Source organism: Odocoileus virginianus, unplaced genomic scaffold, assembly GCF_023699985.2.
Source record: "Odocoileus virginianus isolate 20LAN1187 ecotype Illinois unplaced genomic scaffold, Ovbor_1.2 Unplaced_Scaffold_2, whole genome shotgun sequence".
Classification (NCBI taxonomy): Eukaryota; Metazoa; Chordata; class Mammalia; order Artiodactyla; family Cervidae; genus Odocoileus; species Odocoileus virginianus.
In genome coordinates, this window is record NW_027224264.1 from 5,290,378 (window position 1) to 5,362,466 (window position 72,089).

At 40.9% G+C, this 72,089-nt stretch overlaps 2 protein-coding genes and 1 non-coding gene across 3 annotated transcripts; 2 read left to right on the top strand and 1 right to left on the bottom strand.

Moving 5' to 3' along the window:
- Positions 1–7,555: 7,555 nt before the first annotated feature.
- ZDHHC9 (zinc finger DHHC-type palmitoyltransferase 9) lies at positions 7,556–35,556 on the bottom strand. Its single transcript, XM_020889691.2, has 9 exons — positions 35,347–35,556; positions 25,020–25,180; positions 20,947–21,105; positions 16,030–16,167; positions 15,071–15,119; positions 14,214–14,316; positions 13,007–13,110; positions 12,522–12,618; positions 7,556–9,114 (listed from the first exon to the last, which is right to left on the bottom strand). The coding sequence occupies exons 1-9, from the start codon at positions 35,511–35,513 to the stop codon at positions 9,001–9,003; spliced, it is 1,092 nt and encodes a 363-aa protein (XP_020745350.2). The 5' UTR covers positions 35,514–35,556; the 3' UTR covers positions 7,556–9,000.
- On the top strand, positions 24,499–24,571 carry TRNAR-CCG (transfer RNA arginine (anticodon CCG)). The gene has a single exon. It is a non-coding gene; the product is annotated as a tRNA-Gly (tRNA).
- Positions 35,557–62,912: 27,356 nt separating the features above from the next.
- CCDC169 (coiled-coil domain containing 169) lies at positions 62,913–63,750 on the top strand. The gene has a single exon (XM_020889736.2). The coding sequence runs from the start codon at positions 63,008–63,010 to the stop codon at positions 63,647–63,649; it is 642 nt and encodes a 213-aa protein (XP_020745395.1). The 5' UTR covers positions 62,913–63,007; the 3' UTR covers positions 63,650–63,750.
- Positions 63,751–72,089: the final 8,339 nt, after the last annotated feature.

Below are 72,089 nucleotides of genomic sequence, written 5' to 3' on the forward strand. Positions count from 1 at the left end.
AATAAACCTTATTTATAGAGTGATTCCATTTTTATTTATGAAAAGGAAATATACATAAGAATAAAGACCAGAAAAATCTGCACCAAATGGTTAACCAGTGGTGATCTTGTGAGGAGGGTGGGTGGGATTAGGGGAGTGAGCAAGAGAGTATTCACCTAATACATTCTTGTCTTATTTGAATTTCAAAACAATGATTTTTGTATCTATAAAAAAGGACCAATGTTTTAATTTTTGAAAACAATGGAACTAACAGGCCTAAGCCTCCAATTTAGGGTAGCAGCAAAGTCGTTGCCCTGCTGCCTTTCTTTGCAGGCTTTTGGAAAGATGGGGAGTAGGGGTGAATAAGACCCAAAGTACTTAAAATCCACATACACCAAGGGGAGCCTATCAGAGGAGAGTCCTACAGTTTTCAAACTCCCTATTAACTCCCAGCTGGGGAAAGGAAAACTTCAGAAAAAGAGGAATGACTGAGAACATGATGTTTTGAAATCTTGCCCCACCCTGGAGTGGGGGATGGGAAGGTGTCTCACAGCTACTGGGCTTCAGTTTGGTCTGTAAGCCGAATATAGGCTGAAAGTAGGTAGTTGTGCAAGGGTTCCAATGATATCAGATTTAGGGAGCGGGCCGTGAAGAAGGGCAATGAGGAAATGTAGACTACAGGCCAGGGCCTGTGGGGGAGAAAGGCAGTGCGCCTCTGTAGGTCTGCAGCCCACAGCCTGCAGCCCCTCGTCCAGGCAGGGCTGCTGGAAGCTCCTGTCCAGCCCCAGGGACATCTAGAAGATGTCAAGTGGAGCCCCGGGCCCAGCAAACCAAGGGCTGGTGTCTAGGAGGCGGAGTCTTCACAGCTGGAGAGCAGATACCCCCAGCCCATGATGTCAAAGGCCAAGGGAACCATAGCCTCTAGCTCCCCTTGGAAGGTGGGGGAGGCCTAGGCCAAGAGGGCAATGGAGTCCTTCCAGCCAGAGGAGGCTCCTCTAGGGCAGAAAGGAGAGTACTAGTAGTCAGCAGCTCTGGACAACCTGACTTCAAGTCTTGGGTCTCTTACTCATTAGCTGGATCATCCTGGACAAATCGTTAAACCTCCTTGAACCTTACTTTCCACATCAGTACAGTGGGGATAATAGTACTAGCCCCCATGATGGGGCTGTTACATAGATTGAATGAGTAGTGTATGCAAAATACTTGGCATAGTGTTGCGCACAAAATTCATGCACAATGAATGATATCATGTCACCATCCTGTGACCTCCATTTCACTCCCTTTAAGGCCCATCTCTCCTTGGATCCCTAGTTAGTGCAGTGACCCAGAGCAAAGGCTTTGGAGTTACTTAAGTGTCTTCAAATCCTGGCTCCATCACTTACTAGTTAGCTATACAATTTGAGGTAATTATATACACATACATTTCTTTTCTATAAAATAAGAATAACAATCTATATTGTGATAAATATATCAAGTGAACACTTTATACACCTTAAACTCACACAATGCTACGTGTTAATTAAATCTCAAATTTAAAATAATTTAAAATAAATAAAAATTAAATTTAACAAAGAATAATAATAAGCAAATAATACCTACCTCTTGGGGTTGGCAGAGAAAGAAATGAGATAGTGTATAAAGTTCTTGGCACATAGTGACACTAAATCGTGGAGTTTTAGTTTTTTTGTAACCTTCAAGGTACTGAGCTCAAGAATGGGCACAAAGGCCATGCTGACATGTGCTTGTCTGCAGGCTAACTGCTGTAGCTCAGAGACAAGCTATCTTGAAACTTCCAGAGGGTGCTAGCATTCAGGGTAGGGGGTTCCAGCTCTGGTGTGTGGAGAGGCTGGTGATGGGAGAAAGTCCACCTGGGAAGCCCAGGGCAACCCTTGTGGTGCCCAGCCCATAGGAAGATGATTAGCCCTGGGTACCAGCCTTACTTTAGGCAACTCCCTTGGATGTCCATGTGCTGCCAGAAAGAAGAAAGAGCATCAAGTCTAGCCAGCTCCTCCTTAGTTCAGGATTAGAGGCTGAACAGCTAGGGGAAGCAGTCGGGGGTATCAGCACCTTCCTCCTAAACCATCTCCCCTGTCACTCGCCACCTCTCTTTCCCAGGGTAGGTCCTGATCAGCTACCCCCCACCCCCGCAACAGCTCTTGCCTCCACAAATTCCCTCTTTTGTCCCTGCCCAGACCCTAGAGCAAGGTAGTCTGACACTGGCCCCAGCTGCTGTTTCTGACTCTCACTCATAGAAACCCTGCCCAGGCTTTTCACAGAAGTGGAGGCCTCAGTGGAGCCATGGGAGACCATGGGCAATAAAACCAAGCTAACAGAGGTCTGTTAAGGGGAAAACGGGTCCTGATCACGGTAGTCTCAGTGAGGTTCACCGCCTTCCCACCAGCCTCCCAGGCAGGAAATTCAGGATGAGGTATGAGGTTTCCCAGCTGGGGAAAAGAAGTGGCTCTCCCACCCCGCCTTCACAATAAAGGCTACCTTCACTTCTCACACAACGTCAGCCACATTCTATGTTGCTTGGCCAACAAACAACACAATCAAGTGGGAAGGAACTGCCTCCCCTGTAGACCCAGCTGACACTCCTCCTCCAGGAAGGCCCTAAATAAACGCAATTCTATAGCACTTGATATGGAGACTTCACCTTTTCCTACAACTTCACAGTTACCAATATAGCATTTGTATACCACTGCCTCTGGGACCTGCCAGGGACAGCGTCAGAAAGGGCCCAGGGCAATGGCCCTCACAAAGGGACAGGCGATTTGACTGTGGGAACCCGACTAGGCAACTTCCTGACTTTCTGTGCTAAAGAAACCCCACCATCAGTTCAACCTAAGTGCAGGTGTCTGAAGAGAGATTTAAGAGATTTAAGTTTTAAAAAAAAACCCAACAACTACCCCCAGACCAGCTCGACTATATATAGTCAGCCCTCTGTCTGCCTAAAATGGAGAGATCATTGGTAAAGCTCATCCAAAATGGCAAAAAAAAAAATCCTAAAATCATCGCTGCTTCTCAACTCTCAAGAGAATGGGGTCAACAATGCAATTTCACCTAAAGTTAGCCCTAGAATGTGGTCAGTTTTCAATAAGTATTATTGAATGTTAAATAAAGGAAAGGCTCATTTCATTTCAGTGACACTTGGAATTATTCAAACCACTTTCTCTGTCTACACCTGCTCGACTGAGGGGTAGGGGGTTATGTTGGAAAACTCTGGACTGGGACTGAGGACATCTGGATTCTGGTTTACCAGTAACTGTCTGTGTGACCTTAGATAAGTCATGGTACTTTCTGCTGAGAGAGAGAGGGCGCAGAAAAGTGAGCACAAGCAATATGAATTACATGATCGATTTGTGTTTTCCTTTCAGGAATGTCATGGACAGAGGCCAGGTTTTATGACAACCATGTCTCTAGTTGGGGCACAAAACTACCACCCACGCAGGCAAGTTGGAATGGTCAGATAGCTGAAGACAGGCAGTGGCTGGCAGAAAAGGTAGTGGGGGGTGCTTGAAGAAAGTGAAGAGACATGGAATGTTAGGGTGGTAAATCTATGCTGTGTTCCAGAGTTGTAAAGACACTTCTAACTCAAAGCTCCCTTACTTTCTGGCCTATGGTGGAGGATGAGCTCCAAGCTTCCATTTATTAATGACAACCCAGTCTGGTACTCTTGCCTGGAGAATCCCATGGGCAGAGGAAACTGGTGGGCTACAGTTCAAAGAGTCACAAAAGAGTTAGACATGACTTAGTGACTAAACAACAACAAAAACCCCTAATGGCAGAAGAAAGATAAACAAAGGACTTAGCCAATTCACAGAATAAAAATGGCAAGAAACATAAGGCAGAGGGGAGGTGCAGAAAATGTTTTACCTCATTATTAACGGAAGAAATAAGAATTAGGAAATGAAGGCATGGAGATACCAGTTAATAACTAGCTATCAGATGATCAAATGTTTAAATAAGGTGTGTTGAAGGAGGCTCTCTGATACAGAGGTGGTAGGACAAACTGGGTCAGCCTTTCTGTAGAGTAATTTGGCCATATTTATCAAGATCCATTGGAGGAGGAAATGGCAACTCACTCCAGTATTCTTGCTGGAAAAATCCCATGGACAGAGAAGCCTGGCAGGCTACAGTTCATGGGGTCACAAAGAATTGGACACAACTAAAGTGACTGAGCATAGCACACATCAAGAGCCATTAAACTCAGTAATTCCACCTTTAGGAATTTATCCTAAAGTATATGCCCATATATAAGGAAGTTCATCATAGCAATATTTATAATAAGGAAAAATTGGAGATTCCTAAAAAATGTCTGATAATAGGGAAAGATTATACATAATTATGGAGTCATTAAGAAACATTTTCAAATAATTTATAATGGTACGAAAAATACTAAGTAAAAAAAGCTGGATTACAAAACTATATTGATAGTTGAATTCCAGTTATGTTCAAACATATGTATGTATGTATATATATATATATATATATACGCACAAGAAAAAAGACCAGAAAGAAATAAACCAAACCATTAACAGTGATTAATATATTTGGTGATAAGTTTATGAATGATTTTTTTCAATCCTCTTACATTCCTGTGCTTTCAAAATTTCAACATGTGTTACTTTTAAAATTTAAAAAGCACATTAAAGGTATAAGGGGATGAGGGGCATTGTCGATTTTCTAAATTTTCCAAATATTTAGAGGTAGAAAGGGACCTTTGAGACAATCTAGTCCAGGGGTTTTCAACCCTCCCTTGGTATATATAATATTTTGTAATATACCCTTGGCCTGAAATGCATTTCATAGTTAATATAAACTGCTTATACACATAATTTCCAGAATAGCAATATAATACACTAACTATAGTATAAAGAAGAAACAAAAAGGAAGTCATTTAGAATCAGATAACTATACTTCAGATGCAAATGCCTGCACAAGACTATACTAAAAGATCTAATAGTCCAATGCTTCCACTATACATGCAGATTCACTGCAAATCCAAGTGCTACAAAGGAAGACTAAATATTGGAGACTTAAAAAACCATTAATGGCACTCCTGTTGGTGACCCAATTTTCAAAAGTCACAAGTCTTGGTAAATTTCTGAATAAAATAAAGGACCATCTTTACTCAATTTACACAATTACTGCATTACTGGAAATTCAGTGTATGATATTAAAGCTGTAAAAATATGTTTTGTGTTTATTTGTATAACGATTAGGCCCAGATAGTTGTACTAGGTTTTTTTACCTATACTGATGTCCTATAGGGCATCTGATGGTTTACAGAAGATTTCTAGTTCCCATTTCCCTTTCATATTTATCCAAAACATGAAATCCACAATGACTCCCTTTTTAGAGAGTAGGCCTTGCATCCTTTAAAGTTAATGATATTTGCAGTTGTAGCCTTTGAAACTATTTCTAAAGCATATTGCCAAAGAACATCAAGCAATTCCTAGAATGTGTTCTCAAAAGTGACACAAATGCTTTTTGAATCATTGGAAGCACTGGTCTTCTTTAGTAGCACCAAGGCACGAGAGAAAATTATTTTAAAAAAAACAACATTTACTGTGATCCCTTGGTGATTTTCCCTAGCCCAGCCCCAAGCTTCAGAGGTATAAAGTGAACTGAGCTGGAAGAAAAGGACTAACAGGGCCAGGCCTTGGGGAGAGGGAGGGGAGCTAGGTTGCTAGGTTACCACTTGAGCCAATCCAAGTGGTCCCAGAGGGGCACCAGACACAGTACAAGTCCCTCTCTCTGCCCTACTAGGCTGAGGGCCCTCTAAAAGGGAGGGGGTCAAAAGGTGGTGGAAGGGTCTGGTCATTCACACTAGGCACAAGTAAAGAAATGAGGCAGAAGCACAAAGAAACAGACATCCCTCTATTTCTACAACTATTCAAGTCTCCTTCATTAATTGGCTTCCCCCTGGAAAGAAGGATTTCTTTATTAAGAAACACCAGAGAGTGAAAATCCCACCATACACACACAACACACACACACACACATTTGTAGGCTCACACAAAAGTGCTGAGATTTACATATTAAATTGCATTTAAGTTAGAAAACAGATTTAAAAACAAAATAATTATTTTTCCCTCAACAAGGTAACGAGATTCATTCAGCAGGAAAATGGGACTTATGGGTAAAGGCAGGAAGGTCAGGACAGGAAGAATGGAGTTTAGCTGCTATAGACTTAGAACCCACTGCTGCCACTGGTGAATAAAGCAAAGGGGGAGATAGTGTTCTCATCTAGGGCAAAGGGGGCCCCAGGGCCAAAGGGACATGAAAAATAAAAAGGCCCGAAAGAGTCAAATGCCACCAGCCCCCAGAGGTTTTGGATTCATTCCAACCATCCCGGCCTGGGGAAGTGGGGAACATAGGAACTTAAGGAATGGGGAGGAAAGGGAGAGGTGGAAAGAATGTCAGCCATTGAAAAGAGTAAACAATTTAAAGCCTATTCTCCTGGGAAGGACCAATTCATCAATCTCCACTCTGATCAGAACTCAGACTAGGAACAGTTCCAGCTGGTGCATGGTATGAATGGACAGATCTTCAGGCCAAGGTCTTAAATATAGAAGATTTATAAAGGAAAAGAACAAGGGCAGGGAGGAGGGAAAACCAGAAGCTTTAAAAAAATCATTTCATACTAGTGATAAGGGGTTTCCATTTTGACCCTTCACCACAGGAAAAGACAGCTTCTCTAATGGACCCAAGGGTCAACAGAAGAGTGGCTGAGGTAAATTGGAGGAGGAGAGAAGACATGGGCTGAGACAAGATGGGCTGAGAACTGACTAAAAACAGTTTCATCTGAGTGGCAAGTTAACTGAAAAAAATCTAGTATCTTCCCAACTTTCCAGGCTTGGCCTTATTTTGAACTGACTAAAATCTAACTACAAGGACAAAACCGATAGAACCAGAAAAAGAACGGGAAAGCAGAGGCAGATAGGACAGGAATCAGAGTCGGTCACAGTCCCAGTCTCTCTGCCTCTCCAAGGACTGCTAACCTCAAACCCTGCTACAAGGAAAATAGGAAGACAGAGAAAAATCTGGGAGCAGGCAAGTTTCATTACTTTTGATTAACTGGGGAGAATGAAACAGGAATTGGTAAGGAATTTTGATTAGAGACCATTTAAAAAGAAATATATACCATCACTCGTAAAAGATCACTAACAAAATATTTCCGGGGGCAGGGGGCTGATGAGCCTGCTTTAATAACCAAGATTCATCTGCAATTAAAACCATCCATCTGCATAAAAACAATATCCTAATAAAGAATTTGTTCTCTTACTTTAATATAACCCTTGACCCTCCCAATCTTTCTAACACTGTCCATGGCCTTGAAAGGCTTTTTTTCATAGTTCAGAATAAGGTAAACTTCAACCCAGAGTGTAAGAGATCAGTGGAGAGTTTGGGTGCAATCTCTCCAACCCAAGGGTCCCCTAGAAAAGGGAAGTATGGGTAGTTGTAACAAGCAACCCCTTCAACCCCCACCCCCACCCCCCACACCGCCACACAAAGATACTTACACCCCAGAGTGGTTCCTGAAGTGGAAGGGGAAGGAGGAGGCAGGCAGTTTGCATTAGACACAGTTTAATCACCTTCAAATAGATTAAAAGTTCTGGTTTACACTCCCCCCCTCCCCAGAAGTCATCCAGACAGGACCCTGGCTTAGAAAGAGAAAAACACAGGTGCTCTAGGAAATATAGCCACATATAATACATAAATTTTCTTCCCTGAAATAGAGCAGGTCCTGAGCAGAGCTGACTGGGGGCCACAACCCACCCCCAGGGTGAAGCGACTCTGGGACTCTGCCGGTGGAAGTGCTGGAAGAGTGGGGCCTGGAGGAAGCCCCTGGTGTGGTTACCAAGCCCGAGATGGGCCAAGGCCTTGGAGTGGGTTACCCGGGAGGGCAGCAGTGCGGGGCTTTCCCTCCTCACTCAGCCGAGGCCTAATGGAAGTACTTGTTATCCTCTTTTTGTATTATTTTTTTTTCTGTTTTGAGGGGATACAGGGGGAGAGGAGAGGAGAGGAGAGCCTCTCTGTGCCTTGGTTTCCCATTTGTGCATACAGGGCCTCTACAGGCCTCACACAGGGAGTCTGAGGGGGTAGTGTTTAAGTGAGCACTCAGGCTTCCTCTGAGGAAAAGGAACCACCAAAGTGCAGACTTTTATTACTGCCGTTCCTGCTCCCAACGGGAACAAGAGTCAAAAGGAAAGCAAATTAAAAGGGGCTAGTGAGAGAGGAGGAGAGATGAGACAGAGAGTGCGAGGGGCCATGCCGTTGGCATCTCATAAGTTCTTATTGAGAATGGCACAGGTAGTAAAAAGTTTCTGGGTAGTCTACAAGAAATGTAAATTGTTATCTATACTGCAGCTACTTACATATATCTCACGGGAAAAGAGTGGGGCTTAGGTGTTAAGAGAGTGGACAGGGGACAAAGGAGAGCTACACGAATAAATACAACTGGAAGCTACCTGCCCCGTTCCTGAAAGGATTTGCTGGCAATGTTGGCACTTTGGAGCCGTGAGAATCCTCCAACCCTACTCTCCATCCTCCTCCATTCTGAAGGCCTCAAGAATCCAGGTAGAATGCCCTGGCCAGCAGTCTCTGTGACTGCCTCTGGACTCGTGACATGCAGCAACTTGAGGGGATTTGAGCCAGTCTCAAGGAACTTTACCCCAGGATTGGGCCAGTGACCCCAAGCAAGAGAGCTGGGATCTGGAGGGAAGAGAGGGGAGTCCAAAGAGACTCCGTGGCTGAGGCCATGGAAAACCAGTGCCAGGCCCCAAGGGACCCATTTGTCCAGTTACCAGAGGTGACTGACATCTTCTGCGACTGCTTAGAGTCCAGAAATTAAAAAAGCTTGCAGCAAGAAAATGCCAGTTTACAACAGGATGAATAAAGACCAAAGAAAAACAGTGAGAGGAACAGCTGACTCTCTCTCTGTCTCAGGTTTACCTTCTCCCCTTAAATCTCTCACAGCCCTAATCAAACACAAAAGTCTCTTCCATATATAGGCTACTTCTCAGCTTCCATCACCTCCTGAGGGGGCTCTGGGGGCTCTGGAGGTGGCATCTCTTCAGGAGTGCTGGTGTCCTCCGGTATCTCATTGCTTAGATGGTCTATTGGAGCCTGAGAAGGAAAAGATATCAAAGTCAATACAAAGGTCTCCCACAGAAACCAAGTGGAGATAATCCATAGACACTGAACTCATCCTCTGAACCCATTAACCACATTGATGGCTAGAGATATGCTCCCACCAGCCCGAAACTCAGAACCAAAACTAGACTATTGTCTTCTCAACAGAAGGCAATTGAAGTCTGAGTTCTACTCTTAACTGCCTGTTGTGGACAGATGTTTCCATTATAATTCATGATAATAATAAACAGGACCACAAATAATTACACAGATCACCTTCCCTCTTTCACAACAGAATATTATAATATACATGTCTCACAAGGTCTGACACAGTGGCTCTCAATCTTCTTTGGGCCCTAATAGGTGGCTCACTAGAACAGTGATTCTAAACCAAAGAGGGTAGGGTGGCTAAATCTTCAGATGGTATATCTGCTTTAAAAATATTTCCTGAATGATACAGTCAGGGAAGTCTCCAAAATAATTTCATTTATATTATGTGAAAGTGAAAGTCTCTCAGTCATGTCCAACTCTTTGTGACTCCAATGGGACTGTAGCCTGCCAGGCTCCTCTGTCCATGGAATTCTCCAGGAAAGAATACTGGAGTGGGTAGCCATTCCCTTCTCCAGGGGATCTTCCCAACCCAGGGATCAAACCCAGGTCTCCCGCATTGCAGGCGGATTCTTTATGACCTGAGCCACCAGGGAAGCCCATTTATATTATAATAACATCAAAAAGAATAAAATACTTATGAATAAGGGTAACAAAAGAAATATAAAACTTTGAAAACTACAAAACATTGTTGAAAGAAATTTTAAAAGACCTACATAAATGAGATTAAAGCCCATATTATTGGCTCAGAAGACTTAATCATGTTAGGATGATAATATTCTCCAAATTACTTCCCTGGTGGCTCAGACGGTAAAGCGTCTGTCTACAATGCGGGAGACCTGGGTTCGATCCCTGGGTCAGGAAGATTCCCTGGAGAAGGAAATGGCAACCCACTCCAGTACTCTTGCCTAGAAAATCCCATGGGACGGAGGAGCCTGGTGCAGGCTACTGTCCATGGGGTTGCAAAGAGTCGGACATGACTGAGTGATTCAATACAATCCCCATCAAAATTTCAGCTGGTACATCTGCAGAAATTGATAAGTTGATTCTAGGAGTCATATGGAACCACAACCAAAACAATTAAATAAAGAATAAATTTGGAGGACTCACACTTCATAAATTCAAAACTTACTACAATGCTATAGTAACCCAGATAGTGTGATACTGGCATAGGAATAAACTTATTGATCAGTGGAATAGGACTGAAAGTCCAGAAACAGATTCTCACATTTATGATCAACTGATTTTTGACAAGGGTACCACAACAATTCAACAGAGTAAGGATAATCTTCAACAAACTGTGCCAAGACAACAGGATATCCATATGCAAAATAAAGAACTTGAACCCTCTACCTCATACAACATACAAAATTAACTCAAAATGGATCAAAGACCTAAATATAAGAGCTAAAACTATAAAACTCCTTAGAAGAAAACAGAGTATAAATCTTCATGACCTTGGATTAGGCAATGGTTTCTTAGATATGACAATGCAAGCGCAAGCAAAAACAACAACCAAAATAGATAAATTAGACTACACAAAACTGAAATCTTTTGTGCTTGAAAGGACACCATCAAGAAAGTGAAAAGACTATATAAAATGGGAGAATCTTTGCAAATCAAATCTCTAAGGGATTTACATACAAAATAAAGAACTCTTACAACTCAACAATTAAAAAAAAAAACCCAAACAATCCAATTTAAAAATGGACAAAGGTTGTATTCATCTACATGATTTTTGTTTCGATTACATGGTGAAAATAGAAAACTTTGTTTAAAAATATATTGTAACTAGATTTTGTCAGTGTTTAAAGCATGTATGTTCATCTTTGTATTCATCTACATGATTTTTGTTTCGATTACATGGTGAAAAAATGGACAAAGGATCTGAATAGACACTTCTCCAAAGGAGAAGATATACAACTGGCCAATAAACTCATGAAAAGATGCTTAATATCATTATGCATCAGGAAAATGCAAATCAAAACTACCATGATATATGGCTGCACACACACAAGGATGGCTAGAATCAAAATGGTGGATGATAATAACAAGTGTTGCCCAAGATATGGAGAAACTGGAACCCTCATATGCAACTGGTGGGGGTGAGAAAATGGTACAGCCACTTTGGAAAACAGTACAGCAGTTCCTCAAAAGGTTAAACATAAAATTATCATATGACCCAGTAATTTCACTACCAGGTATATAGCCAAGAGAAATGAAAACATATGTCCATGTAAAAACTTGCATATACATGTTAATTTCAGCATTATTCATAATAACCAAAAGGTGGAAACAATCTAAATGTCTATCAACTGATGAATGGATAAATAAAATGTGGTCTATCCATATAATGGAATATTATCCAGCCATATAAAGGAAAAAAGTACTGCCACAAGCTACAACATGGATGAACCTTGAAAATACAATCCTAAATGAAAGAGGCCAGTCACAAAGACCACATATAATACGACTGCATTTACATGAAATATACTGAACAAACAAGTTACAGGAAAAGAAAACAGATTAACAGTTGCCTGGGGATGGGGCTGAGGGAACTGGGGGGAAAGGAACAGTGACTGCTAATGGGTACAGGGTTTTGCGGGGGAGGGAAAGGCAATGAAAATGTTTTAAAATTGATAGCTCTGATGATAGCACAATTCTGTGAACATATTACAAACCAGTGAATCCTACATTTTTAACTGAGATTTTATGGTATCTGAATCATATCTCAATAGAGCTATTATTTAAAAAGAAAGTTCAACTAATAACTTCTTAGGAACATACGTTATTAAAGCATATCTGAGCAGTATAGCTGGGAGAGTTTCCATAACACCTGCATATTCCAGAGAAGCAGCCCCCTTCTATCAAGGTAACCACACCACTAACTCCAACCCACTCCCCTGACCACTATCATTGCTCCTATAGCATTTTATTTTTCCCTCATCAAGACACTTGTCACTGTACCAACTAATAGCCTGTTTTATTGTCTCTCATCCCCACTACACAATGAGGTCTGTAAGAGCAGGGACATCGCATGCCTTGTTCATTGGTATATCCTTAGCACACTGGCTGGCACAAAATGTTGGAGAAACGACTAGATCTTAATCTATGTCAAGGGCACAAAGATCTTAAGAAAATGTCAGCACAGAAGCAGACACAGGGAAGCTGGAGTGATTGGACACAAAATTGCCTAATTATATCGCTAAGGTATAAATTTAGCCTATACCTTCTACCACAGAATCAGTCTTAAAGTCTAAAAGCTTTAAAAAAAAAAAGTCAGGAACACTTACTGGGCCCTGAGGCAAAAGGCTGGTACTCGCCTCTTGAGTACTGGGGGGTCGACTTCCGCTTTCCTCCAGTGGCAAAATACCCCTTCGATCCAGCACACTGAAGGAGACAGCAGAGTTAACAAAACACTTTGCATCCACCTGTCCATCCACCCACATCTGCTTTCTGTGTGTGTTGGAAAACACAAACCTGCCCTTTGGCAGTCTAGCCTGATCCAAGCACACACATTCACTTCTTTCTTCCACAAATCATAGAATACCACATTAACAAAGGAATAAACAGATGAAATAAGAATGAAAGGTCATTCCTTCAAAACAACCAGCCTGTGGTCTATGGTCCATGTAGATATGGCACCCAGGGACAATCCCTGGGAAGCCCTCTTTTGACACCAAGAGGCCATGTTCAGAAGAACGCATCAGACCAGGTGACAGGATTGGGTCTAACTGCTTGTCCCAAGAGTTCCAGAACCTTCCAGTCCTTTGAGTACCTGGGGGGCAAGGGGCCACACAGCACTTCACAGCAGTTCTTCACAATGTTGCCATGGCTATAGGGATTCTGGACACGATTCTTCCCTGTCCATGAGCCTTTGATCTGAAAGATAAAAGCCAAGGCTTACATTAAACATTATGTTGAAGAAATACATAGAGCATGGGAAGATGGAAAAGTTCTAGAGATGGATGGTAGCAATGGTTGCACAACACTGTCAATGTACTAATGCCACTGAATTGTGCACTTAAAAATGGTTTAAGGTGGTGCATTTTATGCTACATGTCTTTTACCACAATAGGAAAAAAAAAGAAATATATGCATAGCCATGGAAAAGTATTCACAATAGAGTTGAAAATGCAGATACCTGAGTGTTATATATTATTTCCATTTAAAAATACATAATATTCATGTCAATGTATGGCAAAACCACTACAATATTGTAAAGTAATTAGTCTCCAATTAAAATAAATAACTTTATTTTTAAAAAAAGAAATCCAGACTGAAAAAAAAACATAATATACTCACATAAACAAACATGGGAACAAGTCTAGACAAGTCTAGAAGACTACAGATCATACCATAACAATGGTGAGGCCTAGGAGGTAAAATTACAGGGACTTATTTGCTGTTTTTTGTTTATCTTTAGTTTCTGATTTTCTACAATAAATATGGATTAATCAGTAACTTTTTAAAAGCAAGGATGTAGGGACTTCCCTGCTGGTCCAGTGGCTAAGACTCTGAGCTCCCAATGCAGGGGGCCCAGGTTCGATCCCTGGTCAGGGAACTAGATCCCACATGCCACAGCTAAAAGACCCATGTGCCGCAACTAAGACCCTGTGCAGCTAAATAAGCTAAATAAATAAAAATAAATATTTTTTAAAAAAATAAAATAAAAGCAAGGATGTAATTCAATGCAACTATCCCTCTCCATTCCAAACCCAGTTAGTTAACTTTTAAGGATGTATGAACATCTGAAGACCTGTGCCTACCCAACCATTCAATCTCTTCTTCCTCATTCCCTATGGGCATTCAGCTCCCAAAAAAACAGTCTGCTTATTCTTCTACACACCTGGTTTAACCATCTCCCACACCTGGCTTCTGCCTGCCTCAACCTCCCAGACCCTGGAGACAGTTCTCTAGCAGGTAATTAGAGAATAGGCTTTTGGTAGAAGAATATGTGATGAGGAGAGGAAAAGCTGACTCACATCTTCATTGGTTGTCTGGTTGAGAGCCACAAGGAAAGTGTGGAATCCAGTCAGTCCCACGACGGACCAGAGCGTGAAGAAGCAAATGAGTACTTCTAGAACAGTGAGCTGTTGTTAAGGAATGTTGAAGAAGCCACACCAGGGGACTTAATGCCTCGGCCCATGCTCATGGCACCAATCACACCATCTTTACCCCTTGGAACGTACATCACAAATATATATCCACTTATAACAATGGATGAATTCTAAACTCACTGGCTCTATCCCTCATGAAAAGTAACAGACTCCTGTTTATACACTACAAGGAGCTCTCTAACAGATTTAGTGTATTTAGATGTTTGTCTGTTTATTCATCACTGGCTCTTTGAAAGGGACATTTAGGAGGGGTCCAAAGCAAAACAACGATGGTCATCTCTGCCACCGGAAAACAAACTCTATAAACAAAAAATTGGTGGGAAAAAAAACCAGAATGTGATTTCTAGAAATCCCAATTGAATCTCCTTCTCAAAAATGTAACTGCCGTACAAAATAAGCCTTAGCTGTAACAGGAAGGTGGGACTTCTAGTGACACAAGAGGTCTATTGAAAGCAAAGTACAGCCCACTAGAGAAGGCAGGGCTGTCTGGGATCAGAAGGACTTGGGAGGGAAGCAGTGGAGGCAAGGGTGAAAAAAAGACCTCCCTTTAAGCCCCAGCCATTTTCCATTCTGGTTGCTACCACTAAGACTACATTTTTCAATTTTAGACATTGGCAGTCTCTGACGTCTGAAAAATGAGATGGTGGAGAACTGCAGACAGAAAGCACGCTGAAAAGTAGTTTAAGAGGGCTGCACAGGGACCTACTGCCAGGGGAGGATATGTTCCAGGAGTTTCTTTCAATGTCTCCAGGAAGCCAATTTTCAAGGATTCTGTGAAATTGGGAGGAGGAGTAGAAAGATTAGTAACTTCAGTAAAAAATACCCACATACTCTAGTGCCTACTCACTTTCTTCCCCCCCCATCCTTGTTACAAGCTGGCAAGAGATAAGCCCTCATTCAGGTAAGGGACTCACCTACAAGCTGGTGCTCTCTTGACTAAACGGTTCACCTTTCCAATGCAGGACCCAATACTGGACTAAAGAGTCAGCCACAAGCCCAGCATCTGGCTCCCCTCCCTTCTCCCTAACCTCCAGCTATGGGCATGGAGGGGGAAATGCATTTATAGGTGAAAGAAACCAGGAATATCCAAGAAAAATCCTCTCTCTTCACCAATCTATATCCCTCCACTGTTCAAAACCCAGCTCAGCACTCATCTCTTCCCAGGGAGCTACCCTGAGAAAGACCACTCCTTTAACTTCACATCCTGTCTGTCCTTGGGTTATTGGATGTGTGGGGATGTGTGCATGTGCAGACGTGCACAAGTGTGTGTTTTCTATCTTCCAAAGCAGACCATGAGCCACTAAAAGACATTTCTCTGGTATAACCCCTTCTACCACGTGACACCAAGAAGGTCTTATGAGGCAGAAGAGAGGACACATACACCAAAAATATATCCCCCGCCTTTGGGATCACCTGGGACATGCCAGGTACTCTAGGGACAAACCAGTAATTATGGTCCCGATACCCAGCAGAGGGCCACTGAGAAGGTCAGCATGCTCAGTAAATCCTGAGGTTTGGAGCTCTGCTCAGGAGCAGACAGTAGTGCTCACTTATAACTGGTCCTAAGGTGCCTTTGCGATGGGAAAGTGCCCCCAGGATATGGAACCACTCCCCTAAGCTGTCCTCAAGTCTTCTCCCCCCACCCACCCTTCCAACAACAGACACTGCCCTGTATACTCACTGAGGGCCACATAGACGATGTTGAAGGCGAAGACATAGATCGTGAGGAGGGAGAGAGATAGGATGAAGAGGTAGAAGTAGCGGTAGTTCCTCTTTCCAACACAATTCCCCACCCAGGGGCAGTGATGGTCGAAGCGCTCTGTGGGAGAAAGAGACAGTCCAGCGCCAAAGCCTCCAAAACGAAGCACAACATCCACCATCCACTTCATACCTAATTCCCAGACCCCTAGGCTCCTTGCGTACTGCAACTGTAAAAAATACTGGTTTTTATTTTTCGCAATGTTTTCACAGCCATCTCCTTCGATCCCCACAACCACCCTGGAAGATGGGCAAAAGAAGATAATCTTTTCTCCATTTTACAGATAAGGAAACTGGGATACTAAGGGGTTAAGTGATCTGTCTCACTGTCAGTTAACAGCACAGAGCTCATTTTTCCAAAGAAAAGTCTTAGTACATGAGTCTACTAAGTGCAGGAAGAATGAATCAGTATAAATAGCCAAGGGAATTTTGAAAAATGAATAGTGTGGTTTTTCTTAAACTCCAGTTAGTAAAAAATTATACACCTTAAAAGGTGTGGCATAGCTTAATGGAATGGAAATCACCCATAAATAGAATATATAAAAATCTTCCGTCTGGGAAAGGCAGTGCTACAAAACCAGTGGTGAAAGTGAAAGTGATGAAAGGCAGTACCATTCCATCAACAATTGGTTACTTGACTGAAAATAAAGTTCAATCTTTTTCCATCACACTATTTATCTAAAATAATTCTAGATGAATTAAAGAGTTAAATGTTAAAAACAAAGTGAAACCTTAAAAAAACCAAAAATACTAGGTGAACATTTGTCTCCTGAATGGAGAAGGGCTTTCTAAGCATAAAAGTAATAGAAAAAAACACAGATGACAAAGAAAAGGTTCGACTTCATACACTTTAAAAAATATTTCCTATATGTTAAAAATGCTACCAGGAAAATTAAAGAGGAAGAAAACCCAACAGGAATATATTTGAATTTTGTAACTTAGTGTGTTAAAAGTCCTTATAAATCAATAATTAAATACAAATACTCCTTCAAGAAAATAGTCAAAAAGCAAAACAGTTAATAATATCACATAAACATATATTCAGTCTTCTGATTCATTAATAAGCCAGTGAAATACTAATACAACAATAAGAAAGTTTTTGCCTATCAAAATAAGGATATATAAAATAATATTCAATGCTAGTGAGAACAGGGTAAAATGTATAATTTTGTGGAATTACAAATTGATAGAACCTTTCTGGAAAGCAATTTGGGCATATGTATCAAGAGCCTTAATAATGTTCACATCCCTTTGGCCGAATAAATCCATTTTCAGTAATTTCTCATAAGGAAATAGAGAAGAGCACAGGAATTTAGGGTCAATACTTTTTCATTAAATTTTTTATTATGGTAAAATATATAAAACATACAATTTGCCATTTTAACCTATTTTAAGTGTAAAATTCACTGGCATTAACTACATTCACAGTGTTGTGCAACCATCACAACTACTTATTTCCAAAAATTTTCATCACCCCTAAATAGAAACTCTGTACTCATTAAGTAGTAACTTTCCATTTTCCCCTTCTCCCAGCCCCTGGTAACCTCTAATCTTCTATCTCTATGGATTTGCTTATTCTAGATATTTCACTTAAGTGGAATCATACAATATATGACCTTTTGTGTCTGACTTCTCTCAGCATGTTTTCAAGACTCATCCATGTTGTAGCATGTATCAACACTTCATTCCTCCTTATGACTGAAAATATTCCATATGGCTATATCACATTTTTGCTTATCTGTTCATTTGTTGAGGGACACTTGGATTGCCTCCATCTTTTGGCTATTGTGAACACTGATGTACAAATATGTTTGAGTTTCTGTTTTTCAATTCTTTTTGGTATTGCTATGGACAGAATTGTGTCATCCCCCCCTCCCTAAAATTCACATGTTGAAGCCCTAAGCTCCAATGTGACTGTATTTGGAGATATGGCCTCTAAGAAGATAACTAAAGTTAAATGAGATCATAAGGGTGGGGCCCTAATCCAATACAACTGGCAGCCTTATAAGAAAAGGAAGCGACACCAGAAGTATGCGAGCACAGAGAAAAGGCCAGGTGAGGACACAGCCAGAAGGTGGCCGCCTGCAATCCTCACCAGAAATCCACCCAGTTGCCTCTGTGATTCTGGACCACTAACACCCAGCACTATGACAGAATTAATTTCTGTTATTTAAGTTACTCGTCTGTGGTATTCTGTTATGGCAGCCCAAGCACACTAATACAGGTATATATCCAGGAGTGGAATTGTTGAGCCATAGAATTTTAACTTTTTGAAGAACTGCCAAAGTATTCTTCACAGCGGCAGCACCATTTTACATTCCCACCAGAAAAGTATGAAGGTTCCAATTTCACCACATCCCTAAACTTAATAATTTTGATTAATGTGTTATAATAATGAATGAAATAGGATTGTGAATAATATATACTGATAGCAGATTGCCTAAATAGACTAGAATATAGCCATATGATGGATTATGCAGTCATTAAAATAACATATTCCAGGACTTCCCTGGCGGTCCAGTGGTTAAGACACTGCCTTCCAGTGCAGGGGTGATGTGGGTTCAATCCCTAGTCAGGGAACTAAGATCCCACAGGCCATGCAGTGCAGCCAAAATAATAACAATAATATATTCAAAAAACATTTATTAAAGATGTAGAAAAATGCTCAGGATATTACATTAAGTGACAAAGGCAGGACTAAAAACTCTATCATGTATGATCCAATTTTACAAACGAGAGAAAGACTAGAAGGAAATACAACAAAATGGAGAGTGAGTCTGGGATTAAGTTTTATTTATACCTGTACTTTCCATCTTTTCTATAATGAATGTGTATTATTTTAATGAATCAAAAAACCCCACAAAGAATAAAATACATCATTTTTAAAGCACAATAAGCTGTGTACCAGTCAAAAAAATAAGTGTTAAGAATGGTGCATCTCCTAATTAAAGGGCTGCAATATCTTTTCAGAAAAAGGAATAAAGATAGCCTTACTTTAAATAAACCTGCCATATAAAAAACATTGGGAAATACATATTTATACAGATATATTTTTACTATATTAAAATCACACTTTTTAAAAATAATACAACTAGTACACGCTCATTGTAGAAAACTTGAAAATAATTTTTTTTCTAATGAAGGAAACAAAATCCCTTATAATCCCACAGCCTATAGATAATAGACAATAAGCATTCTGGAGTACTTCCATGCATAATTCTTTATATATACTTATATCTTTTCAATGGGTAACTGAGATCACACTACAAATGTAGCCTATCTTCTATTTTATTTCATTCCGCTCTCTAGGATGAGCTTTTCCCATAGACAGAAGTCTACTGTATGAATGTCCCACAATTTATTTGACCATCTATCTACTGGCGAACAATAAGGCTCTTTCCAATTTTTCATTATTATAATAATCTAGAGGTAAATATGTCCATACCTAAATCTTTTACCATATCCTTAATTACTTTTCTTAGGATAGATCCCTAGAAAGCAAGTTAGTGGCATCAAGGAGTATACATGTTCTAAGGCGTGAATCTTACTAGGTTGCCTTCCAAAAAGTTTGTTCCAATTTATACTCTCACCAGTGTAGGACGAAGCATTATCAAGTTATCCTTGATGAATTTCTAGATTTAAAAAGATCTTGTTTTAATTTTTTTCTTTGATGTTGAATAGAGATGAACACTTTTTTCAGGTTAACTAAGTAATTGCATTTCCTGTTTTATCTGCTGTCCATATTTCTACTGAAATATTAGGGCTTCTTCTTAAAAAAACCAACTTGCATGAGCTCTTTATGTTTAAGAATATTAATAAGGAGAGGAAATTCTTTCTGAAAACCATCACATCAGACTTTCTTGAAGTATCAAGTTTCCTGGTTCACTTAAAATGTTTCAATTTATAAAAATCCTATCTACATATAGCTTTTACCATTTAAAGTAAGATACATCTTCCCACCCTTAATCTAAAAAGAACTGGCTGATAAGAGGAAAGCAATGTACTCAGGCATGCTCCATGGCACATACAAAGAATGCTGGAAGAATGCCTATTGATAATATAAGGAACTGCACACATCTGCCTTTCAACAGACGTATTTACTGTCTATTTTTGATCTTTCCCAGGGCTCAGCATACACTAGGCAGTGATTACAATTAAGTCACATATATATGCAGACAGAAGCACAGACCCTATATTATGTACACATACACCTGCCACACTTGAAGCAGAAGCAGAGAAAGAAAAAATGAGGATTTTGGAATTAGACCCTTTCCAGCTTCATACAAACATACACAAAGGTGCTTCACCTATTTCCTCATCTGTAAAATGGGGATAATATCTATCTTATGGTGTTTTTATAAGTCTTAAATGAGAGAAAGGGAAAGCACTTAGCACAGTGCCTAATAAATACGAGAAATTCAATCAGTGCTAGCAACTTTTTTCTTCTTGGGAACACCACTTCTTATTTAGCCCTTCCTTCCTCGATGCTGCCCTCCAGTGGACTAGAATTCTCCTCCCCCTCTGTAAGATGGGTTCCACTTGAAACAGATTCAGCAGAGGAAAAATCAGATTTGAAACACAGGTAAAGTTTATCTCTTCATTTACAAGAGGTTTTTTTTTAATTTTTAGACTAGAGGATATTTAAATTATGATCTGATCTACAGAAGTACAGTTGATTTACAACTGTTCAGAAGCTTGTTTCCTATCTCAAGTTTCTTAACTAAATCTAGCTCATTTTCTATCTAAATCTATCTTCTCATCCCCACTGATTTTTCAAAATCAGTCTGATTCTCTTCAACTCAGCCTTTCCCCCAGGCAAAGCCCCTTTGGTTTTACTCACCCACACAGTTGTCACAGATGCTGCAATGAGAGGCCCGGGGAGGCCGGAAGATCTTGCATGTATAACAGTATTTCAGTTTCACAATCTGGTTGTTTATCTGGAAATTCTTGATACGAGGGGGTGGTCGCTGGCCTTGGGGCACCGCACCATTGGTAGCTTCTGTAGATCAGTAAAGACAGTTAATACCATCCCTCCAAGAGCAATGAGAATAATCAAAGGTTCCCTAGGCCCACTGTCATCTCCAGACTAGACTCTCAACATCACAAGAGTATCTTCCCAAAACTCCACTGAGTGCCATGCAATTATTTTGTTTACATGTAAAAAAGTGTTTCTTCAAGCTTTTTGGCTGATAACAAAGAAAAACATTCATATAAGAAGAAATAAAAATGGCTAAAAAATATATGAAATGAAAACATCCAACTTTACCTATAACCACAAGAAATAAAAAGTTAACACAAAGTTACCATTTCCACTTTCTATATTAACAAATATTAGAAAGAAAAATACTCAGTGTTGGCAAGGATGGGGAGGAGGTACCAGTAAGCAATATAGCAGTGACTACCAAAATTTTAAATGTGTATACTTTTGACCCAGCAATTCAACTTCTAGGAACTTACCAAATTACAAAGAGATGTACAAAAGATGTTAACGCAGAGTATTTGTCACAGAACTCCCTTTTAATAGTGAAAGACTGAAAATAACATCAATATCATAGTAGTAGATTGGTTATGTAAATTATGATACACACATGGGATGAAATATTATGTAGCCATTTTAAATCATGTATGCATTTTAAATGACACAGGAAAATGTTCACAACATACTGAAAAATGAAAATGTATGCTAAAAAGAAACAGGTATAAGGGATTTTATCTTGCAAAAGTAAATATATGCATGAAAAAACTGGCAATATTTAGAATCATAAAAACAATTATTTAAAAATAAGTGATACATGCTTATTGCAAAAAAATTTGAAAAAACAGAAAATACAAATAGGAGATAAGAAAAATCACTGAAAATCTCTCAACTCAGGGATATTTATGCATTTTGGTGTATTTCCCTCTATTCAACAGATAAACAAACATTCATAATTTTTTAAATTTGATATTATATTATAGATACAATTTTATACCTTGTATTTTTCACTTAACATTATACAATGGGCATTTTTCCACAGTTGTTTTTTTCTGAAAACATCATTATCTATATTGTATCATATGCATGTACTGCAATTATTTTAACCAATCCATGTTATTGGGCATTTAAGCTGTCTCTGGAATTTTGCTATTTAAATGATGTTGTATGCAAAAACTTAAAACATTAAAGACAAAGCTTGTTCCCTTTGATCTCCACCCTAATCACAATCTCCTCCTTTTCCTCAAGAATATGTTTATGTGTTAAAATTTATTGCTAAATCATAAAGAAAAAAAGGAAAACATGTTGAAGTCTGAGCAGTAATATATTAAGTTGCTGTCATTAAAATAGCTAGGAAAAAGAAAAAAAATGATGCATTAAAAATCCTTCTACCATTATTTGTGTACATCCCAGATTACTTCCTTTAGCTAATCCTGAGAGATGTGAAATTACTGAGTCAAAGGGTAAGAACCTTAAAGCCCATGTCACTTATTGCCAAACCGCCTCCCAGACAGACTGTATCAATTTAATGCATGCCCACCCATCTGGAGCATGTGAGAGTGCCTATCTCATGGCACCCTTGCTGTGCAGGATAATTCTAAAAACAGATTTTTTTCAATTCACTTTGATTTTAAAAATATCTGCCATATGGAACTTTTTTCCTTTTTTTGCAGAGTGGGGTGGATGCTGTGAAATCAAACAATAACAGTGTGACATAAGTCTTAAAAGAAAGGGGAGAGCTATTCATTAGAGGATGATATAAGTACCAGCATGTCACCTTAACATTCCTCTGCATGTGCTTTGCATGAAGGCACCTGGGAGACAGAGTTCATGGCTCACCCTCCCCGTGAGGCGGGCTACTATGCAAGGGGACCACATGTCTTCTTCTCTCCCCTACCCAGCCCCCACCCACAGCATACCTAGTACAGGGCCAAATGTAAGTTGACAAAAACTTGTTAACATAAACATATGTATGAACTCAAGAATACACTCTACTATTGAGAGAAACATGCTAAATGCAGAGGTAACAACCTGACAGCTCAAGACTGGGCCCTGGGCCCAGCAATCTGGCAAAACAGAGCTAACCTTGCTAACCGTCTGCTGTGAGAGGCAAGATCACGTCAAAGCACTGCCTTGACCTTCAGTTTCTCCACATGTGAATGGAAAGAGGATGATAAAAGAATAACCCAGAGAGAGCAAAGCCTACACTCACAACTGTCCCTTCCTATCTTGCTGCTAACTAGCCCAGGTCTTCCCCAACTCCAGCTGTGCCAACAAACCCCACCTGTTTCCTTCCCACAACTCCCACCCTCACTGCATCCCTAAGTAGTCTGAGCTCAGATGTGCGCAAACCTATGTCCCCTTAGCACAACTAAACCAGGCTGAAATTTTTCGAAAAGAAATCCACTAAGAAGCAAGATAAACATAGTTAAATAAACAAAAGAAATACAAAAGCTGGAAGCTTTCCAAGCAAGAATATCAAATCAAAACATTGTACATCTTAAACTTACACAATGTCACATGTCAATTATATCTCAATAAAACTGTGAGGGGGGGGAAGAAACCAACTAGAACTGGGAGAAAACATTTCCTTGACAACAGCACGCATATAAGCATTAGGAAAAAACTCAGGATGAGAAGTACAGAAATTAAATTAAAAACAATAAAAATTGTATCAAAGGGTACAAAATTCAGTCTGAAAATACAGAAAAATATACTATCCTCTTGGAGAGGCATATAATATTTATATAAATATAAATTCTCTCAAAAATAAGATATAAATGCAATATAATACCTATTAGAACTCTAACATGTTTGTATCTTTTTAATTAAATAAAATAATATTATTATTAATAAAATCCCAACAAACAAGCAAAAATAACAACAAAGCACCTGAAGGAACTAAAGGCTAACCATGGATCAGTGCTTCATTGCCACGGCTTTCAGTCTTAGAAGTCCTGGGTCCCTTTCTTCTACTCTACGTGACTTGGATGCTGACTCTAGCTACTTGAGTATCAGACTTAAGAACAACTTAGGCAGGCACTGACTGCTATTGGATCTGGTGGGCTCCCAGTCTCTCTGAGTACTGGCATCAGAGCCTTCTTTTGCAGTGTGAGCTCCTAGGATATCCCCTCCTCGAGTTCTGGAATGTTCTGTTTCAATTCATGAAGGCACCCTGGCTAGCTCCTGGTTAGCACAGCACTTCATCTCTGTCCCAAAGAGCCCTACCCTGAGCTGCAGACTGCACTGTGATGAGCTTATAACTACTTCCTTTACCATTCCTAGAATTCTCAATGGTTCCTGGCACCACAAGTGTCCCCTTTCATCCTGTGTTTCCCTAAAGCAGAAATTCTTAGTTAGAAACCTGTGCAAGTGCTTCAAAAGATCTATGAAGTCCTGAAATTATATCCAGGGACTTCCCTGGTGGTCCAGTGGTTAAGACTCTGAGCTCCCAATGCAGGGGGCCCAGGTTCAATTCCTGGTCAGGGAACTAGATCCCACATGCATGCACAACTAAAATCCCATGTGCCACAACTAAGACCCAGCAGCAGCCAAATAAATAAATAAAAATAAATATTAAAAAGTTGCATGTGTGTGATGCCTATAAGAATATTTTTATGAAGAGGTTTATAGTTTTCATTCAAAAAAATCAAATGAATTGATGATCCCCAAAAAGTTTTTATCTTTTTAATTAAAAAAAAATCCTCTTGGAAACAGTGTAGCAGGACCTTGGTAAGAAATCCTTCCTGAAATGCAACCCAAAAGAGGGAAGAATGAAGTTCACATTCTTTACTGACTGGTAACAATCTCAGATTCAGGATCTCTGGGGGAAAAGACAGGAAGTGAGTGTTAATCTGCAACTATAATTATGATTCCACTCCCTTACCAATCAAAGCCACTCATTGTACAGCATCTTGCCAGCTGGTCAGAAAACCCACCTATCTCCATTTCTATGAAAGCTGCTTCATCTGGTAGGGCCCGAGGGATCACTCCAGGATCACTGAAGCTGGTCCTCAGCAAGGTAGCCATGGAGAACAGGAATAGCATGGCAGCGAACACAGGGATGGCAGGAGACAGCTGAACAGCCAGGTAGCGGCATCTGAAGAAAGTAGACAATTGAACACTTGGTTATTCCTACCCAATACTGACCCCCAATTACTACCAGTGTGTCGCTCTGGTCTCCACAACAAAATCACAGTACTTCAAGGCCAGGGACATATTCTTTACTTTTCTCAAATTACCAAAACCTCCTAACATATGGTTCTGCACATACTAGGAGCTCAACAAATACATCATTGATTGATGCTACCTGTAATATACAGGAGATAAGTCTAAGGGACCTCTGATACCCCCAAGCCTAGTCCCTCCCATCAGCCTGCTGGGAGCCACATTTCCTATGCACTTCAGCAAAGGCTCATACCTATTAAGGTCCGGGATGTAACTGAGCCTGGATTGTAAGCACCACAGGTTGCTCTCATTCTGGGAATGTCCAGAGCTTTTTGTACTTACTCATCTGACATTGGGCCTGAGCTCAAGGAGGGGGAAGAAAAGATAAGGACCAGCCATGAAGCAGAGTCCCAGTGTCAAACAGATGGTATGTCCAGCATGTTCAAAGGCCACTGAAAAGCTTCAGAGATGCTGCCTGACTCTGCAACATCCACTCACTCCTCTTCCTTCCTCAGTTAGTTCAGCCAGTAGGTGACCAGTGACCATAAGCAAGTGAATAAGAAAACTGTATCTCTTTAGCACCCCTTCTCAATATCATATTTCTTCCCCTCTTTCCCCTTAACTCACCTGGAAGGCCATTCCTCTCCCTCTCTGGATATCCCAGCTCTACTGGCCTTTCAGATCCAAAGCCAGCAATGCCATCATTGTCACCATTACAGCCACAACTTATTGAGCACACACCATATGCACTTGGCTCTTCAGATGCACTGTAGCATCCATTTCTCATACTACATCTGTGATAGCTGAAGAATCTGAGATTTAGCGAGGTCTTGCCTCTTCCAAAGGCCTATCCTAAACTGCACTGTTTTTCACTACGTTGACTTCATCCCAATTAAACTTCCAAAGAGCAAGAACCCTGCCATTTAGGAGTGGGAACGCCTGGGTTTGAATTCTGGCTCTACCAGCTCCTAGTTGGGGTAACTGAGTTAACTTCTGTCTCCTTACCTATGAAATGAAGATGATAATAGTAGTATTTCATAGGGTGGTTGTGTGACTCAAAAGCATGAATATAAATAAAATGCTTCGAACTGCTCTTGACACATAGTAAATGCTAAGTAAATGTCAGCTATTAGCATTATCATCATGGATCTATCTCCCTGAGCCTAATACAAGTATGGGAACAAAGAAGCTATCAACAAATACTTGTCCAGTTGAACTGAATATCAAACCAAATAAATGGGAATACGTGATGAGAGTTATCACTGACCTATTTTTATTCTCCTTCTCCTGATGCATATTTCCTCCTTCAACACAGAAATCTTGTCTTGGAAGCTAACTATAAGTAGATGAACAAGGACCAGAGGGAGAGTGAAGAAAGTAAGCTAAGGAAAAAGGCTTACCTCATCAGCATGGGGATTAATTAAGCACACCGCTGTCCACTCAGAGTAGACCTTTAACCCCAGGCTGTACCTTCACTGCACGTTTGGAACAATCCCCATGAGATCCTTCTCCTGCCTCCCTGCCACACACTCAACTGCATGGCGGGTGGGAACCAACCTTACTGCTTGGCTGAGCAATTTGCCATGAAGGTGAACATACGGAGTGAATTTGCAAACGATTTCTGTGGCTTTTTGTTTGCTTGCCTGCTCGTTTGTTTTTTAACAAAATCCTTGCTCTCAGCTTGCTTTTGTATGATTTTCTTTCTTCTCCTAAAATCCAAGGGTAGGGTCTGGCTAACTGAGTTCAGGGTAATGAAAGTCCTTGCATAGCACAAGCTTGTGGATTTACCCTCTTTTCCACTGCTCCCCTTCACTAGTACAGATAGTCAAGAAGTGAATTCAGAAAAGTCATCTGCACTCATCAGGGACCCAAAAGGACACAGGAGAAACACAAGGCTCCATCTCTGAGACAAGCCAAGTGAAATTACCACGCTGGCAAAAAATAGCCATCTTCCTCATCACTGCCCATCCCTAAAATCACTCTTGAAAACAAAGAAGTAACATCTCCAGAATTCAGACTGCCCTGGGTGTATCATTGCCAATGAAAAGCCTTAGAAAAATCAGAGCCATCTGATTGGCCACCAATGGGAGTTTAAACTGTTTTATTCGAGGGAAAAGATACAGAGAGAATAGAACACAAACACACACATTAATGATGCCCCCACACCCTGAAGGACCGAGCTTAACTAAAGTCTCATTTCAACACCTGCTTGTTGACCGGACAAAGGACAACTTAGATTTGAATTATGCTTCGCCATCCAGGATAAAGGTCTCTGTAATCTCCACACAGAATATCTTCTGCACCTGCTAAAACAATCCACTCTGTGTGTCAACAAGTACACAACAGGCCCATTGTATTGTTCTTCGGAGACAAGGCTACTGGCAGCCAGTTGTCACTAGTGAGTGGGTGTGACTGGGAAGGCAGATGTGGGACCAGCAGGCCTTTCTACCCAGAATAAGGGGAAATAAGAAAGCCAGAGGCTAAGACCACCACAAACTACAACCCATCTTCTGCCTTTAATACCCACCTGGGTTAGTCCCATAATTGCAGTAAGCTAGCGATCTCTCTTAAATAGGAATAAGCTATGCAAAGATTTGGTGGTAATTCCCAGTATCAACCTCAAAAGTCAGGAGTATCCTCAAACATCACTAATTTGTCCTAGAGAAAGACTGGATCTATCATCCACAAATATAAACTGTCTTTGAAACCCTGTGGTACTTTCTATCTATATTGATATGAATAATGATATCCATACACTTCTTGAAACAGAACTCTCATTTGTCTTCAGAATACCAGGCAGTTAGAAGTGACTTTTCTCCCTTGTGAATTTTATAAATGCAACTATGTCCCCACCAAATCTCCATTTCTGCCACCTGCAGAGACATCATCACTTTAAGCCATCTTCTTTCAACCTCTTGATCGGCTTCAGGCTTCCACAGCTGGACTACATGACAGGACTCCCACACGTCTCATGGGCCACATGATGGTACTGACCAGCAGTAACCAGCAGTGCCAGGCTGGGCTGGTGTGCCGTATCCCATCCCCCATCTCTAGCACACCAGAGTTCATTGGAAGGACAATCATAATGACATAGACTTCGATTCACACAAAAAACTTCAAAAGAGATTCATGAGTGGAAGTTGTAAGAAACCAGACAGATTCCATGACAGGGCTGCCTCACAGACCAGCAGTGTGCACTAGTGGTCTGTACTCTAGTAATAGTTTACTTGCTATGTTTTTTGCTGCTGTTCTTTTATCAGCACAATCAGCCAACAAGTATTTATGGGTCTAACAAATGAAGAACAAGAGAAATGGAACTTAATTTTGTTGGGGAAACATAACTAACATATGAAAGAGCTAAATAAGATAAGACCAATAATCAAGTGTACGGATGGTGAGTCAGACTCTAAGGACTGTAAGTGGTCAGAGAAGAGCTCTCTTGGGAATCTGGGGGCTGCTTGAAACTGCTCCCATAGCAGTCATTAAGGGTGGCTCTAAGGAAGCTTGGCACAGCAGGAAGTTCCAAGGATTAGAGCTCCACAATGGCCCTTGAGCCCCCATAACAGAAATAAGCCTTTGCTGTAAGTCCTCCCTGACAGGGGCAGCCATCTGTCCTTATACATATGTCCTATCTCTAGAGCACAGTAAACATGTAGAACCACCCATAGGACCAGTTCAACATTCTTGCTGATGACATTCAGCGTTTGCGAAGAGGGACAAAGTTTCCTTGGACACTAAAAACATAATTTAATAACAGCTTCAAGATTTACTGCTATGTGAAGGTCAGAGTTTTGAAAATGCATAACCCTGTTTTGCTCCAGCAGCAATGGGAAAATTAAGCAAACAAGGACATTTTCAATTCTGAGGCAATGAGCCATCCTCTTACTGAGGAAGGCCAAAATATCTATAGAGGCAAACCTGCTAAGTAGTTGCCAAATTTCAGTTGTAACAATAAATTTCACATTTCAATTATAACAAATGTAACCAATTTCAAAAATAACAAGTAACAAATTTCAACTGTAATATCTTTCTGATAAAGAACTTAGAACAGTTCCCTGCTACCTACTATATTAAGCCCCCACCTCCTCAGGCCAGTATTCTGAGGCCCTCCTTTAACTGGCCTTATCTAATCATCATCATAGGTTCTTTCTTGCCTCTTCCTTGCTCCATTCCAGACACATCTTCCTCATTACCCTGAATTCATTAGCCTCTTGCTACCGCAGGAGGAGGCATAAAGGGTCGTTTTTGTTGTTAAACACAATACCAGCTCTGGCATCTCTGAGGAGGAAGATTTAAGACTCCTTTCCCTCAATAAACATCTCAACTGTTGTCGGCATGCTAGGGACACCCCTGTCCTTTGTGCTCACTTTTCCCAAAGTAGACGATCACTATACTCAACTAAGACATTCTCAAAAGATGGGAGTTACATTCAGTGGAGACTGACGGTGTGAACCTCATCACCACAAAACGCAGTAAAGGCTGAAAACACACAGATGAATTCTGAATGACAGAAGCATAAAGAATTGTTAAAGGGAAACACATTGTTCAGGAGACATAGCCCAATCCTTCTCCAGGAGACATGCTTTATCAGGAAGTTGAGTTTGGCTAAGTACAGTAACAGATTGATATCAAAGAGGCAACTGCCTTTCTAAAACTGTCTTTGGTTGGCAGAGTCATAGAATAGGGCTAGATAAGCACAAGACTGAACCTCCACAGGGCAATTCTTCAGAGAATACTCTCTTGATTAGAGATCATGATAAAGTCACTTTTTGCTCTTCCTAATCTCACCTAAGGAATTCAGGAACCTGGACTTTGTCACTATAGACAGGGACATTCCTCTATGTCAGAGTTTGGCCTTGGTCTACCTAGCCCTGTGTCTCCTCAAACCTGGTAACTTTATCATCAGACTGCCTCTTCCCTTCTGTCTGACCATGGGGACACGGTGCCCCTTTCATCACCATCACCCACAGAGTAACATGGTAAGGAGCACACATTGCCTAATTTTTCTCGGAGCTGTCCTCATCTTGGAAGCAGGGACTAAGAGCAGCAACAGGGGTGATGATCCCTTGTAACACAAAAGCTTACTCTTAAGTTCACACTTAAAGGAAGGGGTTCCTTGTTCCTGCAAGGCTACCAGAATGCCATACTAGAATAGAATCAGTTTTCCACAAACATGCCTTCATTTTCTAGTGAGTGAAATCACTCAGTCGTGTTTGACTCTTTGCAACCCCATGGACTGCAGCCTACCAGGCTCCTCTGTCCATGGGGATTTTCCAGGCAAGAATACTGGAGTGGGTTGCCGTTTCCTTCTCCAGGGGATCTTCCCAACCCAGGGATTGAACCTGGGTCTCCTGCATTGTGGGCAGACACTTTACCATCTGAGCCACTAGAAGCATGAGTTAAGGATACCAAGGTAACCTAGAATCCACTAAGGCAACACAAACACCAGCTAGCAAGACCCCAGAGTATGCTAGCCCAGCATTTGGCACTATGCACAGCTTTAGTAATCTGCATGTCTTCAGGATTCCGTACTCAAAAGGTAACAATGAGATGAAAGGTAGTGTCGTATAAAGGCACTGGCTGACTGATTGACCTTGATGAAATCTATTTCTGTAGACCTGGTTTTATCACCCGCAAAAGGATGGGGATGGTCTCCAAGGCCCCTTTCAGACCTATCATTCTATGATTCTGTGAGTCAAGACTGCTACATTTTAAGTGCATCCAGAATGTATCGATTCAGCTACATTTATTGATCACACACTCTAGTAAGGCCTAGTAGAAGGCACTGTGGGGGCCACACACACACACAGAGGATAGTCCCTGACCCTGAAAGAACTCAAATTGTAATATCCACAGAATTAAAAAATATAAAAATGTCATGTAATTATGCGTTAAATGACTGGTATGTACAATTAGTCCTATGAATGCAGAAATTACTAGAAAAATTTCAGGAAGGAAGACTCAAGAAGGGACTTGAAAAAGAGGTAGAGTCTGAATAGGCTAGAAGTGGGACAATTACTAAGCAGTGCTACAAAGCTTTTTTCAGTTCATCCAATTCAATGACTCCTCTGTACATCAGAAGCACCCAGGAGGGTCAGTCCAACAGGGTTTGATAATGCCTTGATATGATTTCCGCTAGATACGGCACAGTGAGGCATAAGCACTGATCACAGCAGTAAACGCCTTCCTACTTCAGGGGTCAAGAGTCACACAATCTTTCATGCCACAAGAGACCTTGACCCCAGTAGTGATCTGGTCACACAGTTAAAAGAGAAAGCTAGGAAGCCACTTTCAGAACACAGTGCACTTGGTCTTTTCCCCAAGCTTTATCAGAAAGTTGAATTTGACTAAATACCACAATAGCCTTTCAGTAGTTGGACAGTTCACAGGTTGTCAGTGTCAGTCCGCTATAGTGTCCTGACATTCCTGGCCAAGCTGTTGGTTATGTGTTCATCACAGAAGCTAGACAGAGTTTGGGCAGAAAGGACGGAGAATGCTTCATGGGCTTAAAGTTCACATTTCCTAAATACCTCATCCTAAGAATACATTAGGAAATTCCTCTTTTTTTTCCTAACTAGAATACTCTTGATTAAAGTATAGCTGATTTACAATGTTGTGTTAATTTCTGCTGTACGGCAAAGTGATTCCATTATATGTACATTCTTTTCCATTATGATTAATTCCAGGATATTGAATATAGTTCCCTGTGCTACACAGTAGGACCTTGTTGTTTATCCATTCTATATATAATAGCTTACATCTGCTAACCCCAACCTCCTACTCCATTCCTTTCCCAACCCCATCCCCCATGGCAACCACAAGTCTGTTCTCTATGTTCCTGAGTCTGTTTCTGTTTTGTAGATAGGTTCATTTGTGTCATATTTTTTAGATTCCATATATAAGTGATATCATATGGTATTTGTCTTTCTCTTTCTGACTTACTTCACTTAGTATGATAATCTCTACTTGCAAGGAAATTCTTTTTTTAAGCACTGTACAATGTATACTCTGCTTCTAAATTCAAATACATTTACTATAGATACAATAGATACAATTACATTTAAAATACAGCTATCTACTGGTAATCTTCTATCCTCTTCTTTTCTATGTGTGTATTAGAATCTCCCAGACAGACACAAGAGTTATATAGAATTTCAGATTCTCAGAGCTGCTAGAGGCTTAGTGATAATCTAGCCCTATTTCCCATCCTGGGCAGGAATTCACTCTGTGACAGCAGCTCTGAGAGATGGCTACCCAGCTTCTTTGGAAACACTTCTAACAATACAGAGCTAATGAGCACCTGTATGGACCACCTTTTCTCATTTTATGTAGTTAACCTACTGTCTGTCCACTGAAAAATCACAGGTCCCTCCTTTGAGAAATCTAAACATGTAAAAGCGAAATCCAAAAATAAAATAAAAAGATGTCCACTGACACTACTAACACTGCATGTTTTTCATCAAGGGGCGCCCACACGCCTGACCAGGTTTCTCAAGCCATCTGGCCGACCCAGGGCTGTGCCACGGGGGGTTATAAATCACCTCTCACTCATTCCTCCACACCTGCTGCAAGCAGGACCCTGTTACTAAAATGCAGGTCCAGATGTGCCTCAAGATCGGAACTTTCTTCCTCAAAGCCAAAATGCAGCAGCCAGAGAATGTACAGTCTATGCTCCTAGACAATTTAAACATGAAAAGAGACAGTCCTTTGTCACTGCTGGTTCAGATACCCTCAACTGCCTGAAAAGCAGGGGACTACACCAGGTGAATTCCTGAGGTCTCCGTAAGTTCTCATACTAGCAAAGGAGCCCATATTCTGTCCCCCAACCCTATCCTCCACCGTGTGGTGGATAGTAAATTATAGACCCCAAAGAAAAAGGTCGACCAGAAAGAGATTTCATTGCTCAGAGGCATGCTGGTGTCCTCTGTACAGCCTGTCAGTGGAACTAGGCTCAAGGCAGCCGCCACCTAGAGTGCCCATGTGTCTACATTTGACAGACAGATGCATACATGTGCACACATATATGCACACACACATACACGCTCACAAACAGATTCCACCATTCTTAGTAAGGATTCATTGTCGGGGCCCTCTCCCCTTTGGTCAGATGTAAACTTCCCCATTCCACTTCTCAGCTAACACTTTTACTTCCTTCTCCCTTTCCCCTTTCCTACTCCCTCCCCCAGCCCTACCCTCAAAACTATTTACTCTACCACACACACAGCTGGAACCCAAGGCAGTTTACAAACAACCTCACCCTTCAAGTCTGAGGGCAAAGCGCAAGAAATAACTGGGGGAAAAAGTCATCTCACCAGAAAACCCAACCTGCCTCTGTCAAACAGTAACTTGGTTAATTATAAGCTTCATCCCATAGGCAGTTTTCTTCAGAGGCCTTCAGGGTCGAAGGGAACACATCCAAATCATACTCTGTCTGGCTTCCAGATACAAAAAGGGCCAAATGCCAGTAGCTCCAAATTTCAACTTGCCTTGGCCAGTCAAACCAGAGAGTTCCTGGGCCCAGAATTACCAGCTCACTCAGGGCCTGGAAACAAATCTCATCTCTGTTTTGAATGGTTTCAACCACAAAAATTTAGCCCTGAGTTGGGGAGGGGAGAGAGGCAAAAAAAGCTAGTGATTTAGCAGAGGAAGGAGTGAGGATGACAGAAAGCAGAGTTCAGCTCTGCAATTCCATAAACAAGCAAGGAAGGAACAAAGCTAACTTGGAGACAAGAGTGAGGAGTGGGGAAATATTTTTTTAAATGTTATGCTTATGCCTGCCCGCCTGCACACGCTCACTTATACCACATAAAGTACACATACACACACATACACACACACACACTCAGCCATGAAACTCTGACTGGAAGGCAGCTAAGAAGCCATGATCAACTTGTCTGATTTTGCCAAATATTTTACAACTTGGTAGCAGCAGCAGCAAAAAAAGTGCCTTTGACAAAAAGGTCCTCTGACCTTACTTTCCTGGCCCTGTTATAAACTACATCCCCCTCCTTCCCCTGCTGTTACTCAAGCCATTTGCACTTATCCCAAAGTCTGGCAAACCAGCCCCCCAAAAATCACTCTTGATGCACTGGGAAAGCCTGAAGCCCTTACAGAAGAAAGACAAAAATAAGCCCCCAAAGATCAGAGCTGATTTTAATTATCCACAAAGGCAAGCCAAGAAGCCCCCTCCTCCATCCCATGGCCACGCCCCCTGAGGGGAGTTCCATTTCCAGGTCACTGGAGTGCATGAACTGTAGCAGGTTCATATTAGGTGTGGCTCAGTCTACAAACACATCTCTTGGTTCCTTCAAGGCCTTCCTCATAATAATCCCAAACCAATTAGCATTGCTCTCATCCCTGGAGTGTACCACATTCTCAGCATACCCAGGAGTCATGCCACAGTAGCCAACTGGTCACTCCCTAGAGCAGTGATCAACACAGATTTCAAACTGCCTCTAGTACTAGCTGTTACATCACAGAAAAAATAACTCCAAGGCTGGTTTTGGGCACACACAGAATAGAGAGTTGTTTATGTTGAGTGATTTTGACTGAAAGAAAGAGCAACTCACATTTAATAAGCACATATGTGCCACACACGCAGCTAGACTGTGGCTCAGCTGAGGCTGGAACCAATCTGCAGGTTCTCAATTCAGTTGGCTTTTCAATTTAACAGCTAGCTGAGAGCTGAGCCCTAAGGAAATAGGACCCAGAATAACAGAATAGGTGAGTATCATGGGGTGGAGTTACGACTACAGGGAGTGCTCCTAGGCTCAGGAGGGGTGGAGAAGAGGCAATCTGTCACTAACCACCTAAGTAGACCACTGAAAAGGGGAGGGGAGTAATGAAGATGAATTCTTTTATTTTCTAAGTGTTCCAGGGGCGGCCCCAAATCAGTGCTATAAAATTGGTTATCAAACATCTTGGTCTTTTAAGGAGGCACATACAAAGCAATGAATTCAGTTGACATGATCTACAGACACTGCTCAAGAGGACAGTGACAACCATCCAAGGACTAGCCACAAACTCCCCCAGAAAGAAGGTTCTTCCCCTGGACCCAAAGTAACCATAATCAGGCAATAATACTCAATGGAAACTCACTCAAAGGCGAAGAAGAGTGTACATGTCCCCAGGATGAGGAAGAGGGTCAAATAGAAGATGCCCTTTTGCCGGGCCATCATGACGCGGCCATCACAGCAGAAGGTGTTCCTGCCTGGGAGTTTCTCCCATTTCCGTGTCACCTTCTTTCTCACCACCATCACAGACATGATTGGAATTCCTGGTCCAAAATGGGTTTGTGATTATAAGAAGGAAGAAACAGAAGCTGAGCCCAGCTTTGAAATCACGTTGTGTGCTATTGCTGCCACTGGGTCAAACATCATCAGAAGTCCAATTTCTAGCCCTAAGGAAAAACACAAAAAGAAAAAAAAATGAGGCAGGAACAAGAATATGCAGTTCAATCTTCCTTTCCCAGAGGCAGAAAGATGAGCACTGCCTCAAGGGTTGAGAGTGAAGAAATGGAAGAGTTTATTTCCAATCTGTTTTTGTCCCCTAAAAGAAGAAAAGATTAAATATTCTCAAAAAGAGAAAGAGGCTAGTATATCTTAAATATATCCATTTACTTCCAGTATAATACTGATGATTTGATTAGCACAGAACTAGGAACTAGAAGAGATTTTATAGGTGACAGTCCCAGTTACTTTGTTTTGGAAATAAGTAAACTGAAGACTGAAGGGGGTAAATCACTTCTCTGGATCACAAAGTCACGAAGCTAAGCCAAGAAAACAGGTCTGCTGACTTTCAGTCCAGGGCGCTCTCCACTATACCATACTGTTGTATAATCATCATGAAGAAGACTCTAAATAGTGGAATTTCTATCCTTACGGGCCATTCCCTCCCCTCCTCCACTTCTTCACCTTCTTTCTTCAATCAGCCACTGGAATCTGAATCACACCAGGGAACAAGTCATCTTTTGGGAGAGCTAGGAGGTTTTGGACACTGTACACAAACCCAGGTTGTATTTACTCAAAACAGATTTCCCCTAATCAAAGCCTCCTAACTTCCTGAGTCTGGGAAATGAACCAACTTTTCCGGCCTAGCCTAACATTTGTGGGAATCTTAATGAAACCACATCACAGACCTGTAGGTGAAAGGCTGACTTAAGCCGGAGAGATTGTGATATGGCTGGGAGGAGGAGGGGCCCGACAGGCGGTGGGGGGTGGCAGCAGTTAAGAGAAGTCATAAAGGTGCTTTCTGGGACATTTCAGAAGTACCATCTTCACTTAGCATCCTGAATCCCCAGGCCCAGCCTTTCTCACCGCTGTCACCCGTCTCCTCTCAGGTGTGGTGCTGTGGCCTCTATTTACCGATACCACATGCCTCACGCTGGCAAGAAAGAGGTGGAAACCTGCAGCCCAACTGACTGATGAGAAATAACCAACTGGGCTGGAGAGGGCAACGGTCCAAAGAGAGACTAGGAGCTGAGCAGGGAAAGGAGAAGGTGGAAGGCTTGGGAAAGGGGAGGGGGCATCGGAGGTGTAGGGAACACTTCCTTTGTGTAAAACTAACCTGGATAACAATCTTCTCCTGATAAACCGCCCCAGCGGGAGGAGAGACCAGGAAGGGGAGCCGGGCCTGGGAGAACAAAGATCAAAATCCGTCGAGAACCAGCGACCAGCCCAGCGGCCCGGGGCCCGAGGCCCGAGTCCAGAGTCCCGGACGGGCGGCGGGCGCGGCCTCGAGAGGCCCGCCCAGCCTCAGCCACGCCGCCGACCACCGCCCCGGGCAGGATGGGACGCGCGCCACCTCCGCACGCTCGTACACACTCACACACGCCCCGCCACGTGTAGTCACCCCCGGCCAGGGGCTCGGCAATCGCCGAGCCGAGAAGGGCAGAGCAGGCTCCGCGCGTCCCGGGGCAGCCGAGGGGGCTGCAACCCACCACGCGGCCGAGCCCCAGAGACCCCCACCCCCACCCACCCCCTTGTTACCTGAACCCCGGAGAGCGAACTCGGCCGGGAACCGAAGCCGGGAAGTGCACTGTCCCAGGGGACCGCGTCGGCCGCCAGAGGTGGCAGCGGCTTTTCCCCAGCCCGGAGGCTGCCTCCTCCTGACAAGGGGCCCCAATGGTCGGGGCCCTAAACCAGCTGTGGCAACCGCCCACCGCTGGCCGAATGGAACGCTCCTCACGTCACCAGGTCGTTCCAGTAGTTGCTAGCCCTCTATTGGCTGATCCGCCTCGGCGCCTCCACCCCTGCCACCCCTGCCCCGAGCTACCATTGGCTGCGCATAACGCCACTCGACAATGCCTCCGCCCCATTCCCCCACCCATCTCCCGGCTTCGTGCCCACCTGCCAAGCCTTTGCCAGCCTCCCTTTGGGGTCTGAGCACCGATGTGTGAAGTGTCGCTTTCTATTAATATAGTTCCGCAGGGACTGGGATGAAGCGTAGTGTCAATGGGACTCGGAGGAACGGGGGACCTGCCGCTCCCCCCCCCCGCGACACGTACCATGAGACGCAGAAGGGACCCTGGTGCTCACCCCAAACTGCGTCCTCCTTGGGCCTCTCCAGCCTTACATGAAATCAATCGCGACTTGGGGTTTTACTCTGTACCCGCGTAAAAATAAGTCCTCTGCCTCCCAGGTCCTATTCACGGGGTAGGGATCCCACCTCTGTCCCCGTCGCCCTGGCCTGCATCTCTGGCTTTAGGAACAAAACAGATGTAAAAAGGAACTTGAAAGGGATAACTGTCCCCAAGAAGGTAGAATCATTTTGCAGTATCGTAAACAAAAAATTGACGCTGAAACTCTGCTGACAGGACATAAATTCGTTCAGGTAGGTGATGAAGTAAAGATTGCTTCAAAAGCTTGTAAATGACTATTAGATTTGAAGAGCTTGTGATAATGAGGTGCTGAGTGGGGGCTCAGAGGGGAGCGGCAGAAACCCACCAATCACATTGATTCTATCTTTCTGCCACCTCTCTGACAGGGCAGTTAATTACCACAATGAGCCACTGCTACTGCTCTGAGCGAGTCGCATCCTTTAGCATAAGAGTGGAGTGGGGAAAACAGTTGAAAACTACGGCATCGATATTCTACAACAGACTTTAAAAGATACTGGGTCTGTTTCCGCTAGTGTGGCTCTTGGCTTCCAAATATAAGGGGAAATATGAGAGAGGGTGGAAGGTGGTCTTTCCTTACCTGTCACACCGTGGGGGAGAGTGCCCAGACTGCCAGCTATTTTCCTAATCTTGAATGAAGTTTCTCTGGAGTGAAGGTATTTGCAATGAATGCAAAAGAGACTGTCAAAGCTCTTCCCAAGGCAGTATTTTTTTGTGTTAGTTGAAGGACCACGTGCCTGATCAAGAACTATTTCTCCTTTTATGGTATTTGGGTCCCACGTGCTATGAAGCAAAATTCTATCTAATGATAGTTACATTTGACACATTCATGGTACCCTTCAATCAAAAATTTTAAGGGATTAAAAAATCACTAGGTAATTCTCTTATGAGAGATGTGTTATAATTCGTTTGTAGGAGAAAGTACATCTTTATAAAGCTTTTATTGTTCCCCAGCACTCATGCTGATTATAATCATCGGTGTAGTTTTTATGAACCATATGATCAGTATCATTGCCTCCAGTTCTCCCCTTTAAATCCTGGAGGCTGCTGGTATTGCATTCACTTGGTATGGAAAGGAGAGGAACAGTCCATCAGGCCCCTGGGTTCCCAAGCCTGTGTGTATTAGAGGCCCTTAGGAGTCTCACAGTCACCCCAGCTGTCATCCTCCCGATTGGGGAGTGGACAAAAATAAACCTCCACAGCACCCAAACGTCTCAGGTATAGGTGAAGCCCTGGGAGTCCTGGAATGAGTCACAGCAACGCATTCCTGAGCTCTGCCCCTCCCTGCTCTGGGTCACATTCCCTCTGGGATTATTAAGTGACTGTATAGGTCAGGCTTGCTTTATTACAATCTGTTATCATTTGTGCTCACCTCTGAGAGAAAAATAAGGAAAATGGATATGAACAAACCCTCCATCCCAGTTCCTTCTGTATCATTACATCGTTTCATATTATCCCTTAAGGTCTTAATACACATCCCTAACTACAGTGTGACTATAAATGAAGATTGTTTTCTCTTTTTCTCTTTTCCACAAACCTCTGGACTTTATGCATCCAAAGGGGTGTTGGCTCCTTTGAAGTGGAGCTGCAGTCACGTGGTGAGCACTCGAAACGGCAGGAAATAAAGGCGTAGGCCTCCATTGTGTGGTCACACACATTCTGGTGTGCTTTTTTAAAAATACCTGTCTCCATATTGACAGTTCCTGCATGTGTTCGTGATGTGGAGGTGTCAACGGCCTCAGATCCTGAGTGCTTCCATGGAGTTGCAGCTTGCCTCTTAGTGTTGCTCCAGACATCTCTCCTGTGAACACCCAGAGACCCCTTCAGTACTGTATCTGAAACAGATCCCCAAACTTAGTTCCCATCCTGCATTTAAGCTCTTGTTGGCCCCATTTTTGTTTTTTTGTCTGTTTACTTTAGCTTCAACCCTTTCAGGCCACCTTGCCCTCCTACCCACACAAGTGTCCCTTCCCAGCTCACCCACCTGGCCTGCTCTCTTCTCCTTACTTTCTGGCTATAAATAAACATGTCTTTGTAGAATGAATTGATGAACAAAGGAAAGAACCACAGGCATCCTGTCCACAGGGAGTAACTTAGTGTTCTTAAGCAATAGCTATTTCCCTGGGGGCTGGGCTGCTCTCCCTGACGCAGAAGAGGCAAGATGGTATGCATAGTAGAAAGCTCCAAAGCTTTATAGCCAGACGGACTTAGGTTCAAATCCTGACTTTGCCACTGAGGAGCTCGTGTAAATTATGTCAAGTAATTTCTCATTTCTGAGTCGATTTCCTCAGCTGTAAAACAGAGCTAATGCCTACTTCATAGAGTTATAAAGGGAGTGGGAGATGATGCGTGCTAAATGTGTGGCATATAGGAGAAACACAATGATGTATGTTCTAATCTTATCTGTAGGTAACTGCCATTTCCCACCTCCCTCCTTTATCTGCACTGATGACTGGGGGTAGAAGTGTAAGAAGAAACAGACCCATTCTTCACTTTGTCGAACCCTTGTCATCCATGTGCTGTGTGTTTACAGACCCTCTAAATCTGTCACTTGAAATTAATCCATCTCTGACTGGCCCCTTGGCTTCCCAATCCCCGGGGAACCTTACTACTGCTTGGAAAAAGCTTGGGCTATAATCTTGGTCTAGTAGAGTGGCTGTTCTGTAGCACCATCATCTCCAGTGAATCCTCAATATTGCCTGAATATTATGCATTTCAATAAGTAAGAGACCACTGGTACCTCTGTCATTACACACCTTCTGTGTTCACATCACTGTGTTGGGATTGTTGGCTCCTGTCAGAGACTGAGAAGCACCTTTAGAATGCCACCATGTGAAAACCAAGCATTTTACAAGTAGGTAATATTTGTATAACAAATACAATACAAAAAGTCCAGTAAAAACTGCCTGGGTGCCAGGAAGATCCTATCACAATGCAACTAAACTGCTCAAACCCAGTCTCTGCTCCTGCCTCTGATGCCTGTCTGCTCTTGCTGGTTTTGAATTTTATTTCATCTCTAGATTTTGGATCTTTGACTCCACCCAGAATGATTTTAGATGCTGGGCTGGAGCCCTCAACACTAATCCTAAGACTTCTTGTTGTTGTTTAGTTGCTCAGTCGTGTCCCACTCTTTGTGACCCCGTGGACTGTAGCCCACCAGGCTCCTCTGCCTGGAGGATTTCCCAGCAAGAATACTGGAGTGGGTAGCCATTCCCTCCTCCAGGGGATCTTCCCAACCCAGGGATCAAATCCATGTCTCCTGTATTGGCAGGCTGATTCTTTACCGCTGAGCCCCCTTTCACTAGACTGGAGTCATAATCACATCAATGGAGACCATTTATTAAGGACCTCCTCTGAGCCAAGGATTGTGCTAGGTGTTCATAGCTTAGGTCCCTAGATTATGGTCTAAACTTGATGTCTAAGTGAGAGCATCTGATACAAACCCAGCACAGCCCTAGCCTCCTGCTCTGCCCAGCCCTCTCATTCCACAAGCTGACCTTAAGGGATTGTGTTAGCCCAAAACTATAAACTGGTTTATGGTCAATCATTAAATTGTGGCAAGCACCCACAGTTTGCTCGGCCTATACCAGGCACTACAGGAAATACCAAAGAACTAAACGACATGATCCCAGGCCCTAAAGAACTTCTAGTATTCTAAGGGAGAACAGAGTAGCTCATGTGAAGTCATTAAAGATAAACATGAAACAGGGCAGAGTCCAATTCTCAACCATGCACCACAGTTTCCAACCTTTTAAGGAGAGCTTGCCTCAGAAGGGTGTACCCTCTCAAATACTGTTGATAGAAGCGTAAATTGGAAAAATCTTTCAGTAGGGCTGTTCAATAGTGTCTCTTAATATTTTCATATTGTATAACCATTGACCCAACAATCCTACTTCTATTAAGAAATACTAGCACATGTGTTCAAAGATATATGTACAAAGACATTCACTATAAGATTGCTTGTCAATGAAATAGTTAGCAGCAACCAAAAGTTAATTAACTGTATACACAGGAAAGAGGAGACTATCATCTTTCTGTAGGTATATATATATATATTTCAATAACGATTTTTACATTAAAAAATCAAGCATCTGCTGACTAGCAAGTATGCCCAATATAAAGTTTAAAAACCAAGTATCTAAACTTTTCCAAAATACAAACTTTGTAAAATAAAAAACTCATTTTGTGTGTGTATGACTTTATATATCATGTGTATAGTTTTTAAAGTCTGGAAGGATATTTACTGAACAGTGGTTGTCCCTGGCAAGTGGGAGTGGTGAACAAACTTTTAAGTTTTACTTTATACAGGTCTTTCACGTCTGAATTAGTTACAAAAGAAATATTTATATTATATGGCTGTATACCTCTCATTCAATATTGCAGAAAGGCCACATGCATTTATATCCATTCTCTCCTAAGACACTATAATAATTATAATAAAGGGATTGAAAAGGCATAAGCTCATAACAAAGAAGAGAAGAAGGACTCAGATGACACTGTGTTTTACAAATGTTTGGAAGACAGAAATTGGAGGAAAGGATATTGACTGAACACACACTGATTTGGAACCAACGAGTCCAGAAAAACACCGCAGATAACAGAAAAAGGGGCATCCAGGGAAAAGGGAAGTTGGAAAAAGAGATAATATGGTTAAGAGCTAGGAAAATTTAGGATACAATAAAACCATAGAAGGCAAGAAATAATCCAAAAACAGGCAATGAAGAAATCCAAGAAAAACAAAATCTGTACAAGAAGTCATGGATCAAATGTGAAGAATCAGATAGAACTAACACAGAAAGTGGGCTTCTAGATGAATAGAATTTATTCTGAGCACTAGACAAAATCAGAAAGTTGGAGAATAGAGATATGGTAAAGACAGCACATGTTTAGTCAACTCACAGCAAAAAATAAAAAAATGGGGGCAATAAAAAATTCAACGAAAATACAAAACTGTTTAAAAATGACCAACTAGAACATGGAGTGATATAGAATAATTGATGGAAGTTGTAACATGAAAATATAATCAAGGCCCATTTCTTAGCTTTACACTGAAAAGTATACAATCATAATGACACAAACACTATCTTTATTGCTTTTCAACCTTTGGAATCCAATCTAGAGACAATCACAGGAAACAATTATAATTACAAAATGTAAGATAAATGTTAACAAATAATTTTAAAGCATAGTATACAGAAATTGGAAAGTAGACAAATTTAGGGGAGGTGGAAGGATGCATAGAGGCACTAATATTCTAATTTTAGAAAGTATAGAATCAAAAGATATTATCTATAAATGATGGAACAAGAAATATTTATGTGTCTTATATAAAGGCACAAAGGTAACTAAAAAGATATGTGAATAGCAAAGATACACACTAAAATGGTTGTCAGTTGAGAGGGGAACTAAATAAAGGAACTAAAAAGAGTGATGTATTAGGAGAAAAGAGAGAAGTGGTTGCTACAGTTTGAGTGAGTTGTGTGTGTGCTTAGTCACTCAGTTGTGTCTGACTCTTTGCAACCCCATGGACTGTAGCCCGCCAGGCTCCTCTGTCCACGGGGATTCTCCAGGCAAGAATACTGGAGTGGGTTGCCATGCCCTCCTCCAGGGGATCTTCCCAACCCAGGGATCAAACCCAGGTCTCCTGCATTGCAGGCGGATTCTTTACCATCTGAGCCACCGGGGAAGCCCATAAGTGAGCTAAATTCCCATTTGTTAGACCAGGAAGTCACTAGATAGATGATGTCTAGAGCTGGTAAATCAAAGAAAGGCATATCACTAAGAGAAAATGGATTACACCCCCTTACTGATCTCTCTGCTTTCACCCTTGTCTCCTTTTAGTCTATTTAACAGCAGCTAAAGAGGTTCTTTTAAAAGTTAACTCAGACCTTGCCAGCTGCAGCTTGTCCAATGGCTTCCCATCTGTGAAATAACAGAAAAATTTTTATTGGTCTCTGTCTGCCAGTTCCTGGCAAAGACTTCCTAAAACTCATGTAAATTCCTAAGTGGTAAGAGCACTAGGAACATCTTTCGTTTTAATATATGGCTTTTGACCCCAGTTCCTGACACAGAGCTCCTAAAACCCTTTTAATTTCCTGGGTGATAGGAATGTCTTTTGCTCTAATGAGGCAACTCTGGGGGGCTCCTGGAGGAAGACTGGTCACCAAAAAGACCACATCATGATTAGAAACTTGGGATTTTTGGCATCACCTCCCATTCTCTTGAGAAAGGAGAAGGGCTGAAAATGGAGTTAGTAATCAATCATGCCTATGTGATCAGTATCTTTTATCACATACTTGTATAATAAACTGGTAAACATAAGGAACATGAGTTGTAACTGCTAGAACAGTTCTGTGAGCCGCTCTAGCAAACTAATTGAACCCAAGGAGAGGGTCATAGGAACCTCAGGTTTACAACCCATCAGACAGAAGGAGCGGAGAAGGCTATGACAACCCACTCCAGTATTCTTGCCTGGAAAATCCCATGGACAGAGGAGTCTGGTGGGCTGCAGTCTATGGGGTCACAAAGAGTCGGACACAACTGAGTAACTTCACTTTCACTTTTCACTTTCATGCACTGGAGAAGGAAATGGCAACCCACTCCAGTATTCTTGCCTGGAGAATCCCAGGGACGGAGGAGCCTGGTGGGCTGCTGTCCATGGGGTCGCACAGAGTTGGACACGACTGAAGTGACTTAGCAGCAGCAGCGGCAGACAGAAGGAGAGGTGACAACCTGGACTCGCCATCTGAATTTGGCGGGGGAGGGCGGCAGTTTTGCGGGACTGAGCCCTTAACCTATGGGATCTGATGCCATCTCCAGGTAGAAATTGTGGTCTTGAGTTCAAGGGTAGGACTCCCAGTCAACGGCACAGAGCATTGCTCATTGTAGGGAGACCCACATGCACACAACTGGTGTCAGAAATGTTGTGAGTGTGGCAGTCATATGACAAATAAAGGAGAAACACGGGGAGGGAAAAGGTTTTTCTAACTCACCAACTCACTTGGAACAAAAGCCAGTCATTACACAGGCTTGCTAGACCTCACCCAGCCATCTGTCTGAGCACTCCCCAAGCCCTGCATCTCCTGCTACACGCCTTGCTGGTACTGCGTCAGCTTTCTTTGCCATTCCTTGAGCAAACTGGACATGTCCTCCTGCAGGAGCCTTTTGTACCAGCTCTTCTGTCTGCTCTTTCCCTAGATATTTGCATTTGTTGTTTGTTCAGTCACTCAGCTGTGTCTGACTCTTGCGACCCCATGGACTGTAGCCCTGGCCAGGCTCCTCTTGTCCATGGGATTTCCCAGGCAAGAATACTGGAGTGGGTATTCTTCAGATACTTGCCTGGCCTAATCTTTTACTTCCTTCAGGTCCTTATTCAAATGCCCCCTTCTCAGAGAGATTTTCCCTGCCTACACTATTTGAAATTGCAGACTCTGCCTCTAAGAGCTCCCTAGCTCCTTTTCCTGCTTTATTTTTCTCCACAACAATTACTGTCATTTAACATACTGTATATCTTAATTATCTTGTTTATTGTTGCTCTCTGCCACCAAAATGTAAAGTCAATAAGAGCAGGGAGTTTTGTGTTTTGTTCACTGCTCTATCCCAGGTACTGAGAACAGTGACTGGCACACAGAAAGTGCTTGGTATGGACTCAGTTGCATGCTCCCAGAATTTACATGTTGGACTCCCAAACTCCACTGTTTCAGAATGTAACCATATTTAAGGACTGAGATGCTGAAGCTCCAATACTTTGGCCACCTGATGCGAAGAGCACTGACTCATTGGAAAAGACCCTGATACTGGGAAAGATTGAAGGCAGGAGGAGGGGACGACAGAGGATGAGATGGTTGGATGGCATCACCGACTCAATGGACATGAGTTTGAGCAAGCTCCGGGAGTTGGTGATGGACAGGGAGGCCTGGTGTGCTGCAGTCCATGGGGTCGCAAAGAGTCAGACATGACTTAGTGACTGAACAACAACAGTACTTGAAAATAAGTTCTTTAAAGATGTGATCACATTAAAACAAGGCTGTTGGAAGAGTTCTAATCCAAGATGACTGGTATCCTTATAAGAAGAGGGGGAGTCACCAGGGGAACGCATGCACAGAGGAACAATCACGTGAAGAGGCAGCAAGAGGGTGGCCGTTTTTAAGCCAAGGAGAGAGGCCTGGAACATATCTTTCCCAATGGCCCTCAGAGGAAACAAAGCTTTTTGGAACCTTGATCTTTGACCTCCAGGCTCCAGAACTGTGAGAGAACAAATTTCGGCTGATTAAACCTTCCAGTCTGTGGTATGTTGTTACACCAGCACTATTGAAGTGTTCAATAAATATGTGGTTTGAGTGAATGGATACAGAGGCCGATGGATACAACAGGAGCATTAGAAGAACTCAAACCAGAAAGAGTTAGAGTGGTAACCGTCAGAGGACAGAACCACAGAGGGGGAGGAGTGTGGTAGGAGATAGTTGCATTTTATTATAAGGAAGTCCTTTGGCACTACTTCATTTTTGTCCATGTGAATGTATCACTTTGATAAACATTTATAAATGGTAATTCTTAAAAGGGGTTTTTTATAGAACAACAAAAAATGATGTTAAGTTCATGAGGATTTATATTATTGGGTCCCCACTGGTGATGATTTTGCCCCAGGGGACATTTGTCAATGTCAAGACATTTTTAGTTGTCACAAGTGGGGGTGGGATGCTACTGATATCGAGTGGGCCGAGGCCTGGGACACTGCCAAACATCTTACGATACAAGGGACAGTGCCTCCTAACAGGATTATTCCCCCCAGAATGCCGAGAGTGCTGACAATGAGAAACTGTTTACATAAATGTGTGGGTGATAGATCCATAACAAGTTATTAAGGAAAGTTATGGCTGCTGAGGAAATAGAATTAACCTCAACAATGTTAATAGAAATAACCAGTAGAAGAACGTACTGAGGGGAAACTACCATACTATTCTACAATCTATTCTTTGATGCCTCTGTGAGAGAAAAATTCTAGACTGAATGATGGCAGTGCTAGGAACATGGAGGGCTTAATAACTATAGAGGGACTGACTGACCTTTGCCCATAGATCCTTATATAAAACTTCACTACAAACAAATGCAAATGGCCATTCATCCTGTATTTCCTCACTCTCACTGCACTGCCTTGTCCAGCCAGTTCAATCCATCTTCTCGGCTCTTCACAAATCACCATTCAACATTTCCTTCTTTCTTTTATCCCAAACTCCAATCTCAAGATTTCCCCCAGACCACAACTCGTGCTGGAATACCTTTTCTGCACCTTCGAGGCAAGTTTCTCCCTTCTGTCATTTACACGGCACCTCTCTGATGACACCTTCTCCATCCCTTGGAAAAGAGTGAACAATCTCTGACTGAGTCCACACTGCATAAAAACGGAAGCTGCTCGACAGCTAGCAAAAGCATCTACTTGTTCACATACATAACTAAGTAAATATTTAATGTATGAACCTGTGAGCTGTTTCTGTTGCTGTGTATTTCTGATAAATGTGTTAGTTTTATGTCCAGTTAGAAGTAGTTTGGACAAATGTGATCTGCTTTGAGTATATGGTTTCCAAGGAGGGATATGAGAAGGAGCACGGGCAGTCACCATTCCATGCTACTACTTAGAGCATCACTTTCCACCTCAAAGCATAGCATTTTCATGCTGCCAGGTACTGAATGCCAGCTAGAGAAGGGGAAAGATCTGTTTCACCATCAATGCACTGTGGAAGATCTATAAAAGGAAACACAAGAGGCTGGTAACAGTGCTTGCCTTCAGGGGTAGAAACCGGAGAACTTGTATAAGGTGGGAATTTTCAGTATACACTCTCTTACTGCTTTGGAATTTTGCTCCATGTGCATATATTACCTATACAGAAATTTTAATTAATTTTTATATCAATATACTGTACAAAACTACAATACTTGGATTTCAAGCCAAACCTCTACCAAGCCACAAATGGATATAAAATTATCCCATCTCTTATATTCAGAACTGAAGTATTATGTATATATTCAGACAACCTGTTAGACTGAATCCCACACCGAGAAAAAAACTAAAAAGAAATTAATGTCTGCAAAGATATGTTCCCTGTTGATATGATTTTTCTTTAAATTGCCCTGAAATAGGCAGAAGAAAATTGTCTATAGTAAACTATAATGTTCACTTACCTCACTAAAAAGGATTAATTTTAAGGATATTTAGAGGTCTGAAAAAACGCAGTGACAAAATTTTAATTACATTTTAATGATATGTAATTGATTGGCCAGGAGCTTTTAGCACTCTGTGTTGGTTATAGATGACAAGAGACGGCCATTCTATCCAGGAATAAATAGTCTCTGCCTTGTTTTAATTAGGATATAATAATGATAGAGACCAAATCCCTTGGGATGAGAGAATGCTTTATTGAGAACTTCATTTCCTGAAAAGTTCCACATTACCCAGGGACTGCAAAACCAAACGTCACAAGTTAAAAACGAAACAAAATAGAAACGTCCCTTGTCCAAACTGAGCCTCTAGTATGAAGATATACTCCTTTTTTTATCTGACTTCTAAGATCCTTCTGGATTTAAGAATGTCTACCAGATCTCTGGCCATCCAACGTAAATAGTCTTTACTATTCTGATGTATCTTCCCCTGGAAACTCCAGGAAATTGACTTCATTCCCACTGAGGAACCTCTTCCCCACTGGCAACTCCTATCACATCTTGCTTCTAACCCCTGAAATCTTTTGCATACAAGGTAAACTGAAGACTAATTTTCAAAAGGTGATATAAGTGTGTTTTTAAAAAAAAAAAGAATACTGGAGTGTGCTTCTTAATTTCTCTTCTAAATGGGGAAGGAATCATGCCGAGCTGAATCAGCTGAATCAGGCTATCTAACTAACTGGAGTGATTCAGTCTACCTCTGCCCTTCTACTCTCTGTGTTTCTGTTCTGGGTTGAACAATATCCCATTAGTTACTATATTTATCTCTAGAAATTTGATCTCTGCTATTCTAAAATTTAAAAAGGTATCTCTTCACTCTTACAAAGTCTGTTCCTACATGATAACAGTTTAATTGGTTGTATGTGTCACTCTGGTATGTTCGTCTGCTCAACCTGCCGTAACAAAATACAGAGACTAGGTTGTTTAAACACAGAAATTTATTTTCTTACAGTTCTAGAGGCTAGAAGTCCCAGATCAAGGTGCCAGCTTGATTAGGTTCCTGGTGAGAGCTCTCTTCCTGACTTGCAGACAGCTGTCTCCTTGCTGTGTGCTTACGTGGTCTTTTCCTCTCTGGCTTGCAGAAAGAGAAAGAAAGAGAGGTGCAGGGCAGGGAGAGATCTGGTCTTTCTTCCTCTTCTTATAAGGATGCTATTCCCATTAGACTAGAGCCCCACCCTTATGACCTCACTTAACCTTTATTACCTCCTTAGAGACCCCGTCTCCAAACATAGTCACAGTGAAGGTTAGGGCTTCAATATGTGAACTGAGGGACTTCTCTGGTGGTTCAGTGGTTAAAAATTTGTCTGCCAGTGTAGAGCATATGGGTTCAATCCCTGGTCCGGTAAGATTCCACATGCCATGGGCCAACTAAACCCACATGCTACAACTGCTGAGCCTGTGCTGCAAAGCCCAGGAGCTGAAAAGAGAGGCCACGGCAATGAGAAGCCCAAACATTGCAACTAGAGAGTAGCTCCCACTCACCACAACTGGAGAAAGCCTGTGCAGCAACGAAGACCCAGTGCAGCCCAAAATAAATAAATAGTTAATTTTTAAAAATATGTGCATTGAGTTGGAGGGACACAATTCAGATCTTAACAACCAGTTTAACACTAAAATAAACTGCTTCATATTTTAGGAAATTATCAGTTTATTGGAGATATTATAGGGAATATGTATCCACCTTGTTGTTTAGTCACTCAGTTGTGTCCAACTCTTTGAGACCCCATGAACTGCAGCACACCAGGCTTCCCTGTCCTTCACTATCTCCTGGAGCTTGCTCAAACTCATGTCCATTGAGTTGGTGAACCATCTCATCCTCTCTAGTCCCCTTTTCCTCCTGCCTTCAATCTTTCCCAGCACCAGGGTCTTTTCCAGTGAGTTGGCTCTTCACATCAGGTGGCCAAAGTATTAGAGCTTCAGCTTCAGCATCAGTTCTTCCAATGAATATTCAGGGTTGAGTATTCAATGTATCTACCCACATATATACACACATTGAGACCGTTATAACTGGCCAAGAGGCAAAGTGAACAAATTGTTTTGGAATTGGTCAAGATGGTGCATAGAATACATTTAGAAAAGGAAGAATAAGGATGTTAGGGAAGAATGGGAAAAGTCATCTGGTAGAATAAGAAAGGAGGAGGGGCAGCAACTATACTGGCAATCTTTAACCAGGGGAGTGTTGAGTTGCTAGCAAAGCCTTACACCAAAGCAAACAAATTCCACAGGACTGAATAAACTGCTTTGAGTACACAGTCCTCCCAATATTCATAGGGGCAAAGCTCTGTCTGGCAGGCTGGACTATGAACATTGGCCTAACCTGTCTCATCCTGATTGCAGGCTCACGGAAGAACAACAACTATGTCCTTTTAACTCACTTTCTCCAGCATTATTGGGCAAAAAAGGCATTTAAATGCTTTCAATGGTGATGATTATAGAGAAAAATGGAATATAAATGGCTACTGACATGTTTCATTGTAACAACTTTTATAACCCCATTATTAAGGAGATGAATATCTTCATATTCCTAAATAGGAGGTAATCACATGTCTAAAGGCTCTTCGCCCCTCACTTATTTTGTTAAAATGCTATTCTCATTTATTTTCCATCTTTTCCCCCGGTTGTGCATTAGTTACTATGGAAACATTGGGATGCTATAGTTGAGCATATCAACATTCCCAAGTTCTGTTAGAGTATGAAGCCAATTTACATCAAGGTTATTGGGAGAGGGAGTTATTGCTGAGGGTTATAAATGAATGCAAGACAGAATGAAATGTGTGGCACTATCAGATAAACACGGTCCTCACTTAGCATCACAGAAGGGGTAAGGCTCATCTCCTTGGCCCATTCTGTGTACAGAAATCTAACTGTAGTTATCAGTGAGGTTGTCTAGGTCCATCGGTGTTGCTATAACAAAATATCATAAACTGAGGGACTTTTAAACAACCAACACTTATTTCTGACAGTTCTGGAGGTTGGGAAAACCAAGACAGGGAGGCAGTATATCCAGTGTCTGGTGGGAACCTGCTTCCTTGACAGTTAACATCTTTTCACTGCATTCTTACGTGGAAGAAGGGGCGAGGGAGCTCTCTGGAGTGTCTTTCATAAGGGTACTAATACTCTGTTTGTTTGTTTGTGCCACATGGCTTTCAGAATCTTAGTTCCCCAAACAGGGATGGAACAGGGATCGAACCCCAGCCACAGCAGTGAAAGCGGTCCTAACCAGTGGACCACCAAGGAATTCTCTAGGGCACTAATCTTATTCATGATGGCACCCACCTAATGACTTAAGCATCTCCCAAAGGTCCCATCTCCTAATATCATCACCTTGGGGGTTAGGTTCCAACGTATGCATTTGTGGGGGACACAAACATTCAGTCTATAGCAGAGATCTACAAAGCAAAGATATTTATCTTTAACAGTAGCATGGGTTCTTTTCTTTGTTTGCTTTAAATATCATGTATTTATAAACATTTTGCAATTTGTTTCATTTCCACTTTAATCCAAGAGTTCTTAGACAAGTCATTTTAAATTTCCAAGTGGTCAGATTTTTTTTTGCTATAGTTTTACAGTTAATTCTCTTTTTAACTTTATTGTGGTAAGGAACTTTGACCACGTGTGTGTGTGTGTGTGTGTGTGTGTGTGTGTGTGTGTGTACCTAACTATACATTCTCAACCACAATGCACCACATACGACTAAAACTGAGTTTATCATTTTCTCTGGAACTAGATACTTCTCCATTTTCCTTACCTCAGTTGTAATGCCACATGCATCCAATCACTCAAGAAAAGAAATCTGCAAATCACCTTTGCCTCCCCTCCTCCCTTATTCACTAAATTAAATCAATCACCAAGCCCTGCAAATCTTATCTCCTAAAAATTCTTCACATTTGTCCCCTCCTCTATATTTCTTCTTTGACATTACCTATTATATAATGCAATGAAAGACGAAGATTAAGTTCACTTCCACCACTCCCACTTCCCATCCATCTTTGCAATATAATTTTCACATTATTATTATTTCCTCTAATGATTATCTTTTTTACTTTAAATAATATGCTTAAACATATATTTCTCATTTGACCGAACCAGAGGTATCTCCCTCCCTCACTGCACTTTGCAAGATAAAGACATTAGTCTCCCTTAGTTCCCTCTACTTCTTTCACTCTTATCTCTCAATCTACGTCCATTCTCTTACACCTCTATTTTCACACGTGTCCAAGCCATCATCTTATCAAGCCTCATACCTAGTCTCCTTATTTCCATTCTTGCCCCCCTTAACAATAGCCAGAGTGATCTCTTATGAGTTTAATGCAATTTCTGCTTCTGTCAGTGGTGAAACAACTTGTTTCAGACTAACCATCTCACTGAGAACAACTACAAAAGCTGATCAACACATGAAAAAACCTTTTTTGGTCATTTTGAAGGGCCAGCAAGGCAGCAAGGAATTGAGAGTGCAAGATTCTGGAGAATCTAGATAGAGAGAAATGAGCCAGACATCTGGCTGCATTTTTGCTTTTAGGGCATTTGCCAGTCTGAAAGCTGTTAACCAAGAAGCTAATAACCCAAGCAGAAAATAGTGCAGAAAATAGTGGTTGGGAGTCTGAGAAGGTGAGCAGAGACTTCAGAGACATCATGGACCAGAGAGGGGTAAAAGAGGGGAGTGGAGAGGGGAGGGCTAAGACTGGAGTTGAGTGCCCATGAAGGAGGAGGAGCCCTGATAAACACCACAGAATTTCAGCTGATTCCCCCAAATAGCCATTACCTAGGGGTAAAAGGGAATGGGAAACTGATCAACCCTCATAAAGACTGAAGGTCAGCCTCAATCTCTAATCTAATTAAGATGATCCATCCCTACCTTGAGCGCTTGCCAGAGAGAAAAAATAAATCCCTTGTTTACAACATTAAGAGTGAAGCCCAGTGTAAACTATGGATGGAGAATAAGCAGCTCGAAATGTGTTTTTGTCCCTAAAAATAAAGAATTGCTCAAAGAAAGATGGGGAAACATCAGTAGGACACAGAACTTCCCTAAAAGGGCTCCCACTGGCTAAGTTTGAAAATTACAGTAAATAATGATAGTATTAGATTAAAACCAACTGAATAAAGTAAGAAATTGTGAGTCCATACTGATCTGAATGAATGAATAAGTAGTTTGATTAGGAACTGGAGCTAAATAGATGTGTATAGCCCAGAAGATATCACCTTAATGTAATGAAAGATCAAAGCATCACTTCAGTGATATTCCTGCCAAAAAATTATAAACTAATATGATCATGAGGAAATATGAGATAAACCCAGGTTGTGGGACATTTTATGAAACAACTGGGACATTTACAAAATAATAATCCTCAAATGTCAGGGTCATGAAAGTCAAGGAAATAGAGGAACTGTTGCAGGTTGAAGAACACTAAATAGACACAACCAAAAAATGCAATGCTTTGTTCTGAATTGTATTCTTTGGCTGTAAAGGATATTATTGGCAAAATCAGCAACTTGAATGGGATTTGAATACTGGATATTAATGATGCATCAATGTTAATTTTCTGATTTGATTGTTATATTTAGTTTTGTAAGAGAATGGTCTTTGCTTTCTTTGAAATACATATGGAAATATTTTGAAATCATGTCAATGACTTACACATAAAAGGTTCAGGGAAAAAATTTTTGTAGTGTACTTGAAACTTTTCTGTAGGTTTGAGATTGTTTCAAATTTTTTTTAAATGTCTGGGTTTAAAAAAAAACCCAGTGAATTAAAATTTATGACATTAACTGCACATGACAATAACTCAACTTAAAAGGGAATGAAGTGACCTAAAATGTTGAAAGGTGCTTACACTAAGCAGTGGTAAAAGTACTAATTGCAGGTAGGCTTTAGTCAAGAATGCATGTTGTAATTTTTTAGGTTAACAACTAAAAGAGTAATAAAAGAAAGTGTTGCTAGGAGAGTGGCCAAGAGGGCAGAGTAGGAAAACCCCACGTTCACCTCCTCCCACACGAAAGTGACAACTATTCACAGAGCAACTACTGATGAGAAAGACCTGAAGACTCACAGACAAGATCTTCTAAAACTAAAGCTATAAAGAAGAAACCACAATGAGATGGGTAGGAGGGGCAGAGATGCAGCATAGAGGATAATAAGAATTGCAGGGGTTCTCCTAAAGGAGTGAAAGATCTGAGCCCCACATCAGGCTCCCCAGTCCAAGGGTCCTGCACTGAGAAGGCAATCCCCAGAACGTCTTGCTTTGAAGAAAAGCAGAGTTTAATTTCAGTAGAGCCAGAGGGCTGTGGGAAGTAGAGATTCTATTCATTCATAAAGGGCACAGATAAAATTTCATCGGTTCCAGGACCCAGGGCAGAAGAAGTAATTTGAAAGAAGCCTGAGTGGGACCTACCTGCTGATCTCGGAGCACCTCCTAAAAAGGCAGGGGGCAGCTGCAGCTCACCCTGGGGACACAGACACTGATGGCAGCTATTTAGGGGAGCTCATTCTATCATAAGGACTCTAGTGCAGGCAAGACCTATTTGGAGATCCTCCCTCCAGCTTGTTACCAGTCTGTCAGCACCCAGTACTAGGACAACTCAGGCCAAGCAACAAATTTGGCAGGGACATAGCCACACCCACCAGCAGGCCTGCTGGCTTAAGACCTCCTGAGCCCACAGCTGCCACAGGACCAGGTCCCATCCACCAGAGGACCCAGACACAGCCCTACACACCAGTGCACCGGCCTAAGCCCTGAGACATCCAGGGCCCCGCAACCAGAGAACTTGTGATCCAGTTCAGCCTACCACTGGGCCAGCACTAGCCTTGGGACCCGCCTCACCCATTAGTGGGCAGGCACCAGCTCCAGGACCTCCTGGGCCTAGCCCCACCCACCAGCAGGTCAAACAACTCTGGGACCACTAGGACCCTGAAGCCAGAAACCCTGGGACCAACTCCACCCTCCAGTGAGCTAACACTAGTCCTAGGACACCGGCTTCAGACTCGCCCACCAGTGTACTGATGCCAGCTCCAGGGTACATGGGCCTTGCAGCCAGAGACCGCAGGACCAGCTTTGCCCACCAGTAGGCCAACACTCGACCTAAGACCTGATCTCACCCACCAATGGGCAGGCATCAGCCTCAAAACCACCACAACCATGCAGCCTGCCATGTCAGGAACTAGCCCAACCACAGAAGGCTTGAACACCAGCTCTGGGACAACTTGAGCCCCTCAGACAGTTGCTCTGGAATCTGGTCCCACACACAAGTGGGCTGACACTAGATCCAGGACACTTGGGGCCCTGCAGAAAGCCTCCTCATGACCTGAGGCCACCCACCCAAGGCTAGCAAGCCTTTGCACTAGGCACAGCAGTAACTAACCAGAGTGGGGGCAGACACATCTACCAGACCATGCATAAGAGGATAGCCCAGCACAGCAGAAGGACCCATGCAGCCCATATAAGAGGCATTCTCTGGTGAACAGAAAGGATTGTGCTGTTAGAACACATAGGATGCCTTCTACAAGGTCTGGAAGCATAACCAACCTACCAAGTACACAGAAATAAAAACAGCAAATTAGGTAAAACAAGACAACAAAGGAATATTTTCCAAATGAAAGAACAAGATAAAACCCCAGAAGAAGAACTAAGTCGTGGACTCTACCCAATAAAGAGTTCAAGGCAATTATTGTAGAGATGTTCAAAAATTCAGGAAAAGATTGGATGAACAGAATGAGAAGTTAGAAATTTTGACAAAGTGTTAAAAAATATAAAGAAGAGCCAAACAGAGATTAATAATACAATAACTGAAATAAAATATTTACTAGGAGGAGGAATCTATGGTAGATTAGATGATACAGAGGTACGGATCACTAAGCTGGAAGACAGAGTAGTGGAAATCATGGATGCTGAACAGAAAAAAAGAATAAAGAATAAAAAGAAATGAGGGCAGTTTAAGAGACTTCTGGGACAACATCAAGCATACTAATATTTGCATTATAAGGGTCCCAGAAGGAGAAGAGAGAGAAAGGAGCAGAAAACATATTTGAAGATATAATAAACTAAAAATTTCCTTAACTTGGGAAAGAAAAGAGACATCCCAATACAGGAAGCATAGAGAGTCCCAAACAGGATCAAACCAAAGAGGACTATAGTGTAATTACAGTATAATTAAAATGGCAAAAAATTAAAGATAGGGAATATTAAAAAAAACAGCAAGGAAAAAGCACAAATCATATACAAGGGAACTCTCACAAGGCTATTGACTGACTTTTCAGCAGAAACTCTGCAGGCCAGAAGGAAGTGGCATGATATATTTAAAGTGATAGAAGGGAAGAACCTACAACCAAGAATACTCTGCCTGGCAAGGCTTTCATTCAGACTTGCTAGAGAGATCAAAAATTTGTCAGAGAAGCAAATGCCAAGAGTTCAGCATCATCAAACCAGCTTTACAGGAAATGTTAAGGGGACTTCTCTACAGGAAAAAGAAAAGACCACGCTAGAAACATGAAAATTATGAGCGGAAAAATTTCACTGGTAAAGGCAAATATATAGTTAAAGGTAGAAAATCAACCATGTATAAAGGTATTAGGAAGGCATTAGACAAAGGTAATAAAATCATCTATATCCACAGCAAGTAATTAAGGAATACGCAAAACAACAAACATGTAAAATATGACATTAAAAATATTAAATGGTGCAGGAGGAGGGAGTAAAAATGCAGGAGGTAAAATGCATTTGAACCTAAGAAATCAGTAATTTAAAATTTTCATATATATATGTGACACCAAAACCAAAGGTGTCACAAAAACAGAAAATTGCAAGCCAATATAACTGATGAACATAGATGCAAATATTCTGAAATTTATTCCAGGAGTGCAAGGATGGTTTAATATCCATAAATCAATTAATGTGATACACCATATTAACAAATTGAAGGAAAAAGTCATATGATCATCTTGATATAGAAAAGGCTTTCAACAAAATTAAACATCAATTTATGATTAAAAAATAAAAATCAAAAATAAACAACTCTCTTGGGCTTCCCTGGTGGCTCACTGGTAAAGAATCCACCTGCCAATGCAGGAGACACAGGTTCGATCCCTGATCTGGGAAGATCCCACATGCCGTGAGCAACTAAGCTGCACCCCACAACTATTGAGCCTGTGCTCTAGAGCCTGGGAACCACAACTACTGAGCCCACATGCTGCAACTACTAAAGCCTGAGTGCCCTACAGGCCCTGCTCCACAATAAGAGAAACTACTGCACTGAGAAATTTGCACACTTCAGCTAGAGAGTAGGCCCTGCTGTCCAGAACTAGAGAAAAGCTTGTACAGCAACAAAGACCCAGCCCAGAAAAAAATAAAATATATTCAGTTAAAAAAAACTCTCAACAAAGAAGGTATAGAGGGAACATACCTCAACATAATAAAGGCCATATATGACAAACCCACAGCTAACATCATACTCAACAGTGAAAAGCTGAAAGCATTTCCTCTAAGATCAGGAACAAGACAAGGATGTCCATTCTCACCACTTTTATTCAACATAGTTTTGGAAGTCCTAGCCATAGCAAGACAAGAAAAAGAAATAAAAGGAGTCTAAATTGGGAAATAAGAACTAAAACTGTCACTGTCTTCAGATGACATGATACTATACATAGAAATCCTAAAGATGCCACCAATAAACTACTAGAGTTCAATGAATTTGATAGAGTTGCAGGATACAAAATTAATGCACAGAAATCTGTCACATTTCCATACACTAACAACAAATAATCAGAGAGAGAAATTAAGAAAACAATTTCATTTACAAAGCATCAAAAAGAATAAGATACCTGCGATCAACCTACCTAAAGAGGTAAAAGAACTGTACTTGGAAAAGTATAAGGTACTGATGAAAGAAATTGAAGAGGACTCAAATGAATGGAAAGATGTAGATCTTTCATAGATTGAAAGAATTAATATTGTCAAAATGATCATATTACCCAAGGCAACCTACAGATTTAATGTAATCCCTATCAAATACCAATGGCATTTTTCACAGAAGCAGAACAAATAATTCTAAAATTTTTATTTTAGACAAAATTTACCCTGGATAGACAAAACAACTTTAAGAAAGAATAACAAAACTGGAGGTATGACGGTCCCTGATTTCAAACTATACAACAGTTACAATCATCAAAACAGAATGATACTAGTACAAAACAGACACACAAATCAATGGAATAGAATACGGTGCCCAGAAATGAACCCACACTTATATGGGCAATTAATCTACAACAGAGGAGGCAAGAATATACAATAGGGAAAAAATCAACTTCTTCAGTAACTGGTATCAGGAAAACTGGACAGCTATGTGCTAAGGAATCAAACTGGACTACTTTCTCACACCATACAAATAAATAAATTCAAACATAAAGACTTAAATGTAAGACCTGAAACCATAAAACTTCTTTAAAAAAAATAAAGCAGTAAGCTCTTTGACATCAGTCTCGGTAATTTTTTTTTTGCGTATATCTCCTCAGGCAAGGGAAACAAAAGCAAAAATAAACAAATGGGACTACATCAAACTAAAAAGTTTTTGCATAGTGAAGGAAACTATCAACAAAAAAAGGCAACCTACTGAATGGGAGAAGATATTTGCAAATGATATATCTGATAAGGGGTTAATATCCAAAACATAAAAAGAATTAATGTAACTCAACACCAAAAAAGAAAACAACCCGATTAAAAAATAGGTAGAGGATCTGAGTAAACGTTTTTCCAAAGAAGACATACAGATGGCCAAAAGACACTAGTCACCATGTGTGCATGGGTGCTCAGTCACTTCAGTCACGTCCAACTCTTTGTGACCCTGTGGACTATAGCCTGCCAGGCTCCTCTGTCCATGGGATTTCCAGGCAAGAATACTGGAATGGGTTGCCATTTCCTTCTCCAGGGAATCTTCCTGACCCAGGGATCGAACCTGTGTCTCCTGCATTGGCAGGCGGATTCTTTACCACTGAGCCACCTGGGAAGTCCTCACTATTCATTGCGGAAATACTAATCAAAACCGCAAAGAAATTACACCTCACACCTGTCAGAATGGCTTTTATCAAAAAAGACAACAAATAACAAGTATCGCCAAGGTCATGGAAAAAAGGGAACCCTTTTGCACTGTTGATGGGAATGTAAATTGGTACAGCCATTATGGAAAATAGTATGGAGATTCCTCAAAAAATTAAAAGTAGAACCACTATACAATCCAGTAATTCCACTTCTGGGTATTTATCTGATGAAAACAAAAACATTAATTAGGAAAGATCTACGCACCCTTATGTTTATTGTGGCATTATTTAAAATAGCCAAGACACAGAAGCAACCTACTTGTGCATTGATAGATGAATGGATACAGAAGATGTGGGGTGTATATACACACACACACACACACAACGGAGTGTTACTCAGCCAAGAAAAGAATTAAATCTTGCCATTTACAACAATATGGATGGACCTAGAGGGTATTATGGGCTTCCTTGCTGGCTCAGTGGTAAAGAACCTGCCTGCCAATGCAAGAGACGCAGGTTCAATCCCTGGGTCAGGAAAGATCCTCTGGAGATGAAATGGCAACCCATTTCAGCATTCTTGCCTGGGAAATCCCATGGACAGAGGATCCTGGTGGGCTACAATCCATGGGTACAAAAGAATCGTACACATTGTAGCAACTAAACAACAACAAGAGAGTATTATGCTAAGTGAAGTGTCAGACAAAACAGACAAATATTGTATAATTTCACTTGTCTGTCAAATATTAAAAAACAAAATACATAAACAAACATACCAAAACAAAAACAGTAATAGATACAGAGAACAAACAAGTTGTTACCGAAAGGGAGAGGGATGGGAGGAGAAAAGAAATAGGTGATGGAAATTAAAAGGTACAAACTTCCATCTGCAAAGTAAATGTCATGGTATGACATGTCCAGTGTGAGGAATACAGTCAATAATTCTAATATCTTTGTATGGTGACATATCATATCAATAACTAGACTTATCTTGGTGATCATTTTGAAATGTTCCAAAATAGTGAATCACTATGTTGTGTAAAAGGCAGTAACATAGTGTAGTAGGCCGATTATGCTTCAAAAACAAACTCATAGAAAAAAGAGGTCAAATTTGTGGTTACCAGAGGCAAGGGGTGGGGAAAGAAGGAATTGGATAAAGGCAGTCAAATAATACAAGCTGTCAGTTGTAAGATAAATAAGCACTAGGGATGTAATGTCAACATGGTAAATATAATTAGCATTGCTGTATGTACAAAAGTTAGTTAACAGTGAATCCTCAGAGTTCTTATCACATACAAAAAAGTGTTTTTCTAATTCTTTAATTTTGTATCTATATGAGATGATGGATGTTCACTAAACTTATTGTGATAATCATTTCATGATGTATGTAAGTCAAATCATTATGCTGTACACCTTAAACTTATACAGTGTTATATGTCAATTATATCTCAATAAAACTGGAAGAAAAATATTTAATGGTTAAGAAAAAGAATGTATTACTAGTAGACTAAAAGACGGAAACTAGAATAATAAAAAACACATCATACTTAGTGACTCACTTTAAAATAATAGAGCATGGGAAGGGGAAAAAATAGTAACTTTACTGTGGAGTAACCTGACAGGCACCACCTTAGTCAAGGTCAATGTGACCAATGATAAGTCATGTTGATAACATGTACCCTTTGATATGATGTGATTAGAAAGGCATTTCATCTCTGAAGTATTCTTTCCCAAAGCCCAATATCCCAATCTAATCATGAGAAAAACATCAAAGAAACCCAAACTGAAGGATATTTTACTTAATAAATGACAAATTCTGCTCAAAATTGTTAAGGTCATGAAAAACAAAGACTGAGCAACTGTCACCAATTAGAGGAGATTAAGAAGGTAGGATAACTAAATGCAATGTGGTAGTGATGATCAGATCCTGAAGCAGATAAAGAACATGAATGGAAAAACTAGTGAAATAAGAACAACATCTGAAGTTTAGTTAACAATGTTATTTTTAAAATTTCAACAAATGATAGCATTACAGGAATTTGAAACTGAGTGAAGGGTGTATGGAAACTTTCTGTATTCCTTTGCCACTTTTCTGTGAATCTAAAATTATTATGAAATTAAAAGTTTATTTAAAAGAAACTTCATAAATCCAAAAGACAAGAAAAGGGAAAAAAAGGAAACAACAGATATGAAGGACAGGAAACAAACAGAAGGATGGCAGATATAAACTTTAACGTGTCAATAATCATAGTAATTGGATTAATATTCTTATTAAAAATATAGTTCAATTTATGAAAAAGTCAGCCACATGTTGCTTGCAAGAAACACATTTCATTTTATTTGCAAGAAACACATTTTAAATGACATGGTACAAAATGGTCAAGAATAAACAAATAACAAAACAATATCATCCGAACAACAAATCAGGATAACTATGTGAATATCAGACAGATTAGAGTTTAAGGGAACTGGCATTATAAACAGGGACTTTCCATAATGACAGAAGATTTGATTCAATAAGAAATGATAGCAATCTTAAATTCATATGTACCCTAGATAACAGAGTCAGAAAATATATAAAAAGTGACAGAACTAAAAGAAGAAATTTTAAAATTTCACAATGAGATTGGGAGATTCATACACATCTCCCCCAGTAATTGGCATAAAAGGCAAATAACAAACAGTTAAACATATAGAAGATTGAACAACATGATCAATCAACTTGACCTGACAAATATATAGTCTTACTGGCTCAAAGTGTTTAAACAACATCTTGGACCAATAGTTGGCTGACCACTAAACTATCGTGACCCAAGGGTTAACTCTAGGTATCTAGGCTTAAAAATGAAAACAAGGGAAAAAAGAAATTAAAAATAAGAACAAGAATTTAAAAAAAAAACAACTGAGCACAGATTGCAGTTCTCGCGTACTACAGGGGAAATAGACACTACATAATTAGTTCAAGCACATCACTAAACAAAAAAAAAATTTAAAATTAAAAAACAATCAAATAAGAAGCAGCCCTTACATGGAAAGAAAAAGGAAGCTTATATAAATTGTCTCTAAGAGGGCCTAGGTGATAGATTTAGTACATAAAGACTTCAAATTGTTGTCATTGTTGTTGTTTAGTTGTTTAGTCATGTCCAACTCTTTGGGACCCCATGGACTGTAGCCTGCCATGCTCCTCTGTCCATGGGATTTCCCAGGCAAGAACAGTGGAGTGGGTTGCCATTTCCTCCTCCAGGGGATCTTCCTGATCCAGGGATCAAACCTGTGTCTCCATGGGGTCACAAATGAGTCACAAAAGAGTCAGACACAACTTAGTGACTAAACAACAACAGCAGCAATCCAACGAACAGAAAGCAAAAAGAATGAAGAAAATTGAAGAACCTCAAAGGCCACTGAGACACCATCAAACACACCACTCATGCATAATGAAAGTTCCACAAGAGGAGTGGAGAAAAAAGGAACATAAAAAGTATTTGAAGAAACATTGGATGAAAACTTTTCAGATTTCAAAGATTATACATCCAAGAAGCTCAATGAATTCAAAGTAGCACAAACTCAGATATTCACAGCTAGAGAGGTCATAGAAAAACTACTGAAAGCCAAAGCCAAAGAGAGAAGCCCGAAAACAGCAAGAAGAAAATTATATGCCTTATATAAAGAAATCACAATAAAATTAACAGCTGATTTCTAATCAGAAACAGTAGGGACAAGAAGGCAGTCTTATGACATATTCAAAGTGCTGAGGGAAAGAAATTCAACCTAGGATTCTAAGAATCAGTTCACCATAGCAACAGCTCATGACAACACTTTGTCCTCCCCAGCTTCCGAGTGTCCCTTCACGTCTTCTGATGTAAGCTGTGCTGAAGGGAATGGTGTGGCAGAGCTCTTGAGCTGACACTATGGGGGATGGAGGAGGTGACAGCTTCGAAGGTATGAGCACTGATTGCCTTAAACAGGAGTTACTGGAGGAAATCCATATGAAAGACTTAGTGCTAATCTCAATACTTGAAATAAGACAAAAGATAGAGGAACTGGAAGACAAACTCAATTCTAACCATGAAGAGAACGAATGGAAAACCTGTTATGAGGCACAACTTGAACTGAATGATCAACTAGAAAAGCAAATTGCTAGTCTCCGAGAGAAAATAGAAAAAATCCGTGGGAATCCTCCAGATAGACTATCTTCTATTCGTGTCTATAAGCGGATGTCAGTGGAATCATTAAGGACATTACTTAAACAGCTAGCAAAAGAAAAAAAGAGCCTTGAAAGTCAAGTGAGAGAGTATGCACTTAGACTGGAACGAGAATCAAAGGCTTACCACAAGGTGAAGGATGAACGTCGTATGTACCTAGCTAAAATGTCTCAGCTCTCTGGCTCACACCACTCTTCTAAAAGACAACCAGTGAATCAGAATAGAATGAAAGAGAATCCAGTGAAAACAGAAAGATATAATCCTGCTAATCAGAAGATGGTAAATGCCAAGAGAGAACCAGCAAAAAAGATTACAAGATCAAATCATCTTCCAAAACTCAATCCATGATTCCAGAACTGGATGGATTTCTCTATTTTTTCCCTTTTTTCATTTGTGATATTCAAACTGTGAAGTTACTGTTCAACACATTTTTCAGGGAACAAGATAGATAAGAAAGAGCTATTAAACCTCTTTAAGTTCCTCTTCCAGTAGTGTGTTCTTTTGTCTACCTAAAAGAAATTTTCTTAGTAATTTAGTCTAGTTACAAAAATTATTTTAGAAAGTAATTTTAGTGACCCTAAAATATGTAGAAGCAGTGTTTGTGATTCATAAAATATCCAGGAAACCTGAATACTGTTATCTTACACTTGATTTTAATAATATATCCCTTATCTACTCTGATACTAATATTGTTATTATATTTGGTTTCTAGTTGGCTGTTAGCTTAAAAATGTGAGTTCATCAAAACTGTGTGCTATTTTAGGCTATATCATGCTCATTTTTTTGTCCATTTATTTTTATTAGTTGGAGGCTAATTACTTTACAATATTGTAGTGGTTTTTGCCATACATTGACATGCTCATTTTTTAAACCCAAGGTTTAAGCAAAGCTACAAACCAAATGCATTTTAAACTTTGACTTGAAGCATCATAGTACTGTGGAAATAGTCTCCAATCAGGAGTCAGCCTGGCTATAGTCCCCTTCTGCTGTGAATTTATGAGAACTTGGGAAAGTCTCTTCACCTCATCTTTATTTTCTTTGTGACCCCACGGACTGTAGCCCACCAGACTCTTCTGTCCATGGAATTCTCCAGGAAAGAATACTGGAGTGGGTTGCCATTTCCTTCTCCAGGGGATCTTCCCAACCCAGGGATCAAACCCAGGTCTCCTGCATTGCAGGTAGACTCTACTAACTGAGACACCAGGGAAGCCATAGTCCCCTTCTGCTGTAAAATTATGAGAACTTGAGAATGTCTCTTTACCTTGTCTTTATTTTCCACACCTGTAAAATAAATGAGGCAAACTATGCAACTTCTAAGGCTTCTTACCATTCTAGAAAACCAATACTTATTCAACTTATTCAACTACTGCAATGACTTGCCACTTAGTATATGGTGGGTGATATATGTCATTTTGGGATGGCCTAGATTTTTGGAGCAAACTTTGCAAGTGTCCACAATATTCAAGAAGTGGAGATTGAATAAATATAGGAAAAGGGTTCTTTTAAGGCATTTAGAAAATATATTGAGTTCTCTTATTCATGTTTAGACTATTTTTGCAACTGTCACATAGGTCTGCAACATAAATATAATTTATTCTCCCAACTTAATAATAAACAAAACTGTTAGCCTTTAAATTTCCAGAAATCATCCAATGGTAATTATAGTTTCTAGCTTATGTTGTTCTCACCTGATATCCTAAAACCTAAATTCTTTCTATTCAGAATTGCCAGTATTGAATATCAAATACATTTTTATAACTATCTCTATAGATGTTCACTTTCTTTCTTTAAGGAAGGATGCATAAATTTCATACAGACAATTCTTTTATATGACTTTAAAATTCAATGCAGTGAAATATAAAGCAACTTCCTATAAATTATTCCACATTGGAGTTTTTGGAAATATTTCCCCATTCTTAAGCTAACTACAGCTATTATATATTGACAGCAAGGAGATCCAACCAGTCCATCCTAGAGGAAATCAGTCCTGAATATTCATTGGAGGACTGATGCTGAAGCTGAAACTCCAATACTTTGGCCACCTGATGCAAAGATCTGACTCATTGGAAAAGACCCTGATGCTGGGAAAGATTGAAGGCAGGAGGAGAAGGGGACGACAGAGGATGAGATGGTTGGATGACATCATCGACTCAATGGACATGAGTTTGAGTAAACTCTGGGAGTTGGTGATGGACAGAGAGGCCTGGCATGCTGCAGTCCATGGGGACACATCTGAGCAACTGAACTGAAATGGAACTGAAGTGATGGGTTAGTCACTCAGTCGTGCCCAACTCTTTGTGACTTCATGGACTGTAGCCCACCAGGCTCCTCTGATTCCATGGGGATTTCCCAGGCAAGAATACTGGAGTGGGCTGCCATTTCCTTCTCCAGGGGATCTTCCCGACCCAGGGATTGAACCTGGGTCTCCTGCATTGCAGACAGATTCTTTACCATCTGAGCCACCAGGGAAGCCCACTATGACCTATATTATTAAACAAATACTAGATTTTTATGTTATATATTATCTTTCATATCATTAGCAGCAAATTAATACTTTGAATATTAGTAATAAGTATAACTATCACAGATCATCACTGAAGAATTAACAAGCTTGTTTCTATTAATATCATACAGACAGAGGTAGGCCATCGTAGGGATTAGATTGAGGAACATTTAAAATTATCTCAATCATTGTGATGGTTGTATTAATTGAACATCTTATTATGGGGACTCTATCACATTTAAGTGTTAGCTCTGCAAGAGCTATGTTGAAATACTTTCAAATGTGACAAATTATCTTTTTTTTTAAGTCTCTGTCTTAACCAGAGTGATGAGATGCTGGTGGGATAATATAAAGAACTGAAATGGGAGACTCTGTCGGATCTGTGTTCTGGTATCAGAAGTTAGAAGTTTTGCCACTTCTAAGCTTTTACTTTGAGACCACTTTTCATTGACTCACTTTTATCATTTATAGAATTAGGGAATATTTACTCTAACTACTGCCTTGTAATTGCAGTGCAGGTCAAGGGTATTTAGTAAATAATTATTTATTTATTTATTTGTAACTTCTTTCCCACTTTAAAAAAAGTGAGTTAGCTTTTACTAAATTTTGAGGTATAAAAACAACACCCATAAGACAAAAGATGAAAATAAAAGTTTAGCAAGAATTCAAGATTGAGAAAAACTCTCGTTTTAAGGTTTCTAGCAGCCAGTACAAAGAAAGAACAAGTTACACAACTCTCTCTTTTTTATGTAGAAGGAATATACAAGCAAATGAAAAGTTTAATCTAGTTCTAATTTCTGAAGATAATTTTCCATGTGAGGTTTTATAAGAAAATGCGGTTATTTACTGCAATAATCAGAGCAGGGGCCAATATAGGGGTATGGGATTAAGAGATACAAACTACTATGTATAAAATAGATAAGAAACAAGGATATACTGTACAGTACTGGGAATTAAAGCCATTATTTTGTAATCAATATAAAAGGGAGTATAATCTATGAAAATATTGTATCATGGTGTTCTATACCTGAAACTAATATAATGTGGTAAGTCAACTATATTTCAATTAAAAATAACAGTAATAATCAGAGCAAAGATGAAAATTTGGGGTCCTTTTGGCTTAACACTGAAATGTGTATTAATATCAGTATTTAAGCTCAGAATTCATTAAGCAAAAAATCAGTTAAATGATATTTAATATATTTCAAAATCTAAAATATCTAAATGTATCACAGAACATCAAGAAATATCATTTATAAAACAAATACTGCTATAATCAAAAAGATAGGTAATAACTGTCTTGGTGAGGATATGGAGAAATGGGAGCCCTTATACATTGCTGGTGGAGATGGAAAATGGTAAAGCCACTTTGGAAAACAGTCTGGCAATTCTTCACAAGGTTAAACATAGAGTTAACATATGACCAGGCAATTATACTCCTATGTATACAGCCAAGAGAAAAAACTATGATCACATAAATACTTGCCCACAAATGTTCATAGCAGTACTATTTATAATAGCCAAAAAGTGGAAACATCTTAAATGTCTTCTAATTAATGATTGGATAAACAAAATGTAGTATAGTCAAACAATGGAATATCATTCAACAGTAGAAAGAAATGAAGTACTGGTATATGCTATGACATGGACAAACCTTGAAAGCAATATCTTAAGTGAAAGAAGCCAGTCACAAAATACCACACATTGCATAATTCCATTTATATAAAATGTCCAGAGGAGGCAAATCCATAAAGACAGAAAGGAGATGAGCTGTTGCCTGGGGCTGGTAGAATCATTGAGAGGATGAAGAGTGACTGCAAAGGGTACAGGGTTTCTTTCTTGAATGATGAAAATTTCTGAAATTGATTGTGGTGATGACTGCACAACTCTGTGAATATACTGCTAAAAACCATTGAACTGTACAATTTAAATGGGTTAATCATATGTAATATGATTGATATATCAATAATTCTGTTATTTAAAAAGTAATTCTATATGCAGAAAAATAACCCTTAAAAATCAAAAAGCCCCACAAACAAAGACAGTCTCAGAGGAAAAAAAAGCCTAAGAAAACAAATTGCTATCAGACTTGCTTGATCAAGCTAAAGAGGAATTATAACTGGAGTTCCCACAAAGAAATAGAGCACCAAATGGCAACCCACTCCAGTATTCTTGCCTGGAGAATCCCATGGACAAAGGAGCCTGGCAGGCCATGGTCCATGGGGTCGCAGAGAGTCGGACACGACTGAAGTGACTAAGTATAAGCAACGTTAATCAGGGCTTCCCTGGTGGCTCAGCTGGTAAAGAATCCACCTGCAATGCAGGAGACCTGGAGAGTTCGATCCCTGGGTTGGGAAGATCCCCTGGAGAAGGGAAAGGCTACCCACTCCAGTATTCTGACCTGGAAAATTCCATGGACTGTATAGTCCATGGGGTCACAAAGAGTTGGACATGACTGAGCAACTAAGCACAACAATATATCAGGAGTATTTTACACCATGACTAAATGAGATTTTTTTCCCAGAAATATCCAGTTGGTTTAACATTCAAATATCTTAAGGGGTGGGCTTCCCAGGAGGCGCAGTAGTAAAGAATCCTCCTGCCAATGCAGGAAGATGCAGAAGACCTGGGTCCAATCCCTAGATTGGGAAGATCCCCTGGAGAAGGGCATGGCAACCCACTCCAGTATTCTTGCCTGGAGAATCCCATGGACAGAGGAACCTGGCAGGGCTGCAGTCCGTGGGGTCACAAAGAGTTGGACATGACTGAGCGACTAATGCTTTCACCTAAGAAATCTGTGCATATTTGATATTTTTACATATTTGTGAGACATAATCAATAACACAGAAGAATGGAAATGTATATCATATTTAGAGAAGAGTGAGCAGTGTAATTTAAATAGGGTACATGATATGTGTGTGTGTGTGTGTGTGTGTGCTTACTCGCTCAGTCATGTCTGACTCTTTGCAGGAGGGACATGTTCTATTGTTTTTTCCAAGAGCCCAACATTGTGCATTTTTAGTAGTGAAATGTGTGCCTTGGTTACTACTAATAGTGTTGATAATGAGTGCTGAGCTCTTGGCAAAGCCTTATATTGTGACCTTGGAAGGAAAGTTATGACCAACCTAGACAGCATATTAAAAAGCAGAGACATTACTTTGCCAACAAAAGTCCGTCTAGTCAAAGCTATGGTTTTTCCAGTAGTCATGTATGGATGTGAGAGTTGGACTATAAAGAAAGCTGAGCACCAAAGAATTGATGCTTTTGAACTGTGGTGTTGGAGAAGACTCTTGAGAGTCCCTTGGACTGCAAGGAGATCAAACCAATCAATCCTAAACGGAAATCCGCCTTCACTGGAAGGACTGATGTTGAAGCTTCAGCTCCAATACTTTGGCCACCTGATGCCAAGGGCTGACTCATTTGAAAAGACCCTGATGCTGGGAAAGATTGAAGGCAGGAGGAAAACGGGACAACAGAGGATGAGCATCACTGACTCAATGGACATGAGTTTGAGTAAACTCCAGGAGTTGTTGATGGACAGGGAGGCCTGGCGAGCTGCAGTCCTGCTACTGCTGCTGCTGCTGCTGCTGAGTTGCTTGTCGTGTCCGACTCTGTGTGACCCCATAGACGGCAGCCCACCAGGCTCCCCCATCCCTGGGATTCTCCAGGCAAGAGTACTGGAATGGGTGGTCATTTCCTTCTCCATGGGGTCGCAAAGAGTCGGACATGACTGAACGACTGGACTGAACTGATCTGAATATATAGAGAAACATGTGATTTTATATTTTGGGTATCTGTGAGGTAGGATTTTCCAGAGTTCTTTAACCTGACAGAGATGATTTTTAGACAATGCCCACCAGTTTATAATAAACTTAAAGATGGAACTATTTGCTAGCCAGGGCATCCAGTGCTGAAATGGCTGCTTGAAGTTTGGCCAAGTGCGTGGTTTGGGGAGTCCTGTCCTTTTTTAGGGTCATCCTGATTAAGGGATAGAAAACAGCAACATTCCATTGAGCTCCATTTGCTTGTACAGTTGATCCCAAGGGGTTTCCCAGGTAGCCAAGGGCCTGGGGAAGGGGTGACTTCCTCTAGCACCCTGGAATCTGGCAAGGGACTAAGGACAAAGGAAGCCATCCCCTCCTGCAAGTAGAACATATCACAGGGCCCAGGTATGGTGGCATCTTGATTAAGAAGGCCCCCACAGCTGTACTGAGTTGGTGGGGTGCTGTTTCCATGACTCAAAGCATAATGGGCAACTGAGTATAGAAAGTCACAGGCTCAAGATCTGTGAGAACCTGTTTTTAGAAAATCCCAGTAGGTAGCCAGGCACCTTTTTTTCAGGGGCAGTATATAGCAGCAGAGGGCTTCCCAGGTGGCGCTATGGTAATGCCTACCAATGTAGGAGACATGAGATGTGAGTCCAATCCCTGGGTCGGGAAGATCCCCTTGGAGGTGGGCATGGCAACCCACTCCAGTATTCTTGCCTGGAGAATCCAATGGCCAGAAGAGCCTGGCATGCTACTGTCCATAGGGTTGGAAAGAGTCGGACACAACTGAAACAATATCACGTACGTACGTACATTGCACCAGAAACCCCTGGGCCACCTATGGCCATCAGAAATGGTACAGACAGGACTTCCTTGGTGGTCCAGTGGTTAAGACTCCACACTTCCACTGCAGGGGGGCTTGGGTTCAATCCCTGGTCAGGGAACTAGGACACCACATCCCCTCAAAAAACAAGTTGTGCAGAGATGATGGAAGGTATTAGAAGAGGTTGCTAAAGTCCCTTTAGTGAAGGCGCTTGCGGGGGGTGGGGGGCATTAACAGGAGTACCTGTTGATTTTCATTTGGGAGTAAAATTTGTAAATGAGATATATGTTGTCATTAGAACCCAAGAAGGGCTAAATTTATATTTGGATTTGTATGTCCTTAATGAGTGTGTCTAATGAATTACTCTGGAGGAGCATGTTATCAATGGGATGCCATACCTGTGCTCCTGGAGAAAGGTGGGTGTAGTTAAGATCCTGTCTGTGAGGACTGTGTGTCATGGCAAAGCTTCTGAGGTGCCCCATGGGTAGGCTGGAGAAGATGTATAATGTCCCTTTAGGGTAAATGCAAATGACCACTCAGAGGCTGTTGAATGGGCACTGGATAGAAAATGGTAGCCAGAGCTAAAGAAAAATATTTTTAAAAAATATTTCCCAGTTGTCAAATGAATAGAATCAGTGATTTTGATATTATTGGATAACTTGTATGGGGTCCTTGGTGGAGGGGCCCACAGCATAAAGGTAGTGATAATCCACCTTGAGGTACATCCCCTCTTATTTTTTTTAGATTTAAGAATGGGCAAAATTGGGCTATCAAAGGGAGAAGAAATGGGGATAACCACCCTTTTATTAATTAGCTTTTCTCAATAATAAGTTTAAGTAATAAGTTTTAATCCTTGAGTTCCTTGTTTTAACTTATATTGAACCAAGTTATTTTATCTGGGGGTCCATGGGTCCCATTTTATTAAGCCAAATTGTAAGTTCTCAAAGACTTACTTTAGTTTGAATTTATTATGTTGCGTTGAGCATCTATGCCCAATATAGAATATTTTAGGGCAATAGGTATTGTGACTGGAAATTTAGCCAAGGCTACAATTAGAGTGAGGTATACCCATTTTTTCTTCATTTTATATTTAGCTACCTTCTTTAGATTTTTAGGGGACAAAATGTGTAAATTTACTGGGATCCCCATGCACAACTGTAATTTAAGCCCCATCTGGATTAAGTTCATAAAAGTTCTTATCAATTGATGCATTTTAGCAAATGTTAAACTTAATTTAGAACCAAGGCTATAGAGGCACAAAAGCCAATCAGCATTGTTTCTATCATTTTGCTACATAAATTCTTTAATATATAAATTTTAAATTTCCAGTTGGATCAAATTGTGGGATTTGGTTTTAATTTAGCTACATATTTTATATATCCACAATTCATATATTTTGATATTAAAATACTATGTTTACCTAATTTAATTACCTTCTATTTTCTCCTCCTGTGTCTAACTAGGGATTTGTTTCAAAATCAATAAGTAATCTAGTACTAGCGTTATGCTTGTTAAAACTGGCATTTGCTTAGTACATAAGGTTTAAAGTTTCCCTTTATTTTCCCTCGGGCTTGTAGCCACATAAAGCAGCAGTCTTTTATCTTTATCTTTTTTTCTCTCTTCTGTTTTAGGCTTGTCGCCACCCAACCAAAGCTACAGTCTAGTTTTTGCTTCCAACTGAGAAGAGAGAAAGAG

Excerpts from the sequence above, each read along its gene's own strand:
- ZDHHC9 (XM_020889691.2), bottom strand. The coding sequence starts at position 35,513 with ATGTCTGTGATGGTGGTGAGAAAGAAGGTGACACGGAAATGGGAGAAA. Across the intron at positions 21,106-25,019 it reads TTTCATAGAAATGGAGATAG|AAGCTACCAATGGTGCGGTG; the intron begins GTGGGTTTTCTG and ends ACTGATCTACAG. Across the intron at positions 9,115-12,521 it reads GCCTTTTGCCTCAGGGCCCA|GCTCCAATAGACCATCTAAG; the intron begins GTAAGTGTTCCT and ends TTTCCTTCTCAG.
- CCDC169 (XM_020889736.2), top strand. The coding sequence starts at position 63,008 with ATGGGGGATGGAGGAGGTGACAGCTTCGAAGGTATGAGCACTGATTGC.